This window comes from Hylobates moloch, unplaced genomic scaffold (genome assembly GCF_009828535.3).
Source record: "Hylobates moloch isolate HMO894 unplaced genomic scaffold, HMol_V3 SCAFFOLD_1, whole genome shotgun sequence".
Classification (NCBI taxonomy): Eukaryota; Metazoa; Chordata; class Mammalia; order Primates; family Hylobatidae; genus Hylobates; species Hylobates moloch.
Genome location: NW_026652276.1, coordinates 187041340 through 187113428, shown reverse-complemented (window position 1 = coordinate 187113428; position 72089 = coordinate 187041340). Strand labels below are relative to the sequence as shown.

General features: G+C 38.5%; 1 protein-coding gene across 1 annotated transcript; it reads left to right on the top strand.

The window, feature by feature from the left end:
- The first annotated feature begins 33130 nt into the window (after positions 1-33130).
- On the top strand, positions 33131-68875 carry NAMPT (nicotinamide phosphoribosyltransferase). Its single transcript, XM_032761351.2, has 11 exons — positions 33131-33381; positions 41030-41186; positions 43033-43136; positions 45355-45483; positions 50569-50727; positions 51286-51422; positions 55937-56162; positions 57826-57945; positions 64995-65135; positions 66310-66444; positions 68581-68875. Exons 1-11 carry the CDS (start codon positions 33325-33327, stop codon positions 68689-68691), a joined length of 1476 nt encoding a protein of 491 aa, XP_032617242.1. The 5' UTR covers positions 33131-33324; the 3' UTR covers positions 68692-68875.
- Positions 68876-72089: the final 3214 nt, after the last annotated feature.

The window sequence follows — 72089 nt, the reverse complement described above, 5'->3', positions numbered from 1 at the left end:
ACAAGCCCCAGTGAGATGAACTCCGTACCTCAGTTGGAAATGCAGAAGTCACCCATCTTCTGCATCACTCACACCTGGAGCTGTAGACTGGAGCTGTTCCTATTCGGTCATCTTGGAAGGAAGGTGCTGTTGTGTTTGGTTTTTTTTTTAGCTCATTAGCTATTGTTAGTGTTAGTGTATTTTATTTGTGGCCCAAGGCAATTCTTCTTTTTCCAATCCTATTGGAAAAAATGAATTGGCAATTCTTTTTCTCCAATCATATTGGAAAAAAAGAATTGGTTTCTTCTTTGTCGTGGGTCAAGGCAAGCCAAAAGATTGGAAACCTCTGCTCTAATCAGACACCTTCATTTTGTCTGTGAGGAAATTGAAGTTTAGAGGGGGCAGAATGACTTTACAGAGTTAGAGAGCTAGTTCCTTTGTATTGTTTTAGACGTTGAATCTAAAGGGTTTTTTATTACTGTAACTCAATTTAAGTGCAACGGCCTAATCAGTAAATTTTGTGTTTGTCTTGGCTTTACTCACTTTGTCATTCTGTCTTAACCCTCAAGCAATATTCTGATTCATATTTAATATAAGTATCCAACATTTGCTGTCACTTTGTAGCTTTATTTGTAATTTTATGGCATTAGCTTCCAAAATCCTTATATTGATTTCTCAAAAAAATATTGAAGATACATTTTAGGAATATTAATGTTGGCATTCTGCTTTAGTCACAGGATTAAAAGAGTAAAACTTCAGTCACAGGAAATTTTGAACCAAAGGAAGAGGCTGGCACCATGTTCATTTATCCTCTCCTATTATGCAAGCATGACTGCAAAAATAAACAACTTTGATCAGAAATGCTAGCATATGTAGAAACAACAGATTTATAAATAAATGTTATTTGTACATTTCCTTTATCAAGCCTCTATGGTTTTTGCTTTTAAAGCTAGACATGATAAAACTTGCATAATCCTTTTCTCCACTCAACTCCCTCTTTGATCTCTCCTCACTAGCATTTCCCTGGCTTGGCCAGATAATTTTTTCCAGTTCACACAGTCTCCTTAGAGTCTCTCAGCCCATTTGGGTCTCCAGCTCTGTATCATATTTTTGCAGGATAGTCTCGTGACAAAATATTTAATCTTTACAAATACCTCATAGTGTGTGGCCAATTGTATTTTCAAAAATGGCTATGCCAATATATCTCAATCCATAAATTCCTGTAGTATGATGTTGATACTCTTCCATCAAAAGTTGGGGTCCATGTTTGCTCCTTTTGAATCTGGGTGGGCCTGAGGCTATGGTGTATGTGATTCTCCATGACTTCTGAGGGCAAGAGAAAAATGATAGAGCTTCTCCCCTGCTCTCCTCCTTTGGGACACATGCCCTGGGGGCCCTCAGCTGACATGCAGGAAATCCAGCCACTCTGAAGCTGCCATACTGGAGAGAGCACATGGGGAGACTATGTAGAGAGAGACCCATGGAGCCCCAACTTCTCCAGTCCCAGCTGTTTGAGCTGTCCCAGCCCAGGCACCAGATGTAAGGGAGTAAACCTCCAGATGAGTCCAGCCCCAGCTTCCAGCCACAGCTAACGCTGAATAGAGCAGAAATGAGCCACTCCAATCCCCACCCAGACTGCTGATTTGTGAGCAAAATAGATGTGTTCTTGTGTTAAACCATGAAGTTTGGGGTCCATTTGCTACAAGCCATAGTAACTGGAACAGCAAGTAATGTTACCTTCGGATTCATTTGGGTACAGGTAATTTCCGATACTTATTTAAGCTTGAAAGCAAAAGTCTCAGCTTATATAACTGAAAGTCCAGGACTCATGCTGATGTGCCTTTAACAAGGGCCATAATGATGTCCGTAGGACCCAGGACGTTTGCATGTTTCCGCTCTCTCACGACAGCACTGGCCACACGCTCAGACTTCATGGGTTGGGCCGGAAGTCCAAGCAACTCCAGACATTTACCCTCTCAGATTCGAGCTCACCCACAGCAGCAGAGGGAAGTCCACTTTCACAATCAAACAAAGGCCATAAGATTAATCCTACCAGCTGCATTTGATTTGGCCCCATCCCTAAACCATGGAATGTGCTGATCATCCAGGCTACAGGCACCTACACGGAAAAGCAGGAAGGAATTCAAGTTCACTAAAGTACAGGAACTGACAGAAGGAGAAAGATGTTTCTCTCAAGGATATTTCTAGATTCTGGTACCATACGAAGGATAAAAGGACACTAGCCAGACAAAAAACATACAGACAAAATACCCAGATATCCCCAGACTATGCATAAGAAACAGTTCAACAGTTTTCCTCAACGATTGCCCTACCATTAGGTAAATAACTTTGTCATTTATTGCCCCACAATAAACTGAGTTAGGATTTGAACACGTGCTTGATGCAAAAGTTTATTTTCTTCACCCCAAACCACATGGAATAGCATGTCTACTCTTTAATTCCGATTTCTTATAATTCATACAGCATGCTGAGAATAGAAACTTTATGTGAAACCAGAGAGAAGAGGTAGTTTTCACTTCTACTCTGTTTAATGTACCTTTTTCCTTAAGCTTTCTCCAGCATTCTAGTTTAATATATATGAATATTTTGGCATCAACCTGCTGTCACTAGTATTGGCTTAATATTCTACACAGAAAAATGTCTTCAGAACATTTTTATGGGACTTACTCTATATAAACATAACAGCAATTTAAAAAATTTTTGTAGCAACTTTATTAAGATACAATTCACTTATGATATAATTTATCCATTTAAAGTATTCAATTCCATGGGGTTTTTAGCATATAAGCAAGGCTGTGCAACCATCAACATAATCAATTTTGAACATTTTCATCACCACGAAAAAGAAACCTTAGCATTGACTCCCCATTTCCTCTCTGCCTGCTCCCCACCACCAGCTCTATGTCTCTATGGCTTGCCTTATTCTGGGCATTTCATATAAATGGAATCATACAATAAGTGGTCCTTTGTGAGTGGCTTCTTTCACTTAGCATATGGTTTTCATGTTGTAGTATGTATCAGTACTTCATTTGTTTTTATTGCCAAATAATATTCCATTACATGGATATACCACATTTTAATTATCCATTCATCAGTTGATGTACATTGTTCTTTCCACTTTCACAATGCTGCTATGAATATTCATGTATAAGTTTTTGTTTAGACACGTATTTTCATTTCTCTTGGGTATATACCTAGGATAAGAGGTGCTGGATAACTATGTTTAGCCTTTTGAGGAACTGCCAGACTGTTTTCCATTTTACATTCCTACCACCAGGTTATGAGGGTTTCAGTTTCTTTCTATCCTTGCCAAAACTTGTTAGTATCTGTCATTTTGATTATAGTTATGTCAGCCAGTGCTAGGTAGTGTGGTATCTCATTGTGGTTTCTATTTGTACTCCCCTGGTGGCTAATGATGCCAAACATCTTTTCATGTGCTATTGGCCACTTGTAAATCTCCTTTTGAGAAATATCTATTCAGATTATTTGCCCATTTTTAAATTGAGTTATTTGTCTTTTTATTATTGAGTTGTAAAAGTTGTTTATGCATTTAATTCCCTTATCAGACATGATTTGCAAATACTTTCTCGCATTCTTGGGTTGCCTTTTCACTTTCTTGATGGTGTCTTTTGAAGTACCAAAGTTTTTAATTTGTATTTTCTTTGAGACAGGGTCTCTCTCTGTCACCCAGGCTGGAGTGCAGTGGCATGACAACAGCTCACTGCAGCCTTGACCACGTGGGCTCAATTGATCCTGCCACCTCAGCCTCCTGAGTAACTGGGACTACAGGTACACACCACTACACCCAGCTAATTTTTAAATTTTTTGTAGCGATAAGGTTTCTCCATGTTTCCCAGGCTTGTCTTGAGCTCCTGGGCTCAAGTGATCCCCCTGCCTCGGAAAGTGTTGGAATTACAGGCGTGAGCCACCACCTGGCCGAAAATTTTAAATTCTTATGAAATCTAATCCATTTTTTTCTTTTGTCATTTGTGCTTTTGGTGTCATAAAAGAAACAAATGTTTTAACCAAGTTCAAAAAGACTTATGCCTATGTTTTCTTCTAAGAGTTTTATAGTTTTAGGCTCTTTGAGTTAGGTGTTTGATCCACTTTGAATTAATTTTTGTATATTGTGTGTGGTAAGAATCCAATTTCATTCTTTTGTTTGTGGGTATCCAGTTGTCCCAGCACCATTTGTTGAAAAGACTACAGTCTTCTGTCCCATTAAATAGTCTTAGCATCCTTGCCAAAAATCAGTTGACCACATGGTTTGTTTCTGGACTCTTAATTCTGTTCCACTGACCTATCTGTCTGTTTTTATGCCAGTACCACACTGTCTTGATAACTTTAACTTTATAGTAAGTTTTAAAATCAGGAGGTACAAGTCTTTCAACTTTATTCATTTTTTTCAAAATTACTTTGGCTATTCTGGTTCCCTTGAATTTCCGTGTGAATTGTACATCAGCGTGTCGATTTCTTTATGGCTGTATGTTTCTTTTCATCCTCTTCCATCCACAAGTCTTATTCATAATGACATAGGCCATTTTTGCCTGAAACCTGTGGTTGCCTGTTCGATCTTATCCAGAGTGTTTTCTCAGGTAAAATGATAGCTGAGTTCAAATCAACATCTTGTTGAAATTCAGCTCATCAATTTCATAATCTGAATCACTGTCAGACCAATCAGTAAATGTGTTTCTTTTTCTTCTATTTGTTGCATCTCTTAATCAAATAAAAAATCAAGTTCTTCCTGTTCTTCTGGAGGATATAGTTGACTTGATACATCATCAGATACTGGTGTTGAGTCCTTCAATTTCACTGGACATGGACAATGTCTCTTTTTTACTTTTATCCAAGGCTCTAGTCCAAGTCAGAGAAACTGGTAGACAAATCTCTAGGCATTGCCTGAAGATCATTTGTTTCAGTATATTTCTTTGGACGCAGTGGACTTCCAATTCTTGGAGAATTTAGGGCAGACTGTGTGCAAACCAAAGGCTATGTGAACTCAGAACAACATTTTGTGTGTGTGTTTTTCACTTGCAATTTAAATAAGTATGAAGAAATGCAGTATGCAGAATTACTATTGATTGTATTCAGTTAATGCAAAGTAATTGTAATTTTTGCCATTTTTTTAATAACAAAAACCGTAATTACATTTACACTAACTTAATAATAGAATGAATCTTGGCTCAACCCTACATGAATTTCCTGGTAGCAAATGGAAAAGAGGCATATGATCCCTTTCATGCACCACTCACGTCTTGCCCCCTAAAGCGCTCCGCTCACTGCTTGCTAAACTGATGGCTCATTCATCAACTGGCAGAATCCTACCTTAAACACTTGTATCTATTTCTGACCCAGGCAGTAGCAGCTTCTGGAGTAGAGGATCCCAATCAGTGGTAGGCTGGAAGAGAGAAGGTCTCAGCAGGAAAATCACATGGAGCTTTGCCAAAAAAACCTTGTGTCTGCTGTTCACCCCCCATACCACCCTATTCCCAGGATATCAGAGTAGATGTAAAAGAAATGGGAAGATCAGACATATGGGAAAATTCTCCAGGTCAATCTGATGCCCATTATTCTGTAATCACCCAGGAAGAAACGAGGGTACCATAAGCCAATAGAAGCCAAGCCTCCATTCTTGGGAGAAGAGGAGATTGACAGAAAGGGGATCAGGTTTAAAATTAATACTTTCTTTAATTTGAAGCATACAGAAATTGAGAAGCAGAAATGGGCTACTCAGTCTTGCCAACCAAATGGGCAGAAGCAATTAAAAGACAAGGAGAGGGGAATAAAAATGTTTTTTAAAAAGACTAACTTCTAACAAAGACAATTGATAACAAAAAAAAAAAAAAAATAAGGAGAGAGAGAGAAAGGAGAAAGTTCAGAGCTTGTTCAGGGAAGTTAGAGTCAGGATACGGGAACTTACATAAAAGATTACTGACTCTAAGGTGGAAGTACAGACACAGGACCAGAAAGAACCCTTGGAGAATGACTCCAATTTTATTTTTGAGGAAGTGAACAAAGATTTGAGAAAAACCAGAAAGAAGAATGGAGAAGTAAGTTTAAGGAACTGTATAAGAGAAAAGCTGGAGAAAGAGAAATTGAAAGAAAAGAACAGCATAAAAAGTGCATAATAAAAGGCACTTTCAATGTAAGACATCCTATTTCCGTGTATACTTGGCCAACCTATCTTTATTGGGGGTTGAACAAAGTTAGGTTTATAAACATTAGAGCTGTGCCTCGCAGAGAGAATAAGAATTGAATATACCAAGCATTCAATTAATCACTAAAGATCCTATTCAGAATTTCAAGAATCTACTGGATAAACCGTTTTTAAATGGGGGGCTGTAAGGGATTTTTCAATATTTCCCTAAAGGAAGTGACTAAACAGGAAGAAAATACAACGTGGACTAAAGGTACTTCTGAATTTTTTTGCGCACTTTATATACTTTCAACTCTGATAAAATCATGCTTACTGTGTTTTCAATTGTTTTATTAGGCACTATTTGTAAAACCTGAAATTTTTCTTTTCCAGCTCCACAGATGTTGTATAATTTAATTAACCAACATTAAGTGGTTTTCATGACATACTTTGTTATTTACGTCATTATTTTTCTTATTGACGTTCCTGTGAACCAGCTCATCACCGTATTGAGTGGACCACATGGAAACCATGGAGACGTTAGTGTAGAGCGGCTGGAGTCAATGGTTCCAGTTTCAAACCCCACTCCACTGCTTGCTAGACATGTAATTCAGCACAAGGTATCTAATCTCTCTGTTTTTGTGAAGTAATCCCCACCTCAAAGGATTGGTATAAAGAGTAAATTATGTAATTTTTGTAAAATGTTTGTCACAATGCCTAGTACATAGAAAATGCCCAATAAATAGCAGTTGTTGCTCTTTTTATTATTTAGAATAACTTGTCCTAAAAACATAAAATGCCTGCGTTCAAAAGAAAAGAAAGGAAATAAACAGTAGCGTTAGGAAGAAGGAACAGACTTAGTCTCTAATTTTTTAAGTGGGGATGGTATAAACACCAGGCAAAGTGACTGTGCATGTTAAATGGAACAGCATATGTAAAGTACCCAGCACAATGCTTGGAACACGATTGGTCGGCATATTTAATGAATGTCTGTTTCCTTCTCCCACCCTATCTTTTTTCAAATCTTCTTAAAACGAATTGCATAGCACTGCAAGGCTGTGGAAACTGTTCATCTATTTGGGCTTCTTCAAGAATATTTCCATGTAAACCACTTAGAAGATGCACAGAAGGGACCTTACACTACCAATTAAGAACTTTTTAAAAAATCTAATTTAAATTTATGTTGTTTATATAAACACAAACTCTATCTTGGTATGAACAGCAAATTAGGTAATTTTTGTAAAATGAAAACTTTCTAGCAATAATTTTTAAAATGGCTTCATCCTTAAAATTTCTAACCCTTGGCTGGTGTTCCCAAGAAGGAAGTATAGTAATTCAGTATGTATTATGAAATCAAGTTCTTCATCCTTACCATATTCGGAACCATGTTTTTACTTTAATGCTTACACATAGCCTTGTAAATATTTAATTTTGCACATACCTAACTCTGTAAATACATTTCTTTCCAAGTAGTTTCAGATGACACTTTTACCACTAACATTTTATACAATTTTCTAGAAACTCCTGCATTAATTCCACCTATTTTTATCAGCTTCTCAAAATATATTTATTTACTTCTATAATTTCCTACAAATAAAGAATTTTGAGCTGAAGAGGGACACTGACGTCATTTGGTTCAAATCTCTCATTTTACAAAAAAGAAATAAATTCACTAACTTCCAGTTATTCTAACCAAGTTACGCCCTAAGAATGGACAGAATGAGTAGCCAGTTACAAGGTAAGATTTTAGCCTCAGGCTCATACCAGCTGATGACAAATCTCTCCCCTGCCATTGTATCACAGTGCCTAAACTTCCCACCCTTAGCTATTATAGCCTATTAAGGCGTTAAAGTTCCCCATTAAAACTTGAACTCTAATCAGCCATTGATACTGATGCATTGATTTAAAGAAAAAAAATGTACAAATCATACAGCAACCTATTAGAAAGAGATACTGAATAAGAGTTTTGAAGGATGTGGAAGGAACCAGGAAAAGTTTGATTTATTCAGCCAACATTTGTAGAATTTATATAGCCTGCCATGCACTGTACTGAGATACCAAAAGGAAGCATGGTCTCACCTTCAAGGAACATCTAACTAGAAAGCATTCTTGTAAAATAACCCTGTGCAATGAGATGAGGACTACTATAGAGGCATGTACAGGTTAATGAGGGTGCAGAGGGTAGAGATTTGTCCCATCCTATAAGGCAGAAAAAGAACAGAGAGGGCGGTATTTAAGCTTGGCCCAGAGGATATGTGGCATTTATGGAGTGCCAGTATATGGACTCTGAAGCCAGATTGAGTGGGTTTGAAACCCACCACCTCTTAACTGATTTTATACAAGTATGTAGACTTTCTGTACCTCAATTTTATCACCTGTAAAATTAGGATAATAGAATCTATCTTGTATAACTACCAAGTATAAGTTACATACAAGTTGTATAAGTAATATATAAATTAATAAATGTAAAGCACTGAGAAAATGCTAGCTATGACTGTGGTTTCACCTATTGGTAAAATAGGATTAAGGGTCATAGACTGGGCCACAACACCAGAGTGGTGCTGGGTAGAAATGGGCTCTTTAATTGCTTTAAATTGAGAAAGAGAATGGTGCTTTCAGCAACCAGTAGTGGAGTCTGGGCACACCCACACTGGGCTAAGAACGGAGAGCGTATGACAGCACCATAACCACACCAAGTCCCACAGGCAAATTGTATGCATTTAATGTGAGGACTTATCCTTACTAGAATGGACCTTCAGATCAAATATAAATAATTGAAAAAAGCATCCTTTGGGTGGAATTGGTATGTTTCCAAACAAAAAGACCTTGGAAGCTTGATACGGAGGAGAAGCCAGAAAGAAAGGGAAAAATGACACAGAATGGGGAGCCTGGAAATCTGTGTTGCCTACTTCACAACTGAGCCACTAATTTAAATGTGCACTTGAAAGCAGGGTCAGAAGAAACTGATGTGTGCAGTGTGGCTACCCCTGGGCTAGGGGTGAGTCAGACATAGAAAAGCCTTGACGCTGACCAGGTGAGGGAAGGGATCCCAACGTGGAAGCGGGATCTGAGAGGGCAAGAGGCAAGAGTGGTCTTCAGCACCAAGAGAGGTGTTGATGTAGTTTTGGATATTTGTCACCTCCAAATCTCATGTTGAAATGTGAGCCCCAGTGTTGGAGGTAGGGCCTAGTTGGAGGTGTTTGGGTCATGAGAGTGGATCCCTCATTAATGGCTTGGGGCTGCCACATGGTAATGAGTGTGTTCTCACTCTTATTAGTTACCGTGAGATCTGATTGTCTAAAAGCCTGGCATTTCCCTTGCTCCCTGTCTCACTATGTGCCAAGCCTGCCCTCCCTTTGCCTTCCACCATGAGTAAAAGCTTCCCTGAGGTCTTCCCAGAAGCCAAGCAGATGCTGGAGCCATGCTCGTACAGCTTACAGAACCATGAACCAAATAAACCCCTTTTCTTTATAAATTACCCAACCTCAAGTATTCCTTCTTAGCAATGCAAAATGGACAAACACAGGTGTTTTTATAAAAACTGGGAAATTCAATCATCAGTCGGTGAGCCTGGTGTCTGGATTGGGCTTTTGCTGAGATGTATTGGCATTGCATAGAAACATCTAACAAGTCCCTTCTCATAACCCAACATGAGAAGACAGATTTGGAAGGTTTGGCTGTGGTTCAACATTTTATTTTATCAGCCTATAAAGTTCAAGACTGAATAATTGCTCAGTAAGTCCAACATAACCAATTTTTCCTCTGGCACAGAGAGACACAGGACCATTGCATGTGGTGGGGGAGCCTGTGTGCAGCCTGCAGAAGGGCTCCAAGCTGGGGATGAACAGGGATGGATTTAGCCTCTGTTTGCCAAGATGTAGAAAAGGAGCTTTCTAGTAACTTTTAATTGTGATTATGAGGTTGGTTCACAATCATTTGAATTGTAATACAGGAGGGACCTGGTAGGAGGTGATTAGATCATGGGGCCGGTTTTCTCCATGCTGTTTTTGTAATAGTGAGTGAGCGCTCACAAGAACTGATGGTTTAAAAGTGTGGCACTTCCCTTCACTCTCCCTCTCCTGCCACCATGTGAGACATGCCTTGCTTCCCCTTCACCTTGTACCATGATTGTAAGTTTCCTGAGGCCTTCCCAGCCACACAGAACTGTAAGTTGATTAAACCTCTTTTCTTTATAAATTATCCAGTCTCAGGTAGTTGTTTATAGCAGTGTAAAAATGGACTAATACATCTGACTTTGAGAACTGCTTTCTGTTTATTCCCTTAAGTCTAAGGTAGTAATAGTATGTTTGTGTTTAGTAATCATTTGTACCTATAAACACACACATTGGAATCATACGTGCCACAACAAGATGAGCACACTATGAGAGGCCTAAGGACGCGGGGCCTGATGCATGTTTCTCATCTCCCATGACCTCATGGCCTGCAGTCATCACTGGGTGGAATTTAAAGCATTGTCTCACTTTCTTCCTCATGGTGTCAGTGTACTGACAGATACTCTCAAGAGAGGTGATTGAAGAGAGTTTCATGAGGATGTTTTACAAAAGTGTGAGCAGGGTTAAGGGAAACCAGCAAGGTATGGTGATTCAGCCATGGTTGGCAAACTCTAGGCCAGAAGAAACTACAGAAGGAGTAGTTGCCAGAATTTCCAAGGTAAGCTTTGTGGAAAGGATGAGCTGCTCTTCAGGAGCAGTGACCTTCTATAGAGAAGAAGCACAGTCATGGTCAAGTGTGCCCTTTCTTTTGTATAGTGCCAACATCACAACCCCTGTGCCACTCAAAGAAGAATGTTTTGGAGTTGAGGTCAAATGGATTCTTCTTTCTTCTTCTCTCTCAATTATTGAAAGTCATTATGCATTTTAAAATTGCATATTTAGATTCTGACTTTTTTGTGTAGGTCTTTGTTTTTCTGATAGTTCTCACTGCATCTAGTTTTTGTTTGTTTTTTTATTTGTTTGCTTTGAGAAGAAATATCTTCCACTGGGTATGGTGGCTCACGCCTATAATTCTAGCACTTTGGGAGGTCAAGGTGGGAGGATCACTTGAGCCCAGGAGGTCCATACATCTGTGGTCCCAGCTACTCAGGAGTCTGAGGTCAGAGGATAGCTTGAGCCCAGGAGGTCAAGGCTGCAGTGAGCCATGATTGTGCCACTACACTCCAGCCTGGGCGACAGAGTGAGACCCTGTTACAAATGGAGTCAAGCATCTTACTCATGCTAGATATTACATGAAATTCATTCCATTTTTCTTCTTCCTGAAGAACACTGAGTTTTAATTTGGATGTATTGCTTTCTAGGCCTGAGGTACAAATGTCATTCTGAGATTCCCTTTGTTAAAAAAAAAAAAAATTATAAGAATCATAAGTACTTTGTTACTGGGTTAGTTCAGTCTTTTATCTCACATTGTCTTTTTCTTAGGTTTTTCACCTTTGCTTAGCAGAATAATATTATTAAGCAACATGCAAAAAAAGATACAACAGCGACCTTTTTTTTGAAATGGTACATTTTTCTACTTAATTGTAAAATGTCTTACCTGGTTAATGTTCAATGAGTCCTTGTATTTCTTGCTGGCTGATAAAAGATGAGATACCAATCTTCAGTTACAGATTAGCTCATCTTTAGATGTAATGTATTCTGAAAACTATGTTTTCAGTTACCTAGAAGTAGGATAAATTCTTGACAGCATGAGTATTATTTCAGTTGCTCAGATGCTGTTGTTTTTCACCATCTCAGTCTATGCAGAAACCATTGCCTTCAGGGTAACAGAGAAGTACTGGTAGTGCCAAATAAGGCAGCAGCAATGATGAAAAGGGAGAACTGCCTGTACCTCATCTTCCCCAATTGGGTGTGATCAAGACTTTAGCCAAAACATTTAATCCCACAAAGACAGCTAGGGGAGATATAAAACGACATTGGCAAACAGTCCTTGACTTAAAGGACTCCATCCCCTAAAAAGCACATGCCACAAATGTATTTTAAAAAGAAAATGGCCTTGTACATAATGTTAGAATAATGATAGCAGGAGCAAATGACCTAAATGGTCCTGCTCCATTTTATTTTCTTTCACTGAGCCAAAAACAATAAACAAAAAAAAACAGTCATCAACATGCATCTACTGAACAAGGTTCCAGAACACCTAACTTTTCTGAGCATGGACAGGATGCTGACAATATGTGAGGCCAAGTGGCTCTCCAAAGAGGAATGGAGAAGAAATGGTGGGTAGAGCTGGCCAGGTCTTTTTCAAAAGTATTTGGGAAGAACTAGTTAACAAATATTTACTAGTAGCTACTCTAGGCCTAGCATTGTGCTAGGAGCTTTGAGGCACATATTAAATTAAAGGAGCTCCCTGACCAGTCAGCCAATTTTTCCTATCCAAACAGCTTACACTCAGCCAGAAGAGGTCTGCTAAAGGAAATCATGCTGCCCTGGTGAGTGGTGTGAAAGAACAATACAAGAGGTGCAATCATGTCTAAAAGGTGGTCCTGACCTAAAGTTGATTATCATACATTTGTAGCAATTGCTACAAATCTAGGCCGCTCAAAATTCAACACATGCCTCTGGTCAACTTCCTCTCCCATGCTCCACAAAATCGACTTCAATTCTCCATTCTCTTCACATCTGTTCCCTCCTTGCTCTCAGCAGATGACATTGATTCACAGATCATCAAGTAAAAGGAAGCCATTAAGTCTGGACCATTTCCCATTTCCTACCATAACTCCTAACATAATTTTACCCACACCCACTCTCTTTTCTCCTCTGGCATTTACAATACTGACTTTTAATTATTATTTAAATATGATCAACCATTTCCCAGCTTAAAAGCTTTTGCTGAATTTCAATTGCTGTAAAAAATAGGGCCAAAATTTACATCATGTATATGATGTGGCCACTGACCACTTTTCTAGCCTTTTTTTGTCCATACTTTTTCCTCATGGAAGTGACTGTCAGCCCTCTGGTCACTATCTTTCTTCTGGTCACTTTATCTTTCTGTCATTTCTGTCCTGCCTCAGGACACTTGCATAAAGTGCTCATTCTCCCCAATACTCTTTTTTCTTCTCCTTAAGTGTATCTAGTTGATTTCTACTCTTGCAGATTTCAGCTCCCACATCACTTTCTCAGGGAAGCAGTCTCAGACTAGGTCAGGATCACCCTTTAGACATTATTGCACCTCTCGTATCATTCTTTCATGCCACTCACCAAAGCTTGTAATTAATACTTAATCTCTACCTCACACACTAGACTGTAAGCTCAGTGAGAGTGAGAACAGGGTCAGTTTTCTCATCACCATTGTAGCCCTAGCCCCTTGCACAGCACTTGTACTTGGCACGAAGTAGATGCTGAATACACAAACAAGTCAGCAATGACGTTTTACTGTGCAAGGCAGGCAGCCAATACAAGGGTAAGAATGATATTAATTCTATGCCTTGGCAATAAATACAAATGGACTCAAGGAAAAAAATCAATATGAATACAATTTCTAGTGACATATTTATGAACCTTTTAGGAACTTGACAGGCGGGTGGTTGGGAAAGAATATATAACTCCATGCCATGTCTGCTGCAAAACTGTCAGATTTGCTCTGAAAAGGTAAAACTTCCAATAATAGATTCTACAGGAAAAGTTGTGGGGGTGGGGGGGTTGTTGAATGGAACAAGAAAAGAATAGCAGTGTAGATTAAAATGCTATCTTTTAGACTAAATTGTCATTAGATCTCTTTGTAAAATAGATCTACCATCCTCCTACCCAAAACATGTAGAAAAAAATGTATTTAAAAAACAATGGATCACAAATAAAAAGCATGTGAGAGAGAAAGCTGAAGGTAGGAAACTATGGTCTATACTTTGTAAAAGAGAAAATTATCCCAGGAATGCAAACAATTGTGGTGATACTTTAAACCAGGTGTTGGGGAACAATTTCTGTTAAGGATCACATTGAAAGTATTTTGGGCAGAGTAGGGACTAGGCGTGAGGAAGCTGGTGAGTACAATTTAAGGCAGTCTTCATGCTCGGGGTCACGCAAGTGCAGGGCCAGCCTTAAAAAGGAGTGCCTCCATATTGCACCCTGGGCACCTCTCTTTCCTCACCTAGTCCCAGCCCTGTGAGTCAGGCAGTCTCTGTAGCAATTAACTCTTCCAGGGCAGGAGAAGGCAGCACAGATGCATACATGAACATTGATATGTTTCAACCAAACATCCTTTACAAAAATCTTTACAAAAATGGGCAGCAGTGTGGGTTTTGCCCAAAGGCCATAGTGGCTGACCCCTGCTCCATGCTCAAGATCCACAAATGCAAGGACATGCTTGGGCAAGAATATGAAAGACTGCAGTAAAAAGAAAGGGACCTCAGATGAGACTTCTGCCCTTTTAGCATGGCTTCCTCGACTCTATACTAAGCAGTAGACAGTATTGGCATGTTCAAAAATGTCATTTCCACCTCTCAAATTTGAATTCAATTGTGACTGACTAAAAATTCTAGTTTAAAATTAATTTTTCTTCAGAACTAGAGATACTGCTTGTTGTCCTCCAGTATTTCACATTGCTGATGCAAAGTCCATTAGCATTCTGCTTCTTATTCTTCAGTAAGCAACTTACCGTCTTTCCTCTGGCAACTTTTAGGATTTTCTCTTGATCTCCAGAGGAAAGAAAAAAAATTAACAAGGGAGAATATTAACTGGGGAGCATAAGAGAAAATGTCAGGATGTGCCCCAATAATATGAATGAATTAAGGTCTTCTATTGACAGGAAAAAAAACTCAGTATTTTTTTTAAAAATCCAGTCATATGCTTTTTATTAGAGACATATCTAAAAATGACCCAGAACAATTGAAATAAAGTTTTGGAAAGAAAATAGCTAAAGTAAATGCCAATAAAAAGAAAATACCGTGATGTTAATTTTGCATGCAATAAAATTCAAGATGAAAAATCATTACATTTAAAAAGGGGAATATTTTATATTAATGGAAGAAAAATCTATGAAAAAAGTAGAACAGTAAAAATGCTTAATCTGACAGTATGACAGCGAAAGCATAATATTGAAAATGTTATTAATACAGAAAGAAATTGATGGGGTTGCGGGCAAGATGGCTGAATAGGAACAGCTCTGGTCTGTAGCTCCCAACGAGATCAACGCAGAAGGTGGGTGATTCCTGCATTTCCAACGGAGGTACCTGGCTCATCTCATTGGGACTGCTTAGACAGTGGATGCAGCCCACAGAGGGCAAGCCGAAACAGTGGGGCATCACCATATCCAGGAAGTTCAGCGGGTTGGGGAACTCCCTCCCCTAGCCAAGGAAAGCTGTGAGGGACTGTGCCGTGAGGAATAGTGTACTCCGGCCCAGATGTTATGCTTTTCCCAGGGTCTTCGCAACCTGAAGACTAGGAGATTCCCTCCAGTGCCTATGCCACCAGGGACCTGGTTTCAAGCACAAAACTGGACGGCCATTTGGGCAGACACCAAGCTAGCTACGGGAGTTGTTTTTTTTTTCATACCCCAGTGGCACCTGGAATGCCAGTGAGACAGAACTGTTCACTCCCCTGGAAAGGGGGCTGAAGCCAGGGAGCCAAGTGGTCTAGCTCAGCAGATCCCACCCCCACGGAGCCCAGCAAGCTAAGATCCACTGGCTTGAAATTTTCACTGCCAGCACAGCAGTCTGAAGTTGATCTGGGATGCTTGAGCTTGGTTAGGGGAGGCTACAGTAGGCGGTTTTCCCCTCACAGTGACAAAGCCACCGGGAAGTTTGAACTGGGCAAACCCACCACAGCTCGGCAAAGCCACTGTAGCCAGACTGTCTCTTTAGATTCCACCTCTCTGGGCAGGGCATCTCTGAAAGAAAGGCAGCAGCCCTAGACAGGGACTTATAGATAAAACTCCCATCTCCCTGGGACAGAGCACCTGGGGGAAGGGGCAGCTGTGGGTACACCTTCAGCAGACTTAAATGTTCCTGCCTGCCAGCTCTGAAGAGAGCAGCGGACTCCCAGCACAGTGCTCAAGCTCTGCCAAGGGACAGACTGCTTCCTCAAGTGGGTCCCTGACCCCTGTGCCTCCCCCAGTAGGAGCTGACAGACGCCTCATAAAGGAGAGCTCTGGCTGGCATCTGGCGGGTGCCCCTCTGGGACGAAGCTTTAAGAGGAAGGAACAGACAGCAATCTTTGCTCTTCTGCAGCCTCCACTGGTGATACCCAGGCAAACAGGGTCTGGAGTGGACCACCAGCAAACTCCATCACACCTGCAGCAGAGAGGCCTGACTATTAGAAGGAAAATTAACCAACAGAAAGGAATAGCATCAACATCAACAAAAAAGGATGTCCACACAGAAACCCCATCTGAAGGTCACCAACATCAAAGACCAAAGGTAGATAAATCCACGAAGATGAGGAAAAATCAGCGCAAAAAGGCTGAAAATTCCAAAAACCAGAACTCCTCTTCCCCTCCAAAGGATTACAACTCCTCACCAGCAAGGGAACAAAACTGGATGGAGAATGAGTTTGATTAATTGACAGAAGTAGGCTTCATAAGGTGGGTAATGACAAACTCCTCCGACTAAAGGACCATGTTCTAACCCAATGCAAGGAAGCTAAGAACTTGAAAAAAGGTTAGAGGAATTGCTAACTAGAATAATCAGTTTAGAGAAGAACAAAAATAACCTGATGGAGCTGAAAAACACAGCACGAGAACTTCATGAAGTATGCACAAGTATCAATCGCCGAATCGATCAAGTGGAAGAAAGGGTATCAGAGATTGACGATCAACTTAATGAAATAAAGCGTGAAAACAAGATTAGAGAAAAAAGAATGAAAAAGAATGAACAAAGCCTTCAAGAAATATGGGACTATGTGAAAAGACCAAACCTACATTTGATTCGTAGCCTGAAAGTGACAGGGAGAATGGAACCAAGTTGGAACACACTTTTCAGGAAATTATCCAGGAGAACTTCCGCAACCTAGCAAGACAGGCCAACATTCAAATTCAGGAAATACAGAGAATACCACTAAGATACTCCTCAAGAAAAGCAACCCCAAGACACATAAGTGTCAGATTCACCAAGGTTGAAATAAAGGAAAAAGGGTTAAGGGCAGCCAGAGAGAAAGGTCGGGTTACCCACCAAGGGAAGCCCCTCAGACTAACAGCGGATCTCCCTGCAGAAACCACACAAGCCAGAAGAGAGTGGGGGCCAATATTCAACTTTCTTAAAGAAAAGAATTTTCAACCCAGAACTTCATATCCAGCCAAACTAAGCATCATAAGTGAAGGAGAAATAAAATCCTTTACAGACATACAAATGCTGACACATTTTGGCACCACCAGGCTGGCCTTACAAGAGCTCCTGAAGGAAGTACTAACTATGGAAAGAAAAAACCAGTACCAGCCACTGCAAAAACATACCAAATTGTAAAGACCATCAACACTATGAAGAAACTGCATCAATTAATGGGCAAAATAACCAGCTAACATCCTAATGACAGGATCAAAATCACACATAACAATATTAACCTTAAATGTAAATGGGCTAAATGCCCCAATTAAAAGACAAAGACTGGCAAATTGGATAGAGTCAAGACCCATGAGTGTGCTGTATTCAGGAGACCCATCTCACATGCAAAGACATACATAGGCTCAAAATAAAGAGATGGAGGAATATTTACCAAGCAAATGGAAAGCAAAGAAAAGCAGGGGTTGCAATCCTAGTCTCTGATAAAACAGACTTTAAGCCAACAAAGATCAAAAAAGACAAAGAAGGACATTACATAATGGTAAAGGGATCAATGCAACAAGAAGAGCTAACTATCCTAAAAATATATGCACTCAATACAGGAGCACCCAGATTCATAATGCAAGTTCTTTTTTTTTTTTTTTTTTTGATACAGAGTTTTGCTCTTGTTGCCCAGGCTGGAGTGCAATGGCTTGATCTCCGTTGACCACAACCTCCCTGTCCTGGGTTCAAGCGATTCTCCTGCCTCGGCCTCCCGTGTAGCTGCGATTACAGGCATTCGTGCCACCACACCTGGCTAATTTTGTATTTTTACTAGAGATGGGATTTCTCCATGTTGGTCAGGCTGGTCTTGAACTCCCAACCTCAGGTGATCCTCCCACCTTGGCCTCCGAATGTGCTGGGATTACAGGTGTAAGCCACCATGCCCAGCCAGTAATGCAAGTTCTTAAAGACCTACAAAGATACCTAGAGTCCCTGACAATAATAGTGGGAGACATTAATATCCCACTGTCAATATTAGACAGATCAACAAGACAGAAAATTAACAAGAATATCCAGGACTTGAACTCAGCTCTGGACCAAGCAGACCTAATAGACATCTACAGAACTCTCCACCCCAAATCAACAGAATATACATTCTTCTCAACACCACGTTGCACTTACTCTAAAATTGACCTTATAATTAGAAGTAAAACACTCCTCAACAAATACAAAAGGACAGAAATCATAACAAACAGTCTCTCAGGCCACAGTGCTACCAAATTAGAACTCAGGATTAAGAAACTCACTCAAAACCTCACCACTACATGCAAACTGAACAACCTGCTCCTGAATGACTACGGGGGAAATAACAAAATTAAGGCAGAAATAAATAAGTTCTTTGAAACCAATGAGAATAAAGACACAATGTACCAGAATCTCTGAGACACAGCTAAAGCAGTGTTTAGAGGGAAATTTATAGCACTAAATGCCCACAGGAGACAGCAGGAAAGATCTAAAATCAACACCCTAACATCACAATTAAAAGAACTAAGGAAGCAAGAGCAAACAAATTCAAAACCTAGAGGAAGACAAGAAATAAACAAGATCAGAGCAGAACTGAGGGAGATAGATAGAAACATAAAATACCCTTCAAAATATCAATGAATCTAGGACTTGGTTTTTGAAAAGATTAACAAAATAGACTGCTATCCAGACTAATAAGAAAAGAGAGAAGAATCAAATAGACACAATAAAAAATGATAAAGAGGATATCACCACTGATCCCACAAAAATACAAACTACCATCAGAGAATACTATAAACACCTCTACACAAATAAACTACAAAATCTAGAAAAAATGGATAAATTCCTGGACACATATACCCTCCCAAGTCTAAACAAGGAAGAATTCAAATCCCTGAATAGACCAATAACAAGTTCTGAAATTGAGGCAGTAATTAATAGCCTACCAACCAAACAAAACCCAGGACCAGACGGGATCACAGCTGAATTCTACCAAAGGTACGAAGAGGAGCTGGTATCATTCCTTCTGACACTATCCCAAACAATAGAAAAAGAGGGAATCCTCCCTAACTCATTTTATGAGGGCAGCATCATCCTGATACCAAAACCTGGCAGAGAAACACACACAAAAACAGAAAATTTCAGGCCAATATCCCTGGAACATAGATGCGAAAATCCTCAATAAAATACTGGCAAACCGAATCCAGCAGCACGTCAAAAACCTTATCCACCACAATCAAATCGGCTTCATCCCTGGGATGCAAGGCTGGTTCAACATACACAAATCAATAAATGTAATCCATCACATAAACAACACCAATGACAAAAACCACTTGATTATCTCAATAGATGCAGAAAAGGCATTCAACAAAATTCAACAGCCCTTCATGCTAAAAACTCTCAATAAACTGGGTATCAATGGAATGTATCTCAAAATAATAAGAGCTATTTAGGACAAACCCAAAGCCAATATCATACTAAATGGGCAAACACTGGAAGCATTCCCTTTGAAAACCAGCACAAGGCAAGGATGCCTTCTCTCATCACTCCTATTCAATATAGTATTGGAAGTTCTGGCCAGGGCAATCAGGCAAGAGAAAGAAATAAAGTGTATTCAAATAGGAAGAGAGGAAGTCAAATTGTCTCTGTTTGCAGATGACTTGATTTTATATTTAGAAAACCCCATCGTCTCAGCCCAAAATCTCTTTAAGGTGATAAGCAACTTCAGCAAAGTCTCAGGATACAAAATCAATGTGCAAAATCACAGGCATTCCTATACACCAATAATAAACAAACAGAGAGCCAAATCATACTGAACTCCTATTCAAACTTGCTACAAAGAGAATAAAATACCTAAGAATACAACTTACAAGGGATGTGAAGGACCTCTTCAAAGAAAACTACAAACCACTGCTCAACAGTGCTAACCTTGACAGAAATATCCCTGAAATAAAGACAGCTAGTTTCCCACACTTACAAGGGTTAATGAACATATCTTTTGAGGACATTTAACACTCTATATTACAACTTATTCTGCACCTATCAAGCAGATTATTGATATGTAAACTGGTTTTCAGAGGATACCGTCAGTACAGATAACAGGATCTCATTGTCAAGTCAGGTTTATTTTACATTACAATTTCCTTTTTTTTTTTTGGAGATGGAGTTTCACTCTTGTCACTCAGCTGGAGTGCAATGGCATGATCTCGGCTCACTGCAATCTCCACCTCCCGGGTTCAAGCGATTCCCCTGCCTCAGCCTCCCGAGTAGCTGGATTACAGGCATGCACCACCATGCCTGGCTAATTTTTTGTATTTTAGTAGAGATGGGGTTTCACCATGTTGGCCAGGATGGTCTCGATCTCCTGACCTTATGATCCGCTCGCCTCGGCCTCCCAAAGTGCTGGGATTACAGGCATGAGCCACTGTGCCCGGCCCACATTACAATTTCTTAAATTTTCACTCAAAAAGACCAATCAGTTGCTTGCCAGTTTAGTTAGCATTTCTCAGACTTGATGAGCTTTGAGCAACCTGGTAGAACTACATCTGCATGCTCTAAGGCCATGAAGATGCCCTTAATATATTTTTTATATAAAGAACACAGTAGCTTCTCTTTTGCTTCTGCCTTCATTTGCAATAGATATTTATTGTGAAAATAGGAAATTATCAATAATAAATACCCAACTTATTAACACTTATTTACTGTTTGGCCATTTTCTAAAAATGTATTTATTTAATTTGCCTATACCCAATGAATGGACAATACCAAAAAAAAAAGAAAATTATACAAGACGAAAATTTCCAAGATCTTTCATTTGAAAAAATCATTAGTCTATTCCCAAAAGCTTGACTTATGTTGACTTGGTCCCAAGGCATCATACGACTGCAGAAACACAAGCTCAAGAAGAAAGAGGGAAATGGGAACCCAGCACCATGCAGAATGGAGCTGGGGAAATTGAGAGCTACAAACTCTGGTCTGAAAACATATAGCCAGGAAATTCCAGCAACAAAACTGAGGAATGGATAGGGGCACAGATTTATTCCTAATTATGGAAGCCTTTGGGATTGAGCACCCATTTAGGCATTAGGACATAAGAAGGAGAAATCCAGATAATAGTCAAAAACTCAGTAGGCAAGCAGGTATTCTCATATTGTCTGATAGGAATCTCAAGCTTAAAATGCCTACACTGAACACTTGATTTGATCCCCTAAATCTCTCCTTTTCCACAACTCGTTTAATGGAATCACCCAGTAGTTAAAGCCAGAACCTAAAAGTCATCATTGATTGCATTCTTCCCTCTGCACAACCCTCATGAATCTCCCCTCACAGTCCCACACACATCTTATGTCTCAACAAATCCAGTTGATGCTGCTTCCAAATATCTCAGATCTGCCCATTTCTTTCTCTTTCCACATCTACCATCTTAGTCTAAGCCACCATCCTCTCTCCCATAGGCTACAATGATGACTTGATCATTTCCATGCTTCCTCCCTTACCTGCTATATTCTATGCTGCACACAGCAGCCATATTCATGCAAAGTTTGGAGCAGCCAACTTAGACCACAGCATGAAGGCCTGGAGTTCAGAATGGCACAGGAAGAAGACACAGCATAGATTCCTGAACCATTATGCCATTCTTGCACTGCTTGTTCTCAAAGTATATTAAATGTTATTGAAGCCACTGTGTTTTTGGGTTTTGTGACAGCCAACTAAGTATAACTGCATCTTAATCCATAATTTATGAGGCGGAATGCCATCTAAGGAGGGACATGGCCTTAAAAGAAGCAAAGCCTGTCCCATCTTTCCCTGCCAGAAGGCCCTTGCAAACATAGCATCATGACCTCAAAGGAAAATACAGCCTGTGCATCATAGGCTGCTAAAAGTGACAAAGTGAGCAATGGTTCATGGTAAGATTTCAGCAGAGCAAGGTTAAAGTATACCTGAGGGGACAGAAACTCCTTTAGAAGGAGGAAAACTTATTATTGGGTAATATATGTTTCCCTGTAAGATTATTTGCCCCTAGAAGGCAGAGATTTTTATCACATCAATCCCTGTAGGCCCAACAGGGTCTTGAGCATAGTAAGTACTCAAGAGATATTAATGAAATTGCATAAAGGCTTTCTGAGATGTGCCACCACTTTGAGATCAGCCTGAGCTTGCCCTCCCTCTTTGTCAGCTGATAATTATGAATTTTTAAGTCTATTAATTACTCTGTATACATTTGAGATTAAACTCCTAGGCAATATTTGTTGCATTGCTTTGTTTTATATACCAGCCAGGATAGTACCACATGGAATTAGATGCCTAATAAATGCTTTCAGATGGTAGTAATGACAAAAAGAGCTCACATTAAGTTTTTTTGTTTGTTTGTTTTTTGAGACAGAGTCTCGCTCTGTCACCAGGCTGGAGTGCAGTGGTGCAATCTCGGCTCACTGCAACCTCTGCCTCCCAGGTTCAAGTGATTCTCCTGCCTCAGCCTCCCAAGTAGCTGGAATTACAGGCACATGCCACCACGCCCAGCTAACTTTTTTTGGTATTTTTAGTAGAGACAGGGTTTCACCAACATTAAGTTTTTAAAATCTAGGCACGATATGTTAAAAAGGATTTAGATTGTACCTAACAACAGTTACTGACAACATGAGAGCTGATACTATGTTAGATTCTGTATAATGATATAATGAGCACGTGATTTAAGGTTATAAAGAAACGAGATTAGGTCAGTAAGTGTATGTGAGAGTAAGTCGTCTTTGTCATTACTCCTCAGAGATATTAATGATCACCCTGGAAAAAAGTACAAACATTTTTGCTAGCCCATACACATTTTTTCTGAGCCTGCATAAGGAGTAAACATGGCCTTCTGTTGCTTTAAATTAGCAAAAATTGGGTGGGGGGGATGGGAGGACAGAAGAATGAGGAAGTAGATATTCATCTATATATCCTGCTCAGGTTGATTCTGGAGGACCAGGAAAGTCACTAAGAGTTCTATTTGCATTAAGACTGCCTTGGGCTGTGGGAAGAAATTATTAAGAGGTCTTTGGGAATGGTGGAACTGTCTGGAAAGGTGAAATTATTACTTCCTAACAAAGGAGACGTGGGAGGCCAAGTGTAGGGGCAGGTTCCTTTATTTAGACATAGAATTCACTCTGAGGCAGGAGACACCCAAGGCACCTGGGATCCTAGTTGGCAGTGATGCAGTGATCACTCATGTTGCTCACACAATGGCCATTCCTAACTCCCTTCTTCCTTGCTGGCAGAGCTTTCCTCCCATTGTGGAAACTAAATATGCCAGCTTTCTCCCTGTTCAGCCTCCCTTGCAGATACAGCATGGGTGCATATCCAATATTGGCCAGAAGGGCCCAAGGGAAATATGCTAGAGGCTTCTGGGAAAGGTTTTCACACCTAATAAAAAGAGAGACGTACACAAAACAAAACACCACTTTCCCTTCTTGCTTCTGTGTTTTTGTGTGAGGCCATGATGCTTAGAGCTATGGTAGGCATCTTGTGACCACACACAGACAAATCTTCAATACACTGAGGATAACAGAAGGAAAAGAATAGGAAAGAGCAAGAATCCTGATATTTTTGAGTTACTGACCCAACCCTAGGAAAGCCTACCTCAAGACTTCCTGTTGTGGAGGAAATTAAATCTCTATTCCTTAAGCCACCTTTAATGTGTTATTGTGTCACAACCAAAAGCATCCTAACAGAAAAGTGAGGAGGGACGTTTTTATTAAAGCAGGATGGTACCATTCAAATATCCTCTGGGTAAACTCTTGAAAAGTTGTCCTAAGGGTATCTGAGGCGAGAGAACCATGAAAGCCAGAATACTTTTGAAATGTGTTTAAGAGTGACAATCACTGATGGACTAAGAGGCTTATTCAGCAGTACAATTTACAAAGCATGAAACTACCACATGAGCACAGCTGTAGGAAATGTGGCTGCAGAAGGATGGCAGTCAGGCTAGAAGAGGCCACCCTGCATCAGAATAAAGAGCAATGAGAATGACGCCAAAATCCAAAAGCAATCAATGCATTGAAATGAGTCTCAGAGAAGCAGCCCCCAACCTTTTTGGCATGAGGGACTGGTTTTGTGGAAGGCAATTTTTCCACAGTGGGCAGGGTGGGGTGGGGGTGGAGGGTTGGATGGTTTCAGGATGAAACTGTTCTACCTCAGATCATCAGGCATTAGATTCTCATAAGAAGCATGCATCCTAGAACCCTTGCATGCACAGTTCACAATAGAGGTCATGCTCCTAAATGAATCTAATGCAGTTGATCTGACAGGAGGCGGAGCTCAGGCAGTAGTGCTTGCTTGCCCACTGCTCACCTCCTGCTGTGCACCCACCACAGGATCCCTAACAGGCCACTGACGGGTGCCAATCCACGGCTCAGGGACTGGGAACTCCTGTCTTTGAGACAGTGAGAAGGGAGGGTGTATTATTCCATTCTCACACTGCTATAAAGAACTACCTGAGACTGATGATTTATAAATAAAAGGTTTAATTGGCTCATGGTTCTGCAGGTTGTACAGGAAGCATAGCTGTGGAGGCCTCAGGAGACTTAGCATCACGGCAGAAGTCAAAGGGGAAGTAGGCAGGTCTTATGTGGCTGGAGCAGGAGGGAGAGAGAAGAGAGGAGGTGCTGCAAGCTTTTAAACAACCAGATCTTGTGAGAAGTCACTCGCTATCACGAGAACAGCAAGGGGAAAATCCGCCCCCATGATCCAATCACCTCCCACTAGGCCCTTCCTCCAACACTGGGGATTATAATTCAATATGAAATTTGGGCAGAGACACAAATCCAAACCGTATCAGAGGGGCTGGGATAATTTGGAAGGGAAAGAGAGGACTTTACGTCCTAAACCATTGTGTTTGTTTCACAAATTGTTGATTATTCCACAAAGTTGGTATGACCTGGGGAGACAAAAGAAAATCTAGAATGATGACTATGTGTCTATAGCATCATAGGTGCAGTTCAGCAGAACAGAACATTTAAAAACCCTTGGCAAGAGCCAGGGGCTTTAATTATGTTGGGTTATTTTAATTAAACAGTATGCACAGACATGCTGTCAGTTTTTAGGATAGTGCCATGTTCATTCTTACTGAGTTTAAATAAATTTGAAGAGCAGATCAATTTCCTTACATGCAACTTATAGTGTAACATATCTGTGGAGAATCCAGTCCATGTGTCTAACTCCAAAATTCTGAATTTCAGAGCAGGCCACAGGCATTCTTCTTTGCATGAGGAGCCCCCTGACATTCCATGAATAGTAGAGAAAAGTATTTTGGGACTGATACGTGGCCCCAGGACAGTATAATATGATTAACACCCCAGACAAATATGGGATACGCAATGTTCCCTAGCCTCTGATTAACAGATGTTATAGATGAATAGGAAACTCACCATCAGAAAAGAAAGAGGTGCATAGCCTAGGCCTAGGACTCCATGTTGTGTGTGTAAATTTTGAGGTAGGTAACAGTGATTTCTTCTGGAACCTACAGCCAAGCTCCATGCTATACTACTGTGAAGTAAGAGTGAGTTCAGGTTTCCTTTGGAGAAAATGCTCTCTTGCCCTGGTTTCAGAGGAAAAAAACAAGGAATAACAGTTAGAAGAAGCACATACAACAAATTATTATTTTTTCCTGGTGTTACTAGCCAATATCTGCAAAATATAACCATTGGGTCTGCCAGCTTGTGTTGCAGGACTTTTCCTTAGTTCAGCTAAAGATGGCGTTCTTTGTCCCACGGCCATGAAAATTCAGGCTCTTAGACAATTTGAATGGTGAGTAAGACAGGGTTTTATTGGGTGAAAAGGAAGAAAAGGGGGAAACAGGTACACTCTCGCAAGGCCAGAATCCCTGCTAGAGTGCTTCCCACCTGGCTGTTTGAATCACAGGTTCTACTCAAGAAGAGGAGGGGCCAGGCTTCTCCCCACTGCAAAGGGTGCAAACTTCTCAAGGCTCCCCCTCAGTGGGCAGGCTGGTTGGAGTTTCTCCAGGGACCCCCTCTCACCTGGGTGTCTCACTTGTATGGCCAAATTGTCAGTGCCACAGCCACATAGACCGGAATAGGTAAGAAAAGAAAGTACAGATGGGAGGTGGAAACCTCTTTTTTGGAAAAGTAGAGAGAAGTTGGGATAACTGGAAAAGGAAGTAGTGTCTAAGAAGAGTTTGATTATTCATTTGGTTTTGTTAAGATGGGAGATATTCAAATATGCCTATGTGCTAAGGAGAAGTCAACAGAAAGGGAGTGCTTGAAAGTTCAGAGGAGAGAAGTGACAACTGAGGGAAGGGACCCAATGAGACTGGTGGGGGTTGGGGAGATTAACCTACGGCAAAGGGAGGAACACTTCGCTTCCTGAGCCAGGAGAAGAAAGAAAACAGTATGTGTGGAGCCCTGTACCTGTCAAGGTTAACCAGGTCATACTGTGGCAACAATCCCACAATCTCTGTGGCTTACAACAGAAAAGATTTATTTCTCCCTTATACCCATGTCCAGAACCAGTTGGCTCTGACTTGATTCCATGTTGTCCACATTTCAGGATTTAAGTGAGAGGATCAGCTCCTATCTGGAATACTGCAGTCTTGGTGGCAGAAGGAAAAGAGAGAATGCCAAACCATGCACAAGCTCTTAGAGCTGCTGCTGGGAAGGGAAACACACCATCTCGGTACACATTTCATGGCTGGAGCAACTCCCACGATCACGTCTGAGTTCACAAGAACAGGGACACAGAGAGGGGCTGTGAATATGGAGAACAACCTAGTAGACAGGGGCTTTGACTGTGGGCAAACAGTATAATCTACTACTGGGCCATTCTGCTTTTGCCAGTGAAAAAGTTGCTCCTTCATTCACTCAATAAATATTGGGTAAGCCCCTACTTTGCGCCTGGTGCTACACTTTTCTCATAGACCTCTAAATAAGACCGACCTTTGGTCTTGTAGATATTACAGTTTAGAGAATTTCCACCTGATAGCCTTGGTTTTTCTTACTGGCATAGGGGACTACATCATCTGCCAAGAGAAAGTTGTTTGAAGGTAAGGAGCTTGAGGAGAGGTAAATATTTCAAATCACCACTAAACCAAAAGAGAAGGAAAGCTGAATGGGGGAAATAAATGGATTGCCTATCAGCATTACATGTGTCACTATGGTTGGCAACCTCATGGCTATGTTCCCTGTCAGTGCTCAGTCTCCTGGATACTCTAAGAGCAAAAAAGGTAAGGATCTGGGGGACCGGAGGGCTAGGAGACACAGGAGCCAGAAATGATGTTGACAATAAGAAGGAATAGGGTCTGGCTAGGTAATAAGAAAGGAAGGAAAGTCATGTGGGCAAATGCTGAGCAAGAGACAAAGGTCTTGGGAGCTAAAGTTAGGTGTATTGGGAGGGGAGTGAGTGACCTAGAAAGGCAGGATGAACTGATCAAGAAATGCATTGCTGCAGTTCAAGGTTTCACAGGTGGGGCAGTCCTTGATCTAGAAGAGTCCATGGTGTGGAAGCTGGGTGGGGACTGGTTTATGATTATTCAGGTCTTAATTGTTCCTGAGACACTGTCCCTCTAGTCAAGGGTTATGTCTATGTGCAGCTTTATATTAATTGACTCAAATGCTGAGTTTCCTGGGAATAATGAATTAACTACCTATACTGTTGTGTCTCCCCCTCCCCACTCCAGACCCCAGTCATTTCACACTTGCTTAGAAAAAAGAGCTGAGGAAAAGATAACATTTCTTTTTAAAGTCCTCCAGTGCTTCTTTGTATGGTACTGTCTGTATACTAGGTGTTCATACATTCCTCTTGAATTGAGTCATATTGAGATTGTTCCCTTTTCTGCCTCCTACTCAATAGCAGGATTTTTCAGACTCCTTTTGGCATCTGAAAACATTCAGCAACTTCAAGAACTATCCTTCCTTGGAGGAGGGCAGAAATGGTGCTCATCCCCTATCACGTAAAGCAACGTGGTAACAACACAAGGTGAGAATGGCAACAGAGGAAACAAAATGGGAGAAGAGGGGAAAATACTTAAAATGATTACAAGAAAATCAGTCTTTTTTAGTTCAGTTTTATTAAGATCTAATTTATATGCTATTCACCAATTTTAAGCTTAGAATTCAGTGAATTTTGACAAATGTATACAGTCGTATAACCACATATATCATTCTCGTCACCCCAAAAAGTTTCCTCAGACCTGTTTGCAGTCATTCTGCTTCTCATAATCCCAGTCTCTGACAACCACTGATCTGCTCTCTTTCATTATAGCTTTGCCCTTTCCAGAACTTCAAATAAATGGAATCAGACATATAGCCTTTCATGTTCAGCTTCCTCAAGAAAACCAGTCTTATATGGAGGATGTGAAAACAGCATATAGGTTAGGGAAAGGTAAGGAAAAGAAATAGTAAAGTTCACCAGTCTGAGTGCCCACCACCTTCAGCTTCATCCTAAGTAATAATACCCCTCCCACAAAAAACCAGGTTTTATGTGCTGGTTACATTTTAAAATACTCATTAGAGGCCAGAGGCAGTGGCTCATGCCTGTAATCCCAGCATTTTGGGAGGCCAAGGTGGGTGGATCCCTTGAGGTCAAGAGTTCAAGACCAGCCTGGCCAACATGGTGAAACCCCTTCTCTACTAAAAATATAAAAGTTAGCCAAGCATAGTGGTACGTGCCTGTAATCTCAGCTACTCAAGAGCCTGAGGCACGAGAATCACTTGAACCTGAGAAGTAGAGGTTGCAGTGAGCCGAGATCACACCACAGCACTCCAGCCTGGGTGACAGAGCGAGACTCTTCTCAAAAAACAAAACAAAACTCATTTAAGATAAATACATAATTATTAAAGATAAAAACATGTATCTTAGTACCATTGATAGTTATTTCATGTACGTCAATGATAAGCAGACCTCACTTAGGAAAACGCTGATTTCAAAGCTCTTGACATTCCTATATACTTCGAACGGTCTTATTGTCTCAGTCATTGATTTGGGCTAGCAAATCTTAAATTTGGGCCATTAGCAAAATTTGTAAGTAATGATGACATCTGAATCCCCACATGTAGCATCATAATGTGCACATTTACCTTACTTTTAAAGGTGAATTTAAACCTTTTATTTTTGCTTATCTTTATTTCCCATTGAATTTGGTTGGAATTATAAAAATGTATGCTTGAATATAATGGAAAACAAAAACACAACTAATAGAGACAGGAAAATCGAGACTTGCCATGCAGCAAACATAGATTGCGATAGACGTCCTGTGTGAGATTTGAAGACAGTTTCACGTCAGATAGATGACCTACTCAGCATTGCCGGTTAGGAGAGTGCAGCACAGTCAGACCACAAAGACACCATAGAAAGGGTATAATTACATTTTGCAATGAAATGTCTGTGGACAGTCTATGTGCACTCATTCTTACTGTGTGTGGATGACAGTTGCTCTATCATTTTTGTACATTTAGACTAGGACTCCATAGTTTCCTGTGCCTCTCTTTGTGTGATTGTACAGGCTTAGCCGACTGAGTCATTACAGAGTGTAGCACTGATAAATCATTGAATCTATGAAGACCATGTCTTTCTGTGGATGAGGCCTTTCCCTAGGAAATTAAAACTCTGGGAGGTTCCCAAATGGTCTTGGAAGTTTGAATAAGAAAAAAAGTCCAAGTTTAATTTTTAAAAGCTCTCTTTTTTACATTTGTCTTTGTGACAATTGTTGCTAATTGGTGAGTCGAGAGGAGATTATAAAGGGAGATGGATAAGACCATTGTCAGGGGTTGCAGGTAGGTGAGTTCCATATCTACTTCACCAGTGTTTTTTACTGAGGTCAAATCAGGTCAGATTGGAGTATCTGAGGCAACTTTGAAATATAAAGGTGCAGCCGAGGCTGTCTGCAAGGGTGTGTGGCAACAGCAGTGGCACAGATACGCTCACTTTGCCTGAACGAATATATGAGCCCTAGGTCTTTCATAGCACTCTGAGGGAGACAGACAAGGAGCTGCATGCCCAATTGGCAGTGCCTGATCGCTATTTGGTAGGATGGTATAATAATCCAGGGCTTTGAATCAAGTGAGGGGGCCCATTTGAGTCTATGTGTTATTATTTGTCATGTTGTTGTGACCTATGAAAAACAGTTTCTCAGGTCCTCTACATGCTACAACCTCTGCGGGCTCAGGCAATCCTCCCACCTCAGCCTCCTTTCAGAGAAGCTGGGACTACAGGCACACGCCACCACGTCCAGCTAATTTTTGTACTTTTTGTAGAGACAGGTTTTCACCATGTTGCCCAGGCTGGTCTCGAAATCCCGGGCTCAAGCCAACAGCCCGCCTCAGCCTCCCAAAGTGCTGGGATTACAAGCGTGAGCCACCACGTCCAACCTTAATGCTAGCTGTTAAACTGTCTTTCAGGGGAGGCCGTTTCAAAATGAAATCTTGGCTCTGTTTCCAGTGATAATTTCATAGTTCTAAACCTCGATTAATTCTGAATTGCTCCAGCTTAGGCATGTAGTTACATAGAGAATGTGCCTATTTCTATGTCAGGCAAATGGTGATTGTCCTATTGGTAACATGACTTCACTGTCATTTTTTTCCTCTGGAGACTACTGTGAGGATTACATTACTAATACTTGTGCAGGCCTCACTCCTTAATTTAACAAGCAATGTCAATACAATAATATTTTTTCTTTGCACAGATATAAGACCTGTTTATTTTAATACTGCAAATTCAACTCAAAGACTGCAAGATCAAATTTTGCATCTTAAAAAAATACTACCATAAACAAAGCCCACATTATAATCAGAATCCTACTTTCTTTTTTGCATAAAGCAGCATAGAACAATGGTCATTTATAGATACATGAATTCCAGGAAGCTAAACAAATAAGAATTTGTACTATAAAGTACGTTATATAAATTTTAAATGAAGGAAAATACACCAAATTAAGGACAAAAATGACCTTTTTCCTTCTTTGAATTGCACTCTTTTAAGTAATATAAAAAAACTCCCAAAATCAAATATTAAAAAATAATTTGTTTAGGCCGGGTGCAGTGGCTCACGTCTGTTATCCCAGCACTTTGGGAGGCCAAGACGGGAGGATCACGAGGTCAGGAGATCAAGACCACTCTGGCTAATACAGTGAAACCCCATCTCTACTAAAAATACAAAAAAATAGCCGGGCGTGGTGGCGGGCGCCTGTAGTCCCAGCTACTTGGGAGACTGAGGCAGGAGGATGGCGTGAATCCGGGAGGCGGAGCTTGCAGTGAGCCGAGATCCGGCCACTGCACTCCAGCCTGGGCGACAGAGCGAGACTCCGTCTCAAAATAAAAATAATAATTTGTTTAAATGCGTTTACAAATAATTTTCCCCGGTAAAACACAGGGAAGATCAATAAATAAATTAAGCCCTCTTGTTTCAAACCTCGTTGCTGAAAATAATTCTAAGTGTATTAGTATTTACTACATTGGTGAGTGCCTGGGGATACCTTCCACTTCCATGATCTTTGCCCTGTATTGTATCTACCTGTAGATGAGGTGATTGTCAAAAATACGTACTGACTTCAAGACATAGCGTGAACTGAAGTTGTCTTTATTAGAAATCTCAGCCGTGCCTCCAGTTTCGAGATGAATCTCAATTCACAAGTTCCACTACCACCACCACCATCACTGCCCCCAGATAGAATGAGACTTCTAATAACTTGAAAGACAAGTCTATAAATATCTTGTAATCGTTTTCACTGTATCACTTTTCCTGGCTACTTTTATCCGATAAAAACCTCAATTTATTTTTAAGCTATTAAACATGCGGACAAACGGAATCTTAGTTTTATGCAAAAACGCAACCATGCATGAGAACTGCGCAAGTCTTTCTTGGAATGGTCTGTATTTAGGTGAAGTCATCAGACGTCATTACACTTATTTTGGGGTTGCCAACTCGTTTCCCAGGATTTAAAGATTATAACGATGATAAAAGTCAGTTTCGCACCCTGTCAAAGGCTTGGCCCATTGCCTTTTCCTTCCCGGCAATACTCGGTTCAATTAGGTCTTGTCCCCTCATTATCTGTGAGGACTGAATTCCACCCCCGCTTTTCAACGCAGGCTCTTTGCTCGGGGAAAGTCAAACCATCCCTCAAAGGATCAAAGAGCTCAGCCATAGACAGAGCCGCCGGGGGAAAGCGGAGTCGCTGCGTCAGATGAAAGGGGCCCCTCAGCCTCACTCCTCACCGCAGCTCCTGGGATCTTAAAGACAGGGTCTGGTGGATCAGGAGGGACAAGAGGGATGGAGGCGAAAGGCTGGATCCTTAATCCAGGCCGGAGACAAAGGTGAGTAACTGCGCATGGTGGACGGGGAGATGGGTAGTAGGAGGCTCCTCGTCCCCCAGCCGGGTGGCGTGACTTCAGGAGGACCCAGAAAACCGGCCAGGACTGGGTAGGACTAAAGGTCCCAGGCGGGGCGGGCGAACCGGCTCCTCGTGGGAGGGGCGAGGCTGGGAACGCCCCCTCCAGGCCCCGCCCTCCCGCGCCTGGACTGGGAACTCCAACTTAGGCGAGCGCCCAGGTCACGCGCCGGGGCGGCCCCGCTGCCTCCAGCTTCCCGGGGCTGGCGTCTCGGAGGAAGAGCGCGTGCCTCACGTCCTCCTCCCCGCCCCGCCTCCGGCGCATTGCGCACGCGCGGCCGCGCCCCGCCCTTTCTCGGCCCCGCGAGGGTGACGGGGTGAGGGCGGGGGAACCGATGTGGGGAGGCAGCCAGAGCTCCCAGACTGCGAGCACGCGAGCCGCCGCAGCCGTCACCCGCGCCGCGTCACGGCTCCCGGGCCCGCCCTCCCCTGACCCCTCCCCTCTCGCCGTTTCCCCCTCCTCTCCCCCTCCTCCTCCTCTGACCGAGCAGTGACTTAAGCAACGGAGCGCGGTGAAGCCCATTTTTCTCCTTCCTCGCAGCCGCGCCGGGGAGCTCGCGGCGCGCGGCCCCTGCCCTCCGGCCCGAGATGAATCCTGCGGCAGAAGCCGAGTTCAACATCCTCCTGGCCACCGACTCTTACAAGGTAAAGCTCGGGGCGGGGGCAGATGACGAGGAGCGGGGCGCGCTGGGGACGAGCGCGCGGCTGGGGGGCGGGGGCGGCTGGGGCTGGGGCTAGGGCCAGGGCTAGGGCTAGGGCTAGGGTCGCGGCGCAGGGAGGCCCGGGGGAGGCGCGGGCGGCGGCGGCTGGGGCAGGTGAGGAGGCGCCGCAGTGAGCAGGAGGTGGCTGGAGGAGGATGGAGAGCTGGGCGGTGGAGGCGGGGCCTGGGGGCGCGCGGAGGCGGGGGCGCGGCGGGGGGCTGAGGCGGGCCCCAGCGGACTCCCGGGCTCCGGTGCTCGGGGCTCGGGGTTTGGGCGTCGCCGGCGAGCGCATGCCCTTCCCTGAAACGCGGCCTCTTGGCCTGGAGCTGGGGCCAGTTAGGTAACGGCCCCGGGGGCCCGCAGTGGAGAGTGAGCGGGGCTTTCCCCGTCGAGCCAGCCCGGCGCGCTCGCCCCTGGCTGGGCAGGTAAGTCTCCAGGAGGGCGAGGTGGGAGAGGTCCTGGCGCGGGCGCCGGAGCAACCGCGGTCCTCTGTCTGCGGCTCCGGCGCGGAGGACACTCGCCTGGCCCCGGTAGCCGTAGTGGATTCCCCTGTCCCACTCCGCCGGGCTCCGTTTCAAACTCCTTCGCACCTAGTGATTGCTCGTGCTCCTTATCCTTGGGTGTAGAGGCCGCTCTGCTCTTAACTGCTTTAGAGTCATTACAGGATTTCTGTGAAAAGGAAAGTGAAACACGAGGATTTAAAGGAACTGTAGTTTTAACCCTAGAGAACTTGTGGAGAGGGAAATGGCACAACATTGCGTTCACATGCCCATTGAGCACTTGGCGTGGGTAGCTGCCACATTCAGTTGATATGAAGCACGCAGTAGTAAAGAGAAGAGGTAAATTTTACTTGAGCAGCATAGCGGTTTGGAATACAGTGGTAAAACATAGTACTCTCATGTTTTTGTTTTGATTCTTTTTTTCCTTTGTTTTTAGCCCTCCTCCGATATTCCGAGAAAGTATTTTAGAGAATTCCATTTTACTCAAGTTTTGTCTGTTTCTTTCCAATCAGCTTAAAATGCTGTTTATGATATTTAGATAGGTTATTGAAATCGAACCAAGATCCATCAAGTTGTCTTTTAGATGCAAGTTTAAAGTATTGCAAAATCCGAACACTATCAAGTATGATTCTTGATAATATTGTCAAGTATACATGATAATACCTTAAGTATGGTCCTTTACTTGGTCCTAAAACCTCCTCTTGTGTTCTCTTGGTTCAATCATAGTGTTTTCAAAATTTTGAATAGTGATTTTAGAATAGCCTCATTCATAGTTTTGTGGAATTTTTTTAACTAAATCTAAAATAATTGTTTTTTTTTTTTACACGTTAGCCAAATGTAGAGGTTGATTAGTCTAAATTTTAAGAACAGGAGTGCAACTTCCTTTAGTTTGCAGTTCCTCTAACCATTATACATAAGGAATGTAAAATTACTTTAACATCAGTTTTCTGGGGCGCTTTTAGTTAGAATAGTGAATTACCTTAAAGGTTTCTAATCTAGTGAGCCATACTTAATTGCACTATTAGACTTTGCACCTATTTAATAAAGTTTACTTCTGTCAACTTTCAAGTCAGGCCGGTATATTTTATCTCCTTTATAATACGAAATTTCAGAATATTTTCATCTTAGATTTTTCATTTTTTTCCCCAAAAGTCACCTCTAGAGGATTCAATCATGTCGATACGTTTTATACCAGTGGCTTACTGCAGTATGCTAAAATAGATTGTTATTCCACAGTCACATTTAAGTCTTAAGTTTCATTTCCCTTATGATTTTAGGGGTCCTTATAACCTATTTTACATTTTTGTCTTTTTATCTTAGGAAAAAGGACAAAAATGATAATCTTGAGGTTAGAAGTAATGAAACTTACTTAGAAATTACACAAGAATGTTACATATCCTTATCAGTGCTTACAAACTATTGGCCAAAGTTGGGAACTCTAGTAGTTTCAGATGTGTTGATGAAGAGAGCAAAATATTGTTGATTTCTTCTTTCTAAAACTGAAGGAAGAATAATTGATTGCCAAAGCACTAGGATTTTGCAAGTAGATGGTATGGTAGCCAAACACATGACAATGGGAGTTTTGTCTTGTATCCTGTCAAGAGAGTCCAGAACTATTTGGACCAAAGGAGCATTTGAAGTATATACATTCACTTCTGTAACCTCATACTTTATTGTACATAGTAAGGAATTAAGGACACAGACGAATGTGGTTCCTCTGTTTTCATCGTGGTTCTTGTTAGAAGTAAGGACACAGTTTAAACCGCATTACCCATTAGTTATGAAATGTGCTGTCCAGTGTAGGTTGCTTCTCAAAGGGTCATCTGTAAGCTGGTTATCTAGAATTCAGCATAGTTTTAACCATTCATGTAATAAATATTGGTGACCTATTGGGTATTACAAAAGAAGACAAAGATTAGTATTTTGAAATCCAGGATGGACAGAAGTTGATTTTATAGAAGTTTCAAAGAGTTGTGTAATTTATATATGGTGATTAGGAATTCAAGGCAGCTTTTTTTCAAAAAAAGAAAATTTTGCTTCCTCGAATGGCCAAGTAACAAATTTTTGTTGCTTGTCTTTCATGGCTTCTGAGCGGATGCTTCGGTATTGTCACGGTGGCTCCTGACGCAACCTGAGCCTTATGGGTGGGGTACTGTTGCAGCTTGTACCCCAGAGACTGCCTATGCATTCATAAAGATATATGTGACATTGTACATATATTTCAATTTTTCCATTATGTTTTGTTATAAATTATAGGAAAAACTTGAGCAACATAAATAAAATATATAAATCATGAATATACTTCATAGGGAGATTAATTTAGGTCATTAATAATTGAGCTGCTATTCTCGTTGTGATTTAATGAAATCTGGTTTAAAGGTGTGGCAAAAGAGATACAAGTCATTAGAAACTCCATGCAAGAGGTTTTAAAGGAAGAGGCAATATGATTATAGGTAATTTTGCAATTTCTCTCCTTCCCCAAAATAATATAACGCAAAATCCTTAAGTCATATTTATGAGTGAGTATTGCTTCAAAGCGAAATGGCAGTGAATTATTTTTGGGGGCAACAGACAGATTTCCAGGGTTTAAGAAATCTTAAATAATACTGAAAAGAAGAATCGGTTACGGTTTTTGCTGTTTCTAGCACATGAGCTTTGAAGCAGCAGAAAGTCTTAGCCAGTGTTGGGCAGAGTGTATCCTCTTCTGATTGCCCTTAGATATTATATAGCTAACATAACTTGCCCTGTGACCTTGGGTATGTTATCCCATGTGATCTTACATATACAGCTTATATTTTAAATGTTGACTTGTGATTTTTTTAGCAGTTAAAAGTATAACTGAAAAAGTAAGATAGTAGTCCTTGCATTTGGTCATGTGATCCCATTGTGGGAGGAAAGATCTTCAAATCAACCCTAAGACATCAAATCAGCCCTGTGGGACATCTAGAGAAGCATCTAGGGAAAACTAGGCTTTCTTTTCCCAGAAGGATTCTGTTCAACTGAAATATATGTGTCATATCTCGTACTGTTTTTTTTAACACTGTCATACTTGGAACAAGGATATTTAGCCTTGGGAATATAATTTTTTGATACAGTTGGTTGGCCAGTACTCCTTAATGGAAAAAGCTGTCCATCATTTGACTTAGGGCTAGACCCTTTTTGTTCTAGGCATTAAAATAATACCAGTTACTGTTATCTAGTATGTAATAATTTTTAGAAGTTTATCCTTTCATGAAGTAAATTAATCACACAACTGAATAGTTATGTTAAAAGAACTACATTTTTCTGTTTGTGCTTATGTTTTTTTTTGTTTGTTTTTTTTTTGTTTGTTTGTTTTTTTTTGAGATGGAGTCTTGCTCTGTCGCCCAGGCTGGAGTGCAGTGGCACGATCTCAGCTCACTGCAACCTCCACCTCCCAGGTTCAAACGACTCTCCTGCCTCAGCCTCCTGAGTAGCTGGGACTACAGGCGCGTGCCACCACGCCCAGCTAGTTTTTTGTATTTTTAGTAGAGATGGGGTTTCACCGTGTTAACCAGGATGGTCTCCATCCCCCGACCTCGTGATCCACCCATCTTGGCCTCCCAAAGTGCTGGGATTACAGGCATGAGCCACCGTGCCCGGCCAGTTCTTTACCACATATATATTGATGTTCAGATGGTGTTCTTTTAGCAGCAGGAGGGCCATGCCAGTTTAGGAAGCATTTTCACTGGTAGGGTTTGCTGGGATCTCATTAGGTATTTTGTTTTGTTTACATCTACTGAATAATTTTGTATTTATTGTAGAACCATTTTCTTTAGTAATAGAAGTCAAGTCAGTGCTAAAAAAGTTAACATGATTTAAGAGCTTTCTGTGTTTACTTTAGAATACTGTGAAACTTTATGTTAGTGTTACTTAACATTTAACATTGAGCACTTCATTTCCCTGCCATTTGATAGCCCTCCCCATCTCTATAAATGGCACTCTTATTAATGCAGTTGCTCAACCAAAAATGTGGGCGGTATTAATGCATCCCCCTCATTATCTTCCACATCCAATTTATCAGCCTAGTTCCCCTTTACCTCCAAAAACACTGGGCGAATTCTCCCATCTAACCTAATAGCCCCTACCTCCTGCACTCTTTGGTCACCCTATAATCCATTCTTATCCACCACCAGGCTAATCCTTTTAAAAGGTGAATCATGTCATATTCACCCCAGCTTAAAGCATAATGGCTTCTCATTGCACTTGATATAAAATCCAGGCTCCTTGGGGTAGTCTGTAAGCCTTACATGATCGCATTTCTGCCTACCTCTGACCTTATTGTGTTCTTACTGTCCCCACCCCGCCCCCATACTTTTAAGTACCTACCGCATTGGCCTGCCTTCTATTCTGTCCCTTATGCCAAAGCATATCCTGTCTCCTTGTCATTCAGGTCTTGCTCACATGTCACCTTCTCAAAGAAGTCTTCCTGGCCCCCTCTAGCCCATCATTCTCTTAACATTTTCATAGCATCTATCTTGATCTGAAATTACTTGGTTTATGTATTTTTTTCTTCCTCCTTCAGCCCTTATTAGCCCTATGAAAATAGAGACCATGTCGTTCTATTTACTTTCTCATCCTCAGTGTCTGAAGTAGGTACAGAGTATGTATTTGTGAATGAAGTATTTATAAAATAACAGTTGATTTGAATTTATGCTATATCATCCCATTTTCTGGTGAAGGTTCAAAATGGCCTGTTTAGTAGAAAGTAAAATGAAGAGGACAGTAAACTAGCAAAACTAGAATCATTATAAATCCTTTTGACTATATTGTTGGAAATATTTTCTTAAAAAGCTCTGCTTTAAAAACATTTTCCCATTAAACAGCATGTACATATGCCCCTATAAGTAGACCTAAACATGCTCTGTATTCTTCTATAAACTTGTTGGGTGTTAGTAGATAGTTAATAAATGTTGTTTCTTGGCTAATTACCTGCAAGTTTGCCTAGATAACTTAGATTCGTTAGCTATATTCTAAAACGATACTCTTAAGGTTCTCCAAAGATTTTTAGAGTTCATACTTTGACAGTTTTGTATTTTAAATGGTATTTGCTTTCAGAGAAGGCATTCTAAGTAAAGGTAGGTTTTTAAAGTACTGTAATTAGAGAACATAGCTGAAGCTTTAAAATTATAAATATTTAATTATTGTCCAGACTGGAGCTGTATTTGTACAAAGAAAATTTTCAGTATACTTTTAGACCAAGATACGGAGTTAAATAGCTTAGAGACATTTCCATTTAGCTTTTGACTCTTCGTCTTCTCAGAAAAAGAAAATAACTTGCCTTCTAGTAATTTTAAATCTGATATAGAATGCACCATTAAGTATCTGAACAGTAAGGATCAAACTATGGAGAAATAAAACTATAAATCAGACTTATAAACTTGAGCTATAAGATCCACACCATTTTTCAAGTTTTACTTCATCGTGCGTGCTTTTCTTCTGTCTCACTGCTTAGTCCCACTAAAGAAGTTGGAGTTATTTACATTGTAAACTGGACATTTTCATTTTTACATACATCTTGGGTGTGTTTTTAGGTAGAGGTGTCTTTTTCTTCAGTTTCATAAGTAGTTGAGGTAGTGGTCATATTTATTACTACAGACTCATTCATAAATATCTTTGTTTTTGCATTTTAGTGAATTGACATAAATTTCATTGCTGTAGATTCTATATTAGCTATCTAGCTTAGCTACTTCTTAAATTTTATTAAAGTGGGATCAGTCTCTGGATTCTAACCTTAATAAGCCCTGACATATACTTCTAGCTTTTGATGAGACTTCCCTGTACCTTTTAGTATATCGCTATCTGTTGTACCTGAGGAAAACAGAAAGCTCCAAGTTTCCTGCTTGACTTAAACTCTCAGATCACCTGTTACTATAAAGATTTACCTCCAAGGTTGTCTGTGTGCTGCATTAGGGGCTGTTTTTATAGAGTTGCAAATATGCTACCATTGGCAAGGAAACAGCACATTCATTCAGAAACACCAATGGAAATATATTCATCTTAGGATTCTTGTACTAAGCTATGAAGATTCTTGAGGATAGAGCCAAGTTTTACTGAGATTGAGACTGTGTACCGAAAGACAGCATTGGCTTTCCTGAACTTGAGATCAAAGCTAAACAGGAAAAATGGTTTATGTTATGTTCACAGTGATCACTCATGAAAAATGGTCTGCAAAGATTTATTCCACCATTGCCATGATTCACCCTGTATCTTAAACCTTAAGGCAGTATTATTCCTACTGTTGAAATTGGGCAAATACACATTTTTCTTCCACTTTATTTTTTATTGGTAAAATGTTTGAATTTATTTCCATGTTTTAACCATATTAAAAGTATAATGAACACTCACTTTTTTTCTTTCTTAAAAGCAGATAAATTTTTTACATGGTAGCTCTTACCCAAGTTCATGGAAAAGAAATTTGTGCTAAGGAAGACCTCTTCGTATTTTAAACTCATAAGGATTTGATGTTTCATTGTATAAGAATTTATTTTCCAGTTAGGTGGGTGATTTGACAAAGAGAGATTACAAAACAGGATTTTTTTTTATTTTGCTGCCACCACTGTTGCTGTCATCCAAGTTTTCATAGTGTCACTATGAAGGCTAAAAGTGATCATCCTCAGTACCTCATTGTACAAGTAAAGTAGTCATGATAAGTCATTGATTTTTGGAACGTATCACATTGAGATATTAGCAGTACCAAATTCTGCTGTCTTTCAGTTCATTGTTTTCTGTTGTGTGTGCCCATTAGGCAGCTGCTTCTCTCTCTCTTTGCCTGGATGAAGGACTGTTCCCCAAAACCAAATGAAATACTTTACTTTTCCAACCTAGAGGCCTTGTAGTAGATTTAGTGTGCTTGTATGTAAAATTTAACGCTCTCCTGTGGTTTTAAGGTACTGAACTATGAAAATGTCTTAGATACTTATTTTTTTATTTGGTATAGCCAGGAAAAGTAACTGATTAATAGCAAACAAGAAGTATAGTTTCTGTGGTTTTGAAATAACTTCAAGCCTTTTCTGTTGTGATTTATAGTCTACTCATCGGTGTTTTCTAACAGAAGTGTATTTCTTTACATAGGTTACTCACTATAAACAATATCCACCCAACACAAGCAAAGTTTATTCCTACTTTGAATGCCGTGAAAAGAAGACAGAAAACTCCAAATTAAGGAAGGTGAAATATGAGGAAACAGTATTTTATGGGTTGCAGTACATTCTTAATAAGTACTTAAAAGGTATTACTTTTCCTAGTATATTTTAAACACTGCTTATTACTCTTAACTCCTTTAGGAGTTCTTTTAGAATTTTTAACAAATCTGTTAATTTGGATGCATTAAATCATATAATTTGGTGTGTGTGTTTGATGTTCTGAGATTTGTTTCAGGCAATTTTCTTCCTCTGCCTCCGGAGTATGGATTACAAGGATGACCACCACACCCGGTAATTTTGTTTTTTAGTGAAGGCTGGTCTTGAACTCCCGACCTCAGGTGATCCACCTTCCTCGGCCTCCCAAAGTGCTGTGATTACAGGTGTGAGCCACCGCTCCTGGCCGAACTAAAAGTTTTGAAATAAGTTTAGAAAAGTCAGTAATTTTTGGAGGCTAATCTTGTTTGTTATACTTTAGTCATTAATTCAAAGTAAAGGATTTGTTAATGAACTGGAAACTCCTTTTGAATTATGGTAGCAATCAGAATATTTTTATATTAGCCAGTTTTACCTTAAAGACCTATTTTTAAAAACTACCTGTGTCTCTGGACTTAGTTGTAAATGCATATTAAAACAAAAATCTCCCAATTTCTGTGCTTTCTTATTTGAAAGGCCATTTCTAATCCATTTTTGTAATGGTGTTTCTAGGGGGAAAACAGTTCCCAAACACATTATACATGTTGGAAACGTTTATCTCTAACCTTTTGAATTAAACAATTTCAGAATTGAAAACAGTAAGTTGAATTTTAGGCAAATAACTCTTCTATAATCTTGACTCTTTTAAGATCAGGCAGTTCAGGTAGTCTTACACTACTGAAAACCTAACTAGGTATCAGAAGTAATTATTAGTGGCAAGAATACCAAAGTTGATACCAAAGTTTTTTTGTTTTGTTTTGTTTTGTTTTTAGACAGGGTCTCAGTCACCCATGCTGGAGTGCAGTCTTGGCTCACTGCAACCTCTGCCTCCCAGACTCCAGCGATCCTCCCTGCTTAGCCTCTCAAGTAACGGGGACCACAGGCTCGCACCACCATGCCTGGCTACTTTTTGTATTTTTTGTAGTGACAGGGTTTCACCATGTTGGCCAGGCTGGTCTCAAACTTTTAAGCTCTCAAGCTACCCGCCTGCCTTGGCCTCCCAAAATGCTGGGATTACAGACATAAGCCACCACGCCTGGCCCCAAGATATTTTAAACGCGTTTACTAGTTACCTTGTATTAAGTTACCAGCAACTGATAGCACACTTTAATTTAGTCATACAACTTAAGAACTTTGTAAAATATTATTCATTATTAATTATAACTAAAATGTATTGATTACCTATTCTAGGCCAGCATTATTGTAAGTGGTTCATATGTCTTAACTCATTTTGTCCTCACAAACATCGTATAAGTGGGTACTCGACTTTTCTCCTCGTTTATGGATAAGAAAAGTTAATTAAAAGTGTGTTGTTTGGGGGGCAGACATTTAGTAATTGTGGAAATTACTGGCTTATCAACCCTAAAGATGCCACGTTCTTTACGAACGAAGTGAGAAAATTCATTTGGATGTAAGAAGCTTTTGAGTCATCTCAAAGTTGAAAAGTACCAAAATTAATCGAGAGAAAAAAATTAATGTAATTTTAAAAGCTATGCAAGTAATAATTTTTTCTATTACACATCTGCTTTTACAATAAATAAGCATTTACAGTTTGAGTTATTAAAAGTACAGATTCCTTTTCTGACTCTGCTGTTGACTCTGGGTGAGTCATTTAACCTCTTAGTTATATTTTTAATCCATAGAATGGGTGAAATAACCAAAGATATTAATTCTATGACAGTTCAGCAACTCACAGAATGCACCTTTAGAAATGTAAACAGGGCATGTATATTCTTTTAGGTAAAGTAGTAACCAAAGAGAAAATCCAGGAAGCCAAAGAGGTCTACAAAGAACATTTCCAAGATGATGTCTTTAATGAAAAGGGATGGAACTACATTCTTGAGGTAAAAGATCGTTTCATGTTTTGATGTTTTGGTTTTTCTTTTAGTTCAAAACTTCTTGCAAAGGAATTTATTTTTGTTTTTTTTGAGACAAAGTCTCACTCTGTCACCCAGGCTGGAGTGCAGTGGCACAATCTTGGCTCACTGCAACCTCTGCTTCCTAGGTTCAAGCTATTCTCCTGCCTTAGCCTCCTGAGTAGCTGGGACTACAGGCACGCACCACCACGCCCGGCTAATTTTTGTATTTTTAGTAGAGATGGGGTTTTACTGTGTTGGCCAGGCTGGTCTCAAACTCCTGACTTCAAGTGATCTGCCCACCTTGGCCTCCCAAAGTGCTGGGATTACAGGTGTGAGCCACCATCCCCAGCCAGAATTTGAATAGGAGATTAGAGTATCATTACAGTTCTTTTTTGTTTGTGATCTGAATATAATGGCTATTTCAGACATCCTTTTGAAAAGTTAAGGTTGACATTTTATCCCTCTCCCTGCATCCCCCATGTTAAATCATTAGCATATAGAATCTACAGCAAGTCTAAGTAATTAATAAAAATGAATTATAACTTAAATAACATTTTTGAGAAAGATAATTCATTCTTGAAAATACACTATAGGTAAGAAAGGGCATGGTTATTTGGCAATTTCAAAATGTAGGTCTGTTTTCTTGACTAAAAATAGATGCTGTGAGTCTATCACTACACATAATTCTGGGAAGTTTCTCACTGAATAGTGAGAATGGCTTGCTGCTGATCCACAAAGTTGATTTTTAGTCTTGATTGTATTATATTTATATCTAGTATGTTTGAATTCATTGCTTAAATATTAAGGCACTTAAAGACATGGTAATAGAATTATAAGAGTTGAATATCCCATGATGGTTTCCTTTTATTACATTGATCAGTTGGGAATGGAATCTGTTGGCATATCTTGATGTTGAGTGTTACTTTAAGTCTCACAAACGAAAGTTTCTTACATTGAACAGACTGTCAAACACGGAATAATTAGAAATACTTTAACTTTCATGCCTATACGACAATACTGAGCTATACTATTTGGTACTTATGGGTCTTGAAAAAGTCAGGTAAGCACTCTGTGCTGCACTTTTCCTGTATCTTAAATAAGGTCAGTAGAATCTGTGAGCTATCACCTGTACTTGCTCCATTTCTCTTCTGTGAGGTTTGTTGTAAGGATAAATACAGTAATAAGTTAGGCGCTATGCTTATTACTATACTGTCCAGTGGCCAGGGCAATAAGTCGTTTGATTATATGATCAGAAAATCTTGGGTAACTAAAGGTTCTCTAGAGATAATCCGGTTTAACCCCATTTTACAAACAGAATCTGAGACCTAGAGATGGCAAGTGACTTGTCCAAGGTCTCCCCGCTGCTTTTGAGTCCAAACTAGGACCTGTAGGGCAATGTTCTTTTTGCTATACACTGTGCTTCCAGTGCTTCTATTAAACAGATTTTTCTTTTATTTAATTACCTTGTCTCAAATCACATAAATAAATTATCAGGATTTTTGAAACAGCTTGCCTTCCTAGTGAAAAGTTAGGCACAGCTTTTAGCTTTAAAAGGGAGGTACAGTGTCACATAACAACCTTCAGCCTAATTTTGGAGGCAATTATTGCATTAAGAGGAAGTCAGTTAAGTCAGACTTGAGTGTTAATTGCCAAGATTCTGTGTTTGGCCTGTCCCATAGTTTCAGGTCCACGACCAGAATAGAGGGAACCTGTTTCGGTTCTTCTCCAGGGATTTCCCTAGCTCTCCGTCTCTCGTTTTGTTTTCTTTTGTTCTTTAATAGCAATCCTTTATCTTTCAGTCTGCAGCCTTTATTTTGTGAAAATGACGAATTTAGAATACTTGGAATACTTTTAGAATATGTTGGAATAAACTCATCATTTCTCATTTTCTGAAAAAGCAGGGTAGAAGCAACAGTTTTGTTTTGATCAGTTTGGAATTTTCTGCCACTTGTGATAAATGTTCTTAGCAGAAGCACGTGGCAGCATTAAACTTAAAAGTTAATATCAATACCTATGTTAATAATTTTAACTAGTTTTATTTTAGAAGGATAAGGATATTCTGACTAGATTACAGTAGCATCTACAATTGCAATTTCTATGACAGTAAATTTAGCTTCTATAAAATGTAAAGAACCTTTAGTAAAACAGCAGGGAATTGAGTATCATCTGTTGAATAAATAAATTTATCATTTTCTCCTGCCAGAAATATGATGGGCATCTTCCAATAGAAGTAAAAGCTGTTCCTGAGGGCTTTGTCATTCCCAGAGGAAATGTTCTCTTCACTGTGGAAAACACAGATCCAGAGTGTTACTGGCTTACAAATTGGATTGAGGTAAATTGTTTTTTGTTTTTTTAATTCTTATTTAACATTAATTGAATAAAGACCATTGAACTGAGATTACAGTTTAGAATTTGTTACTAATAAAGCTATATAATCTCCTGTAATTTACTTAACCTTTCCAGGCTTCAATTTCCTCATCTATAAAATGACAGACTAAATAATCTTTAAGGTTTCTTCTAGTAGAATAGAATATTCTGAGATTTTGTTTAAATCAAATTATTGAGAGTGATTGTTTTTAAAACTTAGTTGACGTTCATCTAATTAATTGCCATTTTAAATGTGTATTATCTTAGAGCAAACTTAGAAAAACAGATTTCTAATAACTTACAACATTCAATGAATGCTAAATGTTCAAGTTAGACTAAAGGAACTTTATTCCAACTTTTAGTAACTACTTTGTTCATTTTTCTCTAATTGATCAGTTTAGGTCCTAGGATCTACCATCTGTTACTTTTCACAGTTGCTCACCTAAACAAGATCTGGTATTCATATTGTTTAATTTCTCAGGAAGGGTACATTTTGGGCTTTGGGTTTATACTGCGAGCCTTTTTTTGTTTTTCTTGTATGTATACCTAAGTAGTCATATGTTTTCACATGGTCAGAGTTTTGATAATAATACTCTACTTAGCTTCTGAACAGTTTAATAATAGATTTAATCTGTGAGAGGAAATACCCTCGAAAGTAACTATAGAAATAACACCTCACTATCTGGTGGCGTTTACTTAGTTCTTAGAACTAATTAGTTTATTGGTTAAAGTAATTTGCTATTATATTGTAAAATAGTACATTTGAGGTTCACTTATAAAAATTGGAAAACATTGAAATATGAGTTCCAAGAGTGTGTTTGAAACACATTTTGCTAAGTTGACAGGAAATTAATAGACTTTTTATGGGCCATTAACTAATAATAGACTCAAAAAAAGGTATGGTTAAATAAAGGTTTTAAATAGTATATACCGTATACTAAAACTATCAATTAACTGTGAACTGTAAAAGATAATGTATCTTACTAGTTTCTGTACAGCTGTAAATAGTATTTGTACTGGCAAATATTTGATTTTGAGGGGATGGTGTTACAAAAACACAAGAGTTGAAGAGTTGTTCATATCATCTAGGCTAGCCTTTTACCTTAAATGCCAAAGATCCCAACCAGGTAAACCTAACTTAGAAAATTTGTTATCTATGGATTAACCTTTTGCATATTGTTCTTTTTAGTTGTCTGGGGATTTAGTAAGTACTCTTCCTTATGTCTAATCAAACTTTCCTAAAGCATATATTTATGGAAGTAGAGAACTAGATACCATTCCACCTTGCTTCATTGCAGTTTTCTTTACCTTCCTCTGAAAGTGAAGAAACACTGGCCTTAAAAGTGAATTTTTTTAAACAAAATTTTTTAAAAATTTAAACAAATTTTTAATAAAAAACATTATTTTTGGTGTATCCTACTGGGAAACCATAAAGTTAAAAAAAAATTATTTTAAAGCAGTAGTTTAGCAAATATATAAAAGTTATTAAACATAAATCTAATGTGGGACTGTTTGATACAGTTTTTTAAGAAGTACGTAGACCCTTGCTTTTATTCGCTTATAACCTGAAACAATTTATATTGAGTTTACCTTTTTTAAACTAATATATATTATTTCAGTCCTAAATAGGCAATTATAGCTAAAGCATAAAAATTTATAGTCTGATACTGTCTATCTGTTATTGTAGTTTCTGACAGATCCTGTTTTTTTTTAATGTGTTTATTCTGCATATCAGATCTCCAGAATAGACTTCTTCATAGATATTTTGCATCTCTTGTGGGGACAGAGGAAATTCATCCTACTCTTACCGGTCCCCAATGTTAAGTTTACCACCTTATATTTGAAATCTGTTCCCATCCCCAACAAACTTGTTATTTACAAATTTGAAAATATTCTTTAAACAGAGCTTGACTTAAAACATTTTCAATAATAGCACTAAATAGTGTTTCTTTCAGTTCTCTTTCCCAGTATATGTTCACAGTTATTAATAACTATTGATTGTTACTCACCTGTTAGTAGCACACAAAATTTTAAAATACTGAAATTATTGAGTTGCTTTATTTCAATATTGGTGCCAGAAGAAACCTTAGTCCTCTCACATTTCATAACAATTCTGCAAAAGTGTCTCAGTCTTACAAGGGGGCTGAGGAACCATCGTAGTGGGCTAAACTTACCCCTCTCTTCCACCAAAAAACAACACAAGAGCTTTCTACTATTAAGAAGAAAAGGAAAGACGATTTTAAAAACGGTTGTACTGACCAAATGTCATTTCACAGATGGGGAAATTGAGTCCTGAGAGATGGACAGACTGGTGAACAGAGTAGGTGCAGTGCCTTCTCTGCTGTGCCATACCATTTTTCATTCTTTAAAGCCTTTATCCTGCATCCTGCACGGTAGCATTGTAATAAACACTTCTGAAAGGAAATTTACAGGTTTACTTCCTTTAGTCTTCGTTTCAACTAATAATTTTATTTTGATTTGTGTGGGCAAATTGCTATTTTGGGAAAGTTTCCAACAAGGCCTACTTTATTAGACCTTGGATTAACCCAAACTAACTTGCCTTTTTTTCCCTTGCTTACACCTACAGTGATCTTTTTAAAAGGGGAGTGATTTTATTAAGAGTATAATTTAAGCTGATTTTGTTGGACTATGGAAAGGAAACGGTGATGTGAAGGATCACTGTGTCTGATAGTTATTTCTCTCCTTCCCTGGCATTTTTCGAGGGGTAAGGTCAATCTTCTACCTTTATAACTCAACTAGAGTTTTTCACATTATGTTTTATATCTTTCTCATACTCCTAGATAATATCAATATTTGAGTTGAATTAAATGTTAGAGCTGATTGACTTAAATTCAACAAGTGAATATTGATTAAGTACCAGCTATGTACCCAAAAAATGCTGGACACAGAAGTTAGAGTAAGATGTTTCACTTAAAGGGCTTTTGAGTGAGAGGTGGCAATTCATTCTGAACTAACCACTAATATCATTAAGAATTAGTGCTAAGTTGGTAGCAGAAAATAGGTAATTCTATCTAAAGGAATCATGAAATGGAAAATAAGCTTTTAATAAGGAGAAGGAAGAGCTGAAGGAATGACAGGTAGTCCTATGGGGACTGCAGCATAAAAGTGAAAAATGTATAAGATAAACCTTTAGATGGTAAGCAAGGCAAAGATTCTCAAATTCTGTATGAATCAGCTCCACCCTCGCCCCATGGACAGTAGATGACCGTTAATGGCTTTTAAGGAAAGATGCAACCTGGAAAAAAAAGAAAAAAAAACTTGTTTTAGAATGATAACCACTGGCAATATGAAGAATAATTAGACTAAAGAATAGAGGTAGGATAATCATGGGCATTGGCAGTGGAATTGAAAGAGTAATTTCAGAAGCAGAATGGTCAGATGTTGGAGGTGATTGGTTATAGAGTTTAAGAATTGTACTGATTTTCTATTGTGTAACAAACTACCCCAAAATTTAATGGCTTAAAACAACTATTATTTCTCCTGATTCTGTGGTTGACTGGATGGTCGTCTGCTGGTCTTGCTTAGACTTAGGCATCTGCATTTAGCTGAGGGTTCAGCCAGGGCTGGACAGCCTTTAATGGCCTCATTCCCATGTCTGGGGCCTCAGGTTGGATAGCTGGGACTACCAGGTCTCACTGCAGAAGAGGCTTCTTCAGAGCATGTTAGTCTTGGGGTTCTAAGAGAATGAGAGTAGACGCTGCAAAACTTCTTGAAACTGGGGCTTGGGAGTCACACATGATTTTCTCCACATTCTGTTGCTAAAAAGCAAATCATAAGGACAGCACAGAATCAAGGGATAAGAAAGTAGATTCCATCTCTTGATGAGAAGAGCTGCAAAGGCCATATTTAATCAGTCACAGGAGTCTAATGCTACAAAGTAGTTTTTTAAAAAGATGACTAGATTGGCAAGTTCAAGGTTAATCATTTTATTTATTTATATATCACTTAGCTGGTATTCAGTAAAAGCTTGCTTTTAAAATTTAGTTAATAAATATCTTTTTGGTTCAGCACAGACATTGCATCATCTTAGCAGCTCTTTTTCAAACAGATTTGAAGCTGCTTCTAATGACATACTATCTGGTTTATAAAATGAAAATAGAAAATTATGATCTTAGAATGAAGAAGTGAATTTCTAAGCCATGATCATTATTACGGTTGCTGTGATTAGACAGACTTTTCTGTGGAGCTTCCTGACAACCAAGAAAAAAGGGGAAATCAAGGAACTGCTCTTATCAGAAAGTAGGAAGCCAGCAATTCATTTTCTCATTGGGAAACTTAATAGTCACTGAATTACAAAGTAGACAGTGACCTTGATTATACAACATCTGCGGAAGTGTTTCCTGTAACTTACGTGAGTATTTTATCAAATACTTATATATTTGATAAAAGCTAAGTACATAAAGCATAACTCAGCAAATAGAATTCTCTAGTAGTAAGCTAAAGTGCTTCAAGTATTAGTTGTCATGTTAATCCAAGGGAAAATTAGATCTGAGACTACCTCGAGGAGTAAACGAACAACTTCCTTAGACCAATACTAGTCAAAATGCAATCCACGGAGCAATGCTGGTCCATGCCCTATTTGATCCAAGTCCACATTAAATACAGAAACGAAGAGTAAGCATTTAGAAACTTGGGGCAATTTGACATTGCCTCAACATCCAAGTTTCAGTGTACTTTATAAACTATTGATCCATGACAGATCATGAAACTTTTTAAAAATTGATCCTTTTATCACATAGTCTTTCAAAATATTATTTGCTTCTTTGAAGCTTTGGATAGAAACTTGATAATGTGAAGTTCTCTGCTATGTGGGCCTGGTGTGCTTATCTTCTTTGTTGCTGATTTGAGAGCTGAGCTATGTACTACATCTGGAATGCACACAGCAGGCATCCTGCTGTGCAGTTCTGTGTCTAGTTAATAGTATGGAAGTTCAGGACATACCTCCAAAAAAAAAAATAAGCTAGGATTTTCCTCAGAAAGAATGCAGTATTGTATGTCTTAATATTTGTGGTTAATTTTGTTACTACAGACTATTCTTGTTCAGTCCTGGTATCCAATCACAGTGGCCACAAATTCTAGAGAGCAGAAGAAAATATTGGCCAAATATTTGTTAGAAACTTCTGGTAACTTAGATGGTCTGGAATACAAGTTACATGATTTTGGCTACAGAGGAGTCTCTTCCCAAGAGGTAAGTAACTGAAACCAAACTCATTTAATATAATATGGATTGTTGGTTAGAGTACCACTGTAAACTTTTGGGGATGTTATTGAGATTGATCTTGGTTCTAAAATTCCAAAGATTCAACTAACAGATACGTATTCAGTACCTACTACTATGTTCAGGGTACATGGGATATGTCCTTCAACAGATGTCCCTGTCCTTTATATATTAGATGGATGGACAGATGGATAGCCAGAAACAGACATAATTTATCAGATGTGAAATAATGCCATAAAGAAGCTTAAGGCAGGGTAAGGGAAGAGAGAGTGATGAAAAGTGGGGGTGGGACACTGTTAAATAGGTCTCTTTGAGGAGATAATAGTTGATTTTTTTTAATATTTAGGAAAAACTGAATCTTTGTCATTAGGAACTGTTATGTCTGATAATAAATACTTTCCTAAGAAGAAAGACAATTCTCATGGGAGCTCTGCTATATTCCTTAAATGTGGTTGACTGCATCCTGGTATTATTAATGTGGGTTTTTCTTTCTCTTTTTTGGATTTTGGTTTATGATTGATTTTCCAGACTGCTGGCATAGGAGCATCTGCTCATTTGGTTAACTTCAAAGGAACAGATACAGTAGCAGGAATTGCTCTAATTAAAAAATATTATGGAACGAAAGATCCTGTTCCAGGCTATTCTGTTCCAGCAGCAGAACACAGGTAAAAAATTCTGTTCATTTTCTAAAACTACTAATTTTTTCACTCTTGTATTTGTAACTCAGTGACATTTTACCTAACTGCAGAGCCAGGTACCTACAATAAATTTTCATGAACTTGAGCAACACAAATTCAGTATTTACACAAAAGTATAAACATTAGTTTTAGGCAGAGAAATTTTATCCATCCTAGAAGAAACAGTTTAAGATCTTTTTTCCAACACTTATATTGCCATAGAAGTTTTCTTTTAAGGAATTTTTTTCAATTACTGTATTGTCATATGTAGGTAGATTTTATTCATTAAATTTAGAAGCACTCACTGTAAGTACCAGCCACTTTTTGCCTTTTCCCTGTCCTCCTACATGACCTTATCTATATTTGCCCTGGAAATTGTCATCTGTACTCTACCTTCAGTTATAGACGAGAAAGCAGGACCTATTGAGGAAAGAAAGGGTGTTCAGATTCTTTTTACGCTTCCTTGTCTGCTCTCACTAAACCATCTCCAGTTACCCAAGAAGGAAATTATAATCTAAACTGCAGCTGCTCTGGTCCTAGAGCTAACTTCATTAAAAGTAAATCAGGTTTTTTAAATGTTTGTCAAACTTTATCACTGGCTTTTATAACAAAATTATTTACTATAATCATTAGGGAGTGTTTAAGTTCTGCTAATACTTAAAATTGCAGAGTGCTAAAACCAGCAGTGAGTTTAGAATCAAGCTAAGCTTTATTGTTGCTACTATTTGAGGCATATTAGTTGACTGGTGTTCATATGCAAGGCACTCTACTGGGTGCAACAAGGGTTAGAAGGATATTTTTAAAAAACTGACCCTATCCTCAGGATGAAAATAATACACTAGTAATAGTCTGCTCTATTAATTTACTCCTCGTAAGGAGGTACAATTAAAATGCTGTAGTGTTGCAAGTGAAGGAGAGGAAGAATCCTATTCCAATAGGAAAGGAAGGATCATATTTCACTAGCAGGATCAAGAAAGCTTTTATAGAAATATACAAAATCTTCACTTCTTGAAGGATTGGTAAAATTTAATAGCCAATATTGGGCACTTATTCATTCTCTGAGTAAATATTTATTGCATGCTTATCTTGTATCAAGCATTGTGATGAAAGCGCAAGAATGAAAGAGGAAGGAGAATGTGTTTAGAGAATAACGGCTGAAACACAAATTTTGTAGGGAGCATAGGGGAGACTGAGAAGACAGGTTCAGGTTAGTAAGGGCCCTCATATTTTGACATTGAATGTTAACTATGTGCACATCATGCTAGGTATTCTAAATTAGGCATTTTCAAATGGAAGCAGGCACTGACATTTTTGAGCAAAGACGTGATGTTATGAGATAAATATCTTAGGGGACTTTTTTATAGCAGGATGTCTATCCTATGGATTGAAAAAAGGAAAAACCAGAAGGTAGCCTTTATAGGAAGCTATTCCAACAGTCTTAAGGTAATGAAGTCCAGACCAAGGTGCTAAATAAATAGAAAGAAATAGGTAAACGTGAGCAATGGCTTGGGAGATAAAATTGCTCAAAGTTGGTGATTTGAGTTGGGACTCAGTAGAAAATAGATTCAGCTGACGTTTATGAGCATTGTATTAGTAAGGCCTTGTTGAACACTTTTACATACAACTTTCAAGACTAGGAAACTGGGAAAATAAGAGTGTCTTTAACAAAGTTTTAAGAGTTATTTTTAGTTTGGCCTTAGATGTACATACATCTTTTAAAAATCTAACATAGTATGCACATATTAGACTCTTCGTTGATAGTTATTTCAAAGTAGTAACATCATGATACGGAGAACAAGGATAATATCTTCTTTAGGATTATCTTCTTTAGGACTTTCTTGTTAAAATGAAAAGGATACTGTATGTGGGCATGGGATAAAAATCCATTTTATTTTTATGGTCTCATTCATTGCATTTGTAAAATTTGACTCCTTATATATTCAAATGCCTCACATGTTCTTAATAGAATGTCTTTTAAACAACAGCATAGTATAGCAAAAAGAGGATTGGACTGAAAGTTGGGAAACCTGGGTGACCTTCCGGCTGACATAGTGAGTGGCCTTGGGCAAGTCACTTATCTCTCTGTTCTTCATTTCCTCCATCCAACCAAACAAAAGGAGGAGCTAAAGTTTTACATCTCCAGCATAACAAGGTCATTGATGATAAATGAGCCACTATCTAAAATAACTTTAAAATAAGAGAACTCTATAAATTTAGAGGTTTACCATTATTGTATGTATCTTAATAGATGAATCTGCACCTAGAAATATTTAATTACAGAAGCTTTTTTTCTCACACTTTGGAAAGGTATCAAATTTAATTTGGTGCTTGAAATTAGGATTTATGGCATTGGTAGAATTCATTGATTATTTATGATCTTCATATATCACATACTGTACTAGAAGAATAGAGGTTGTGATTGGACTAGACAGAAAGTGCCAGAGCAAGTATCTGTGGGATGCTGAGATGAAGATATTCAACTTTCTATCTAACAAAGTAGATCCAGAGCCTGGAAGAAAAACAGAGGCTAAGATACAGATACTGGAAGCCCTCATGCAGGGACTCTTTTTTTTTTTTTTTTTTTTTAAGCTTTTGAGTGTTTCACACAAGGTGTTACAGAAGACAAGTGCCTAAGTCAGAACCATGAGAAATATTGCCATTTGACAGGTTAGATTGAAGAAGGAGAGCACAGCATCTGGGAAGACTGAAAAGGGAACCATAGAAATAGGGAAAAAAAGGTGAAACATGGGAGATGTCACTGAAGTCAAGAGAAAGCATCAGGAAAATTCAGTTGTCTTGGAGAAAGCAAGTAAGATGGGGACAGTGAAGTCTGCTAGACATGATACAAGTAGATCATTAGGTGACGTATTGATACAACGTTGTAAGTAGTGACCCCTTAACTGTAGGAGTTAATTCATACGTTGTAAAGTTCTCCAGTATTGGTATTCATTGATCTTAATTCTCTCCTTTTTAAAGAGGAAAGTTGCAGACCTGAATATAAAGAGGAGCTTCTCTTCAGTCATACCTTAATTTTCCATTTGGCCTACAGATGCATGAAGTAGAGAATTGACATCGTAGCTACTGGCAGCCTCTGTAGCTGTTAAGAAGAGTGTTCACTAATGAGTTTTATATAAATAGGTTCTCTCTCAATTTTGGATTCTGGGTGGTAGTCTTTACAATCTTGAAATGTACATGCTGCACTACCCCAGGTATACTATTGACAGTATGGGAAAAGGTTATAACTCTAGTCCTTTAAAAAAACACACACACACATTGTATAAAGTGATTATTTCAGACCTAAAGTCTGACTCAACAGTTATGAGTTGAATTTATACCTACTTGGGCTTTATAATAAATGAATGTGCTATCTTTTTATTATTTACTGAGGAGAACAGATTAGAGACAGACTAGAAAATTAGGGAGAATGACCAATTGCTTGGCATAATTAAATGGTAATTTTCAAAATTAAGTTGTTTGAGATCTTTTAAAATTATTTACATTATGTATTAACAAATATTTACACAGGTTAAGCCTCCCAAATCCAAAATGCTCCAAAATCTGAAACTTTTTGCTCAAAAGCTCATTGGAGCATTTCAGATTTCAGAACTGGGGATGCTTAAGTGATAAGTATAATGCACATATTCCAAAATCTGAAAAAATTTGAAATTCAGAATACTTCTGGTCCCAAGCATTACAAATAAGCGATACCCAATCTATAATTACATATTAAATACAAATCTATCCCGTAAGAACTGATATTAAGGACATTGTAAAAATCACTATAACCATTCTTATCCAATAGAAACTCTCATACTTTATTTTCCGTCTTAATTATGTTTTGCTTAAACTATTTGAATTCTTATTCCCTGGGCATATATTAATTCATAGTAGATAATCTACAAACAAAATACTTGACTTCCTATTACTAGCCACTTGAAAATATAGCAGGTAGTTGACTATATGTATGTATGGTATAGTATAAATAATTGCCTCTATAAGATTTTGAAAGGTAAAAAAACAAAATGTATGTCTGTACTATTATTGGTATATAGTTTCAAAAATTCACAGAAGGGAGCCAGGTGCTCTCATTGCCTAACAAAATAATGGAAGTATGTATTCATTCTAACATCTTGACATACAGTATAAAGGGCACTCAGCAAGTGCTTTTTAGTTAGACTGATTTTAAATGAGTAGATTCAGGAATACCAGAACACACACACACACACACACACACGCACAGATAATTGGTTGAAAATACGAGATTAGAAACTTAATCGTTGAAGAGGAGTAAGGCTACTTACAGTGTTAAAAACTAACTGGGTAAGGTATGGTTGACCCAGCTACTTCATTTGCCTTACGATGTATATTCGTTAAACTAAGTCACTCACCTTCTCTGTGATGTTGATGGTTTGGTATAGTAAACATGAGATATGATTAAAGGTGATTCAGGGATAGATCATGTGTCTGCCTAAGTAAATCTGTGTTTTCATTTTTTTTTCTAGTACCATAACAGCTTGGGGGAAAGACCATGAAAAAGATGCTTTTGAACATATTGTAACACAGTTTTCATCAGTGCCTGTATCTGTGGTCAGCGATAGCTATGACATTTATAATGCGTGTGAGAAAATATGGGGTGAAGATCTAAGACATTTAATAGTATCGAGAAGTACAGAGGCACCACTAATAATCAGACCTGATTCTGGAAACCCTCTTGACACTGTGTTAAAGGTAAATTTTCATATGTAACTTTGTCATTAGAATCCCTGTGTAGCGCAGCTGCATCGATACTACTTTTCATTTACATACACACAATTTCAGAGCTGTGTGGACCAGTCCCCTTTATTTTAGAGTTGCAGCCCAGAGAGAGTAATAGATTTGCCTGAGATCACACAGTAATAGCACAGAAGGATACCAAGACTTATGGATTATTTTACTGTCAATTACACAGTTGAATAGATATTTTCTTTTCTGCTTACCTGCAAAATTAATTAACAGCATTGCCATTTTAATTAATCCTATAATTTGGGCACCAAACTTATTTGCACTTTGTTTCTTTTTCAGCATAAGTCACTGCTAGACCTTTGAAGTTGTTAGCACAGAAGAAATAGGAACAGGGTGATGTTAAATAAAAATAATTCAAAAATACTCTTCAAGTGGAGGTTCTTTAGAAATACTGTTGATTCATAATGTAGCAGTGTTGCTTTTTGTTGTTAATGTTCAAGGACTTGGTTTATCTTCTTCAAAAAGTAATAATAGCAGGCTTATTTGATGCCTACTACTGGAAAAATATTTTAGGTGATTTACATAAGATACGCCATTTAATCTCTACAGAAAAAAGTGATAAATATTACTGTCTCTGTTACAGAAGAAAAAAACAGGCTTAAAAAGGTTAAAGTAACTTGCTCAAGGTCGCACAACATGAAAGATGAGGAGCCAGATATCCAGTGTAGGTCTTTTTTGGCTGCAGCCTTGCTACTTGACCACACCGTTTCTCAGTTAATGAGCAGATGATACTTACCCCTTAAGAAAGGGAAACAGAATTAAGGAGGTCTTTTCTTATTCTATTAAATGATAGGCCAATCTGAAAGTCTTGTCTTAGCCTGCAATATTTGATTTTAGCAAACTTGATAGGTTTCATGTTTTTACTGTTACCTAATAAAAAATGTACACAGCTAGTTATGAGAAACTGATTTCATCAATGGGGAATTTTCTCGTTGTTAGAATCTTTAATCAGTTTATTTAGGAAAAAGAAGTGATTGTTGTAGGAAGAGAATGTCAGTATTTCTTTTGTTTATATGACCAAGCTTTCTGAGAAATTTTAAATTGGTGTACAAAACTTTTAGTAGTTAGTGAATAAGATGGTTTGTGTATTGTGCAATTTGGCTTTAAGAGCAGAGGAGAACTTAGAGACTATGGGTTCTAGATGCTGTGTCTGCCTATCACAGTTTCTCTGAACTTTGTAATTGAACTGGATTCATGTTGGAGTTATATCAGACAAAAACCAAAGTCATTGGGCACAAGCAGAATAAGTCCAAATTAAAAGTATAATCATGAGTTTGTTAAATAATGCTTTATATACTTCTTTAAAATATACTTATTTAATATTAAGGATTTTTTTTTGAATCCATGTAATTTGAAAGGTCTAAGGGGAAAAACTTTTGAGCCACTTTATGATGTGAATTCACTTCATAGGAAATAACATGCTTGTTTTTAATGTACTTTAAAGGGTTTGGACCAAATTTTAGAAGGCATATACATAGTGTTATAAAATTTTTAAAGTAGTTAATTTTTACATTCTCGATTATCAAAGCAAAATCATTTAACTTTGAAAAGCTCTTATACTTGTTTTCAGCTTTAGTTATTTGTGTTGCATGTGTATTTTTCCATATAGGTTTTGGAGATTTTAGGTAAGAAGTTTCCTGTTACCGAGAACTCAAAGGGTTACAAGTTGCTGCCACCTTATCTTAGAGTTATTCAAGGGGATGGAGTAGATATTAATACCTTACAAGAGGTATGTGTTTTATATTAAAAGTTTCAATAAGGCATTTCTTATAAAGTTTGTTTATATTTGATAAAGAACACAATATAAATACAATTTTAAGTCTTTGTGTTTATGTTGGTATAAATCTCTGTGCGTTGCTTAAAGTTTAGAAATAATAGTAGTTTAAAATACAGAAGTGACAGCCAAGCCATACTTACTCTTCCAGTTGTCATTGGTCACCCTGAATGATGAATCTAAAGAAGTATCATTGTGAAACAAGAAAATGTCAGTCAAGAAATATTCCTTGGAATATAAAACAAAGCCTTGACTCTGCTGGCATAGGTCTGAGTTTTCATAGATTGGAGCTTCACAAATCTGTAAAACTCATAATATTAATGGGTGCTTTTTCAGAAATTATAGAATAGCTGTCACCTCTTCTAAATTAAGCATTGACTGTCATCAGTATTAGATTTAACCAAATAGTGTAAGTGTTATGCAGTCGTACCTCATTTTATTGTGCTTTGCAAACATTGCATTTTTTACGAATTGAAGGTTGTGGCAACCCTGTGTTGAGCAAGTCTGTTGGTGCTGTTTTTCCAACATGTATTCACTTCATGTCTGTGTGACACATACTGGTAAATTTGCACAATATTTCAGACTTTGTCTTTATGTCTGTTATGGTGATCTGTGATTAGTGATCTTCGATGTTACTACTGTAATTGTTTTAGGGCACCACAGAGCACACCCAGATAAGACAGTGAACTTAATTGATAAATACTGTGTGTGTTGTGACTCCTTCACCAGCTACCCATTCCCTTTCTCTCTCTGCTCACTTCAAGTCTCCCTATGCCCTGAGACACAACAGTATTTAAATTAGGTCAATTAATAACCCCACAGTGGCCTCTGAGGATTCAAGTGAATGGAAAAGTCACATCCCTCTCATTTTAAATCAAAAGCTAGACATGATTAAGTTTAGTGAGGAAGGCATGCTGAAAGCTAAAATAGGCCTATTAAGGCAAACAGTAGGCCAAGTTGTGAATGCAAAGGAAAAGTTCTTGAAGAAAAATAAAAGTGCTACTCCACTAAGCATATGAATAAGAAAGTGAAACAGCTTTATTGCTGATAGGGAGAAAGTTTGAGTGGTCTGAGTAGAAGATCAAAGCAGCCACATTTCCTTAGGCTAAAGCCTAATCCAGAGCAAGGCCCTCGTTTCAATTCTGTGAAGGCTAAAGAGGTGATGAAGCTGCGGAAGAAAAATTGGAAGCTAGCAGAGGTTGGTTCCTGTGGTTTAGGGAAAGAAGCCATCTCCATGAGTGCAGAAGGAAGCAGCAAGTGCTGATGTAGAAGCTGCTACAAGTTACCCAGAAGATCTAGCTAAGATCATTGATGCAGGTGACTACACTAAACAACAGATTGTCAATGTAGAGGAAACAGTCTTCCATTGGAAGAAGGTACTGTCTGGGACTTTCATAACTAGAGAGAAGTCAACGCCTGCTTTGAAAGGACACACTCTCATTAGTGGATAATGCAGCTGGTCACTTTTAAGTGGAAGCCAGTGCTCATTTATCATTCTGAAAATCCTAGGACCCTTAGAATTTGCTGAATCTACTCTGCCTGTGCTTTATAAATGGAACAACAAAGGCTGGATGACAGCATGTCTGTTTACATCATAGTATATTGAGTATTTTAAGCCCACTGTTGGGACCGACTGCTCAGGAAAAAAAAAAAAAAAAAGATTGTTTCAGAATATTATTGCAGATGGCATCTGAGATCTGATGGAGATGTACAAAGAGGTTAATGTTGTTTTTCATGCCTGCTAACACAACGTCCATTCGACAGCCTATCGATCAAAGAGTAATTTCAGGTGCTATTATTTAGGAAATATATTCTTGGCTGGGTGTGGTGGCTCACGCCTGTAATCTCAGCACTTTGGGAGACTGAGGCAGGCAGATCATGAGATCAGGAGAGCAAGACCATCCTGGCCAACATGGTGAAACCCCGTCTCTATTAAAAATACAAAAATTAGCTGGGTAGAGTGAGGCATGCCTGTAGTCCCAGCTACTCAGGAGGCTGAGGCAGGAGAATTGCTTGAACCTGGGAGGCAGAGGCTTCAGTGCGCCAAGATCACGCCACTGCACTCCAGCCTGGGCAACAGAGTGAAACTCCATCTCAAAAAAAAAAAAGAAAAAAGAAATATATTCTTAAGTGTAGCTGAAAGGATTCACCATTCTAGGTGCCATCTAAGAACATCATGCTTCATGGGAGGATGTTAAAATGTCAGCATTAACAAGAGTTTGGAAGAAATTGATTCCAACCTTCACAGATAACTGAGTCTTGATTTGACTTCAAGACTTCAGTGGAGGAAGTAACTACAAATGTGGTAGAAATAGCTAGATAACTAGAAGTGGTGGAACCTGAAGATCTGACTGAATTGCTGCAGTCTCATGATTAAACTTGAACAGATGAGGATTTGCTTCATATGGGTGGATACAGAAAGTGGTTTCTTGAGATGAAATCTACTTCTGGCAAAGAAGCCGTGAACATCGTTGAAATGACAACAAAGGACTTCGAATATCAGTAAAACCAGTTGATAAAACCAAAGCAGGGTTTGAGAGGATTCACTCCCAATTTTGAAAGAAGTTCTTGTGTGGGTGAACGCTATCATACCAAACAGCATCGCATGCTACAGATAAATCTTTCGTGATAGAGTCAATTGACGTGACAAACTTCATTGTTGTCATTTTAAGGCATTGCCACAGTCACCCCAAAACCTTCAGCAACCCTGATCAGTCAGCAGCCATCAACAACAGGGCAAGACCCTCCACCAACAAAAAGATGACTTACTGAAGGCTCAAGTGACCATTAGCATTATTTAGCAATAAAGTATTTTTAATTAAGGTATGTTTAATTAAGGTATGTATTTTTAAGACATAATGCTATTGCACACTTAATAGACTACAATGTAATGTAAACATAACTTTTATATGCAGTGGGAAACCAAAAAATTCCCATGACTTGCTTTATTGCAGTGGTCTGGAAGCAAGCCCACAGTATTTTCAAAGCATGCCTGTATTGTCTTAAAGTTTTTGCCTCGTTTACTAAATAAGGTTCTCAAGGGCCATAATTTCATCATAACACCTAAAATACTCTGTAGAATATCAGTAACATAATGTATGCCATTTGCATTCAGAAACCACTGACATTTTGATGTATACCAATTTCAGATGGTATCTACAGCTATGAAACACAAGTTTTTTTTTGTTTGAAAGAGTTTGTTGGAGTTAGAGTAAGGTCAGTACCCAAATTATAGCAGTTTTCCAAAGATTGTTGTACATAATACTTCTCACTTCCAAATCAAACAGTATTTCTGCGGTGATGTGTATTTAGAGTTCCAATATGAGGTGTCTGGAACAGATCTCTTGTAATAACAGAGATGAGGTTTCTTCCACTACCTCTTCCAAACTGCCTTGCTTAAGAGAAGTGGGAATTCCTTCAGCTAAGACATTTGGTGTTGGGACATAGGGGCTTTCATGTGGAAAGGAAAAAAGAAATAGAAGAAAAGTCTGCAGGGAGAAGGGGGAGGACCTTACACATAGCAATCTCAGCTGGCACACCTAATTGCCGTTTTCCCCTTAGCTCAGCTGAACTGACAGTCTCTTACCTTGGTGTCAGTTAAGTACTGTTCCCAGGTGCCTTTCAGGCACTTTAGCACTTAGGTGTATACACACACACACACCCCTCCCCCTTGCAGGTGAAAGAACGTGGCAGGGTACTGTATCTGTTTCAGAAATCCCATTAACCTGCCTGTTGCTATGTCTACCTTTCCTTGTTCCAGCAGTCAGCTGTTGGATTGTTCATGCAAGTTGAATGGAGTTCAAGTTGGGTTGTCAGTCAGGTACTCAAACTTTCCTTTCAAAAATCAAAGCTCTTCGGCTCTTTTCCTTTTTTTCTTTCCTTGTTTATATAAACTTTAGGAATGTATGTGCGATTTTTTTTTTTTTTTTTTTTGACAGGATCTCAGTCTGTCACCCAGGCTTAGTGCAGTGGTGCGATCACAGCTCACTGCAGCCTCAACCTCCCAGGGTCAGGTGATCCTCCCACCTCAGCCTCCTGAGGAGCTGGGACTGCAAGTGTCTGCCACCATACCCGACTAATTTTTTTTTTTTAATGTTTTGTAGAGATGGGGATCTCGCTGTTTCCCAGTCTGGGAAACAGTCTCAACTGTTTGGCCTCAAACTCCTTGACTCAGGCCTCCTAAAGTGCTGAGATTACAGGTGTGAGCCACCGTTCCCAGCCTGTATGTGCATCTTTATAGTTGAGAATCAGCCCAAAACTGTACTGAATAAAAACTACATAAACAAGGATATTGAGATAAATACCCTTTGGCATTAGTGAAACTTAAACAATTAGAGGATTGAATCGTTTTGTGTTAATGCAGATGTACTCAGGAAGGAAAAATATCTTTTTCTCTTTTTTTTTTTTTTTTGAGGTGGAGTTTTGCTCTTGTTGCCCAAGCTGGAGTGGCAGTGGCACAATCTCGGCTCACTGCAACCTCTGCTTCTCGGGTAGCTGGGATTACAAGCGTGTGCCACCACACCCGGCTAATTTTTTGAATTTTTAGTAGAAATAGGGTTTCACCATGTTCGCCAGGCTGGTCTCGAACTGCTGACCTCAGGTGATCTGCCTGCCTCGGCCTCCCAGAGTGCTGGGATTACAGGCGTGAGCCATCGCGCCTGGCCAGAAAAATACCTTTAAAAAGCTGGGCCTGTTGGTGTACCTAAAGGATAATACAGATGTTCCTCTCAACTTAGCATGGGGTTGCGTCTCAATAAACCCATTTTTAATTGGAAAATGCATTTATTATACCTAACCTACCAGACCTCGTAGTTTAGCCTCCTTTACCCTACAGGTGCTCCGAACACTTAGTAGCCTACAGTTGAGCAGTCATCTAACACAAAACCTATTTTATAGTAAAGTGTTGAATATCTCAAGTAATTTATTGATGTTCCACTGAATGCGAATCAGTTTTGCACCGTTGTTAAGTTGAACCATTGTATGTTTGTGACCATCTGTACTTGTAATTTCTTTACATTCATTGGTATGAAAAATATGTTCTTAGAAGCAGGAAAAAGAATTCAGTTTTGCTATGTATACTAAATTAGATGCTGTAATTTTGATAAAATGAAAAATTTCCTTTATTTGGAACAATGGTTTTCTTTCTTGACGTCAGCCTCACTCTTGGACTTTGCTACTCAGCCTGTCACCCCTGTGACATCCCATGAGGTTTACAGTGTAACCCTGCTCTAGGTTTTCACTTTGCACTGTATACCAAAATGAAACTGCTTATTTAGGAAAATATCTTTTGTGTTGGACAAAATACAGAGTGTCTATCTTCTTTTTCTATTGTGTTTCAGTTATGGATTCAGTCTTCTTGGGTATCATTGAAAATTCTATTGGAGTGATTTATTAAAACATTAACATAGTATTGCATTATCAGAGTTGGCAAGAGGAAGCTTTCTTTGAAGTCTCACATGTATTAAATGTTTTTCTTCCCAGACTCAAAATTCACTTTAACTCCAAATTGTCTAAATTTTAAAACTTTTGGTAAAGAAACTTGGCCTGAAATACAGTGATACGATATTAGACGATACTGTTCTTTGTTATTTCATTTTGTTGTTGCCTCTGAAGCATATCTAAAATGAGGTGACAGGTCAGAAATTATTTTCTCTATATTTTACCTTACCCTCCACCTACCTGTTTCCCTTTCTTTCCCTTTTCTGTTCTACTCTTTGCATTTCTTCTGTATCGAAATTCACTTTGTTCACAATTATTTAAAGGAAAACCTGAACTCAGGGGCCTTGGGTACCTTTAGGTTCAGGTACAATAAAGACATGACACTGGATTTGCGTGCATCCTAAAAGAATCACTTTTAAATAAGTTTTATGTTTTCATCTTGATTCTTCTAGATTCATCTTGATTCAAATTAGATGGTTGGCTTTTAAAAAAAATGTAGATTTGTTTAAAAATGAAGTTGCTTGGGATTTATTGGGTTTTTTCCTTTGCAGTGTTGAAAACAAAGAAAAAAGTCAATTTGAGACTATTTGGTGAGAATGTGGTAACTTTGATACACATAAGGCTGTTACACTTATGATTTTCTAATAACTTCTGAAAGTTCTGTTTAAAACAGAGCCAGCCTTTCCAATTGCTTTCTGTTTGACTATTCTCATGAAATAAATGGTTACCAAACTTCACTTGCCACATTCTATCATCAAAGTGATTGAATATATTAAGAAGGCAGATGCTAGGTAAATAAACTTGACTTTGGTGAAATAAATACAAATGACATTGGTAATAAACACATCTTTAAAGTTGTATGTCCCTTGAAAGAATTCTTTTAGAACTGTTCATACAGGTCTCTCTAGCTGGTTTATAACTAATCATTCTCCCAAAAATGATACAGTAATAAATCTTAACACCCACAGCATCTGTGCATAATTTTGTTTCTGGCACTGGTGCACCAGCCAGAGTAAAATGACTCTACCAGTATACCAACTATTGTATAGGAGAAGTATTTTATACTCTTTTGCCACCAATATCTTTTGATTCTTACATGTTCCATTATATATGACGTGTAATTATATGGTGTATTGTGACTTACTAGTGATGATTACAGTCATTCCTAGAGTTTAGTAAATTGGCCCCCATTGCTTGTGTTGCTGAGATCTGGACAATAACTTAAAGAGGGGTGAATGAGAGAAGTTGACTCAAGTAATCTTAGATATTTATAGCTAGTTTTTTCTCACTTTCTCTCACTCCCCGAATCCTACCAGAACCACAGTGACAGCAACGCAGATTCAGGAACTATGCATGAAATCCTCTCCTTCCACACATATCCATCTTCTGGGGGTGGGTGGGTCTTTAAAAACAAAATGCGGGCTATAATTAATTTATTGACTGTGTGTGTTATAAAACAGCTCTTGAATGCTTCATTCATCAATATTGTCCCTTGAAAATAATCTCCATTCTCTTCCAAATTAAGGTTTTGTTTTGTTTTGTTTTGTTTTGTTTTAATCTTCTAGATTGTAGAAGGCATGAAACAAAAAAAGTGGAGTATTGAAAATATTGCCTTCGGTTCTGGTGGAGCTTTGCTACAGAAGTTAACAAGAGATCTCTTGAATTGTTCCTTCAAGTGTAGTTATGTTGTAACTAATGGCCTTGGGGTATGTCACCTTTTAATTACTTCTGTGTTAGTACCTTCCTGATGTATCTAGGTAGAATGTGGTTATTGAGTGCATTTGTCAAAGATTGATGTAGCCCTGGACTGTTAAGGAAAGAAGGGAGATATTAGGTAATAACAGACCTAAGGAGACAGAGATTTGGAAAAAGGAAGAACAATAAGGAAAAATGATTTGAGAGAGATAATACAGGTCAGTCATTTCCCACTGCCTCCATTTATACCTTTAGATCAAAAAGTAATATTTGAGTGGGAATGTCAGCTTACCTAGCCATCATATATTAAAGACAAGCAAGTATATAATCACTGACCAAACTGTTACAGGAAGGTAGAATATGAGGTTTGGATTGTTATACCACAGTCATGTTCTAGTAGCCATAGAACAGCTAGACAACTGAACAACAACCCCCCTCGCTTCTTTGTAACGTCTTGAGAGCTGGAGATTCTATAGAGCCAAGGGACAGAGGCAGAAGGATGCTAAGAATTGAGAACACCTGAGTTGATTCCCTGCTTTACTCTTTGATCTTTCTTTGGGAAGTTCTGGGATTGACTCATTTGTTGCTGCTTGTTCCATTGCCACTTGTTTCTGTTTCTTTGCTGCCTACCTTTCTGATGCAGAAACACTCTGCTGTTTTCAGGTTCTCCAAGTCTTTTGCTTCTGACAATAACAAGGCAAAAGTAAAAAGTACCAAAAGAGGGATACGTTATGAAATAGGAAAGCTTTTACCTTAGTAATATTCTTATTCCCTCTCCGAAGATTGTGTGTGTGGTTTTGACGTAGTTGGTATAGTTGGGCTTTTCTTCAACAGCATGTACATGCTGTGCTGTCAGTTTAAAGGCAGTTTGTAATATAAAAAGAGATACCTTAAGGGTCACATGTTAGAATCCTCACAGACTTCCTACAAATGGAGTATTAGGTGTTCTTCAGTGGCGAATAGGATATCCAAGATGTCATACTTTTTCTTTATTACAAATGACTATCCTTCAAAACAGGCTAAAGTGTTATGTTTCTGAAAGCCAGATGTGGATTGGTTCAGTTATACCTATTTAGTGCTTAAAACTTAAATGTAAATTATGTATATGCTTTTTTGTAAGGGAGTGTTTAGACATTTCTGATGATTAGTCTTCTATTTGTCTAACTTTCTTAATTTGGATTTCAGATTAACGTGTTCAAGGACCCAGTTGCTGATCCCAACAAAAGGTCCAAAAAGGGCCGATTATCTTTACATAGGACGCCAGCAGGGAATTTTGTTACACTGGAGGAAGGAAAAGGAGACCTTGAGGAATATGGTCATGTATGTATCTATGCTGATTGGTTTTTTTAAGCAATAGTAGGTTGGCTCACCAAATTAATAAGAAAGGAGGTTTTTATGTTATTGTTTTTGTGGAAGACAAAGTATTATATTTTATTATAAAATGTCCAATTGCTGACCTGGCCTACCAAAATAAGATACAAAACAAGTTTCTACATCATAAACACGGGGCCTGTGTATACATAGGGAGAAATATTACATAAGTATAGTGATTGACAGCAAGTTTGTATACACTTTATCCAAAAGCAAACTGTGTTATTTTAATATAAAATGTGAAAACAAGGTGACTTGATTTGGATTACATAATAAATGGTGAAACCTTGATTTAACCAAGTTTTCTGATTCAAGTCAACCAAACTAGAAAAATTTACAGTATACTGGGCTGGGCGCGGTGGCTCACGCTTGTAATCCCAGCACTTTGGGAGGCCGAGGCGGGTGGATCACAAGGTCAGGAGATCGAGACCACGATGAAACCCTGTCTCTACTAAAAATAGAAAAAATTAGCCAGGCATGGTGGCGGGCACCTGTAGTCCCAGCTACTCAGAGAGGCTGAGGCAGGAGAATGGCATGAACCCGGGAGGCGGAGCTTGCAGTGAGCCGAGATTGCGCCACTGCACTCCAGCCTGGGCAACAGAGCAAGACTCCGTCTCAAAAAAGAAAAAAAAAAAAAAGAAAAATTTACAGTATACTAAAGTAGTTCATATGATCTAATGGTCTTTAGCATACAAAAGTACATTTGTATTTGTGAACTCAAGTTAAAAAATTTTTGGTTTTTAAGCCACTTGATCAAAAAAAAACTTTAGACAGAACTATTCATGAATATTCATATTATCAGAAAAAATTACACTAAACATGAGTGCACTATTACTTCCTATTTTGATTCTTTACACTACATCACAATTACTGCTTATAACATGTTACATTTATATTTTTTAAGGTTTTGAGCCAGAATTGAAGTAACTTTGTTACCGTTAATGAAAAAATATGTTTGTAAATCAAACTTTTAGAATTAGATCCCTTTATATAGCCTGTTAGGCAATTCTTTGAGTAAGCTTTGTGTAACTCTTGTACCTACTAAGATTTTGGCAGATTTAGTTTATCCTAGATGAGCTAAAGTCACTTCAAACTAAAAGTAAAAATCTAAGTGTGATTTTTAAAAGACACTGATTTAAGAGTATGTGAATGATACTAGAATGAACTAGAAAATCAATTCATAATCATCAAGGCAATTTGATTTAAGAGTAGGAACTAGTATTCCCTTAAATTTAAATTTATGAAAGAAAATGCTACAGCTAAAGCACTGTGGTTTGAAGCAACACAGTGACAAAAATATTAGATAATGTCATATGCACCTCAATCTTCAGACTAGGTGGAAAATTGAGATTACTTCTGTGGATTTTTCAGAGAGAAACCAGAAGCAGGTATCTCCTTAGTGAGACAGGAGTGGCTTTACCAGACCCAAAGGGAATTTAATTTCTTCAGTCTGTCTTTGCTACTCTTGTATGGATTAAGTGGATTACCTTTATCATCGACTTTTGGAGTATAAACAGAATCTTTAACCCAGTCACTATGCATTAGTCAAGAACGCAATACTTGTTTTTCTTTGTTTCTGTTTTGGGATTGGTTTTTGGCTTTTTGTGGGTTTTCTAGACCCAAATTTAGTACTAGCAAATTTATTAAACTTCCATTTGATAAGTTTAATCACTGTTGAGTTTGTTGGCCAGGAACAAGGCAGGGTTTACCAGGCTTTTTTGCTGCACGGTCACAATGATTGTCAGTGACAGCTACAGTTCTCCTAGGCACCCAGGCATCTTCCTTCAAACCTGAGGGAAAAAAAGGTTTCTTGGTTTTCCTTTAAGAAAATTGGTTTAAGAATGTAGTATTGAGGTCATTCCTTTTCATAGAAGTTAAATATTTCTACATACCAGGCAATTCAGTGATTGGCCATTTTAGATAGTACCTTGTTCCACTAGCATTTTTTATGCATCAAATCATCTCACAATTTGAACACCATTGGCATCTCTGTATTTGACTGGTTGGTTATTCTAATTCATCAAACCCAGATTTAGGTATTTTGCTTAATAATGTAATATAATCATGAAATTTCCATTTATGCAGGATCTTCTCCATACTGTCTTCAAGAATGGCAAGGTGACAAAAAGCTATTCATTTGATGAAATAAGAAAAAATGCACAGCTGAATATTGAACTGGAAGCAGCACCTCATTAGGCTTTACAACTGGGTGTGTGTTGTGTGTGTGTGTGTATGTGCATGCACACACACACCTGTGTGTATGTAATACATAATGTTTATTGTACAGATGTGTGGGGTTTGTGTTTTATGATACATTACAGCCAAATTATTTGTTGGTTTATGGACATACTGCCCTTTCATTTTTTTTCTTTTCCAGTGTTTAGGTGATCTCAAATTAGGAAATGCACTTAACCATGTAAAAGATTAGTACTAAAGTAAGCTTTTTAGGGCCCTTTGCCAATAGGTAGTCATTCAATCTGATATTGATCTTTTCACAAATAACAGAACCGAGAAACTTTTATATATAACTGATGATCACATAAAACAGATTTGCATAAAATTACCATGATTGCTTTATGTTTATATTTAACTTGTATTTTTGTACAAACAAGATTGTGTAAGATATATTTAAAGTTTCAGTGATTTAACAGTCTTTCCAACTTTTCATGATTTTTATGAGCACAGACTTTCAAGAAAATACTTGAAAATAAATTACATTGCCTTTTGTCCATTAATCAGCAAATAAAACATGGCCTTAACAAAGTTGTTTGTGTTATTGTACAATTTGAAAATTATGTCAGGACATACCCTATAGAATTACTAACCTCGCTGCCCCTTGTACAATATATATTAATCATTCTACATTAAAGAAAATAATGGTTCTTACTGGAATGTCTAGGCACTGTACAGTTATTATATATCTTGGTTGTTGTATTGTACCAGTGAAATGCCAAATTTGAAAGGCCTGTACTGCAATTTTATATGTCAGAGATTGCCTGTGGCTCTAATATGCACCTCAAGATTTTAAGGAGATAATGTTTTTAGAGAGAATTTCTGCTTCCACTATAGAATATATACAGAAATGTAAAATACTTAAAAAAGTGGAAGTAGTGTATTTTAAAGTAATTACACTTCTGAATTTATTTTTCATATTCTATAGTTGGTATGACTTAAATGAATTACTGGAGTGGGTAGTGAGTGTACTTATCTTAAATGTTTCAATTCTGTTATTTTTTTATTAAGTTTTTTAAAAATTAAATTGGATATTAAATTGTATGGACATCATTTATTAATTTTAAACTGAATGCCCTCAATAAGTAATACTGAAGCACATTCTTAAATGAAGATAAATTATCTCCAATGAAAAGCATGACATGTGTTTCAATAGAAGAATCTTAAGTTGGCTAAATTCAAAGTGCTTGACATCAAAATGTTCTAGAGTGATTAGCTACTAGATTCTGAATCAGACATCACATCTGACTAGAGACCAGTTTCTTTCGAATGATTATTTTATATATGTAGATCTGTTCTTCTGAGGCAGCGGTTGGTCAACTATGGCCCAAAGGCCAAATTTGGACTCCTTTTTATAAATGCAGATTGTCTATGGATGCTTTCCCACTACTCCAGCCGAAGGTAAACAGCTGCAATAGAAGCCAAATGAGAATCACAAAGCCCAAAATGTTTATTAACCTGCCCTTTACACAAAATCACACAAAAAGTTTCCTGATCTCTGTTCTAAGAAAAGGAGTGTGCCTTGCATTTAAAGGGAAATATTGGTTTCTAGGGAAGGGAGGAGGCTAAATAATTGATAAGGAATTTTCCTCTTTTGTCTTCTTTTTTCTCACTTAAGAATCTGATACTGGAAGACTGATTTAGAAAAGTTTTTAACATGACATTAAATGTGAAATTTTAAAAATTGAAAAGCCATAAATCTGTTTTAAATAGTTACATGAGAAAATGTTTTATCACTAGAATAACCTAATTAGAAGTGAGTTATCTTCATTAAATGTTTTTTGTAAGTGGTATTAGAAAGAATATGTTTTTCAGATGATTCTTTAAACATTTAGTGAGATAATAAGCATTGTTCACTTTTAGTAAGCGTCTTCTGTAATCCATGGTATAAAATAATTTTAAAATGATTTTTTAATGTATTTGAGTAAAGAGTAGTATTAAGAAAAACACATTTCTTCACAAAATGTGCTAAGGGGCGTGTAAAGAATCAAACTATTACCAATAATAGTTTTGATAATCACCTGTAATTTTGTGTTTAAACATTGAAATTATATACTACAGACAGTATTCTCTGTGTTCTGTGAATTTCAGCAGCTTCAGAATAGAGTTTAATTTAGAAACTTGCAGTTGAAGAAAGCTATCCATTTGTTCACAACCATAAATCAGGAGATGGAGATTAATTCTGTTGGCTGTTAGTCACTTGGAACTGATTAATTCTGACTTTCTGTCACTAAGCACTTGGTATTTGGCCATCTCCATTCTGAGAACCAAACGGTTAACACGAATGTCCACTAGAACTCTGCTGTGCGTCACCCTTAAATCAGTCTAACTCTTCCAGACAAAAGCAAATGGCATTTATGGATTTAAGTCATTAGATTTTCAATTGACAATAATTAATCCTTCTTGATTGATTATATCAAGTATTTATATTTTAAATAGGAGGTAGGATTTCTGTGTTAAGACTCTTATTTGTACCCTATAATTAAAGTAAAATGGTTTTTATGAGCATCCCTTGTTTTCCCTTCTTAAATTGTTACCAATTTTTATAATGAAATCTATCTTGGAAAATTAGAAAAATGGCAAGGTATTTATTGTTCTGTTTGCCATAATTTAGAACTCACACTTAAGTATTTTTGTAGTTTTACATTCCTTTTTAATCCATTCAGTGGAGAATGTCAGCTTTTCTCCCAAGTTGTATGTTAAGTCTATTCTAATATGTACTCAACATCAACTTATAAACATGTAATAAACATGGAAATAAAGTTTAGCTCTATTAGTGAAGTGTTAAATTTGTGTGCTTCAAGTAATGCCATTTTCAGGCCTACCTGTTTTAAGTATTCCTCCAGTTCAAAGAATTAGAAGATGAGAGAAGGGCAAGTGTCAAAGTTGACTCCTTTTCTGCTTTGTGCAACTGTGTAGATGACAGTGCCTTTTACTAAGGAAGAACACTGGAGGGACACCAGATTTGAGAGGAAACAGCATGATTCCTGTGTTAAGGCTTGAGATGCCTTTGACATATCTAAATGTAGGTATTAAGTAGGCAATTGATACAGGTTTGTGGACAGAAGGGCCTCAAGGTATGACTGATGTATACCTTGGAAGGTATACATCTTTGGAAGCACACAGTAAAGGATACTTCTCCAGGGAGAGTATAGAGCAGGAGTTGGCAAACCCCACGCCGTGGGCCAAATCCAGCCCACCATCTGTTTTTGTAAATAATTGTATTGGAACATAGCCACACCCATTTATTTAGTTATTGCCTTTGGCTGTTTTCATGCCACAGTGGCAACACTGATTAGTTGCAACAGAGAAATTATGGCTGTCAAAACTGAAATAGTTTACTGTGAGGCCCTTCACAGGAA

What these genes read in the sequence shown, in the direction of transcription:
- NAMPT (XM_032761351.2), top strand. Translation starts at nt 33,325, where the DNA reads ATGAATCCTGCGGCAGAAGCCGAGTTCAACATCCTCCTGGCCACCGAC. An exon ending in GATGGAACTACATTCTTGAG is followed by an intron (nt 43,137 to 45,354) that starts GTAAAAGATCGT and finishes TTCTCCTGCCAG; the next exon opens with AAATATGATGGGCATCTTCC. An exon ending in ACCTTGAGGAATATGGTCAT is followed by an intron (nt 66,445 to 68,580) that starts GTATGTATCTAT and finishes CCATTTATGCAG; the next exon opens with GATCTTCTCCATACTGTCTT.